The sequence below is a fragment of the Haemorhous mexicanus genome, chromosome 6 (genome assembly GCF_027477595.1).
Source record: "Haemorhous mexicanus isolate bHaeMex1 chromosome 6, bHaeMex1.pri, whole genome shotgun sequence".
NCBI lineage: Eukaryota > Metazoa > Chordata > Aves > Passeriformes > Fringillidae > Haemorhous > Haemorhous mexicanus.
Window position 1 is genome coordinate 51,942,865 of NC_082346.1, and position 69,258 is coordinate 52,012,122.

General features: G+C 41.2%; 1 protein-coding gene across 2 annotated transcripts; it reads left to right on the forward strand.

Annotated features, from left to right (window-relative positions):
* The first annotated feature begins 6,236 nt into the window (after positions 1–6,236).
* C6H14orf132 (chromosome 6 C14orf132 homolog) lies at positions 6,237–47,247 on the forward strand. 2 transcript variants are annotated; one of them, XR_009487018.1, is made up of 3 exons: positions 6,237–6,351; positions 39,179–39,460; positions 45,112–47,247. XR_009487018.1 is itself a non-coding variant. In XM_059850255.1 (2 exons), the coding sequence occupies exons 1-2, from the start codon at positions 6,322–6,324 to the stop codon at positions 39,401–39,403; spliced, it is 252 nt and encodes an 83-aa protein (XP_059706238.1). In that variant the 5' UTR covers positions 6,247–6,321; the 3' UTR covers positions 39,404–47,247. The 2 variants fall into 2 exon arrangements, 1 of the variants encoding a protein (XP_059706238.1); XM_059850255.1 differs by having other exon boundaries at positions 6,247–6,348; positions 39,179–47,247.
* The last annotated feature ends 22,011 nt before the right edge of the window (positions 47,248–69,258 follow it).

Sequence of the window (69,258 nt, forward strand, 5' to 3'; positions counted from 1 at the left end):
GCACCTTTTCTCTCCCAACTTCTCTCTAGCTGGGAGTGCCTGGTGCAGGCCAGGCTGCAAACACAGACATAGCCCCAGCCTTCCCACAGGAAGAGCCACCCTATGGGTGGGCTCAGGGGTGGGCCAGGCAGGCTGACCTAGTTTGAAGAGACAGATTTTGCTTTTGCTGCCCCTTCTGTCGCATTTTCAGCTCTCATAAATGAGAAAAAGCAACGACAATTTTTTCCAAGACTTGGAGCAGCCAAGGAGCTGGCTGGGGCTCTCTGGATAGTGCTGACTCCTAACAGGGAGGAGAGCCCATCCTGCCCTTGGTGGAGACTGGGAGTGAAGTAGAAGGCAATGCTATTCCCTCTATCTGTGCTCAAGTACTTGTCTGTTTGTCCTCTGTATCACAGGAATTTGGATTGTCTGCTGTTAAAGCTGCAGTGCCAGCAGTACAAGGAGAAGCTTCTTGAACTTGAGAAGCCTTCTTGCCCGTTAGAATTAAATCCTACATGAAGTTAAAGACCTGAGCTTTTAGGAATTTGAGCACTAGAATGGCTTCTCAGTGTGCTAATGATACTGCTTTTAGAAGAGTTTTAAGTCTAAATCTCTTTTGTGAGGAATATTTTGCCCACAACTCGGACTATTACTATTCTTGTGTGAGCAGCTGTGGTGATTAAGGAGTCACACAGAAAGTTACAAATTTAACTTGTCTTTGAGTTACTTGGCACTAACTAGTTTTATTATGTTATGTGTGAGTGAGCCCTTCAGTATGTCACAGCTGCTGATAGTGGAATTTTATAGCAATCAAAAGGGATGTAATCCACGCCAAATTTTCAGGCAGCATTGCTCCCTCTTGTGATTACTGTGATATATCAGAAGGTCAGCAGAGATGATGCAATCTTGACTTACAAAGATATTTTTGTTTGTCAAGCCATAGAAATTGGTAGGTACAGATCTGACCTCCAGGCTTCCAGTGCTGATACAGCCAGACCCATTTCCAGCCACAGAGGGAGAAAAATAAAAGGAAAAAAGCCAGCCTCATCCTGACCATTTGATAACTTAAATATGTTGACATGGAAGTTAACAAAGATTACAGTGTAAAAAATGAAACTTTGTTATTGTAATCTAATTTACCACTGCAAAGAAGGAGAAAGTACAAGCTCACATGCACCACGTATGCAACCATATCTGGCTGGACAGACAGTATTGCAGTGCCTGTCCTCTCCTCTGTACTTTGCCCAGCACTACCTAACATAAAAGCCAACTGTCCTGTCAGTTCTTTATCAGACTCCTTTCCTTGCACAGGGGTTCCTGGAACACTGGGTACAGGCAGAATCCTCCAAGTTCTTTCTCTCTTCTGCAGTGACTTACATGTCCTTCTACAGAGACATCTGCCTCCAGTGTGGTTTGAGGAGCAGATCTGCTTCCCAATGCCAGACTTGTGTAGAAGATATGCACCCAGGGAACCAAGACCTGCCTGGTTCATCTTGGGGTTGGCAGGTCACAGAAGCAAAATTTCCTTCTTCTGGGTTTATCCCTTTAAACAGTGAGCCCCTTCTGATATATTCTAAAGAAGAATTGTACTTGCACACCTTTGTGAAAGAAAAGCTGTGGCTATGCTCATTCAGGAGGGGATGCTGGACCTGGAGCAGGAGGAGGCATCAGTCTGCAACATGGACTCAAGCACTTGTGCTTTGTAAAGGAGTATTTAAGCACACATCTGATTTTACTTGTTATTAATGAGCAGTTCAAACCACCTCCATTCCCAGTTTGACAGTGACTCCCTGAGTAACTGTCCCAGTACTGCCCAGGGGACCCAGGAAGCAAGATGGGGCATTTGCATTCCATGAAGGGAAATTGGCTGCTTGAAATTTAAGGGCTGCACTGTGTTAATTTCCTGGTGTCAACGTTTTTTGTTGAAAGACCAAATGCAAACAAAATTAATGTTCAGCTCGTGAATGAAAAGGGAAGGGAGGGAGGAAGGAAGGGAGGAAGGGAGGAAGGGAGGAAGGAAGGAAGGAAGGAAGGAAGGAAGGAAGGAAGGAAGGAAGGAAGGAAGGAAGGAAGGAAGGAAAGAAGGAAGGAAAGAAGGAAGGCCGAGTGAATTCGTGAATACCCTTACCCTTTTGGTGATTCAGTCTAGTCAGACTTCATATGCAAAATTGAGCATCCTTTGCCTCCTTTGTGATGTGCTGAGCAGCAAGAGTCCATCACAGAAAATGAACTCTGTCCTAAGAATGGATACCACGTGTCACTGTGGCTGATTCTCCATTAAGGGAATTAATTGCCTTGTGTGATTGCAACCTGCTGCAATGAGGCAACAGTAGGTTTAAAATGGGACTCAGTGAAAATAGCATAAAAATATATCAAAATTCAGCAAGAAAACAAACCTTCTCTCCTTAAAATGGGAACTTAGTCTCCCTTTGCATAGATGAAAGATTTAAATGTGATATCAGGATGCAAAGCTAAAAATTGGTACTGCATTGCCTAGGGTATCTAAATACAGCATATGGTAAGTGGGGCTGTACAGATACAAACCCATTTAAAATTCTTTTTGGCAGCAAGACTCAATTGTCATGTTTTGTTAGGTCTGTTTTGTGAAGCAAAGGCAGAGCTTATGTGCATATGCAGTGCAAGAAAGGATTTCCTACTATGCCCCAGGAAAACTGACAAACCAAACTATTCTCTAATTGAGTTGTGTTCCACTGTACTGAAAAATGTGGTCTTTTTAGCAAACAGCTTTAAAGCTAATTAAAGAGCATCTTTGCTTGTTTTTAAGAATAATGTTATACAATCATGTCTACATTTTTAGCTGGGTGCTACAATGTTTGTCCACAGAAATAGCAAATTGTGACATAATCTTTTTAAGTGGTCTAGATGTTTTGATGATAAAGCCGGACACAAGGTGGGCAGGACAGCTGGCAGGTCTCATTCAAGCTCTGCATTATCATTACTGAAAGACAGAAGCACATCCAAAATATTTGCTTTACAGAAGAACTTAGAGAGCTATGATAAAGCAATTTATATCCAAAATTTATATTAAAAAAATTATTTCCCCCAAAAATGTATTTTGGAGGAAGATGAAGAAGCAAAGCTTTGTATTTCGCTGTATCAGAATTAAAAGCTTGAAGAGTGGTGGCAAATGGAGTTACATCCAGCTGGTGGCTGGTCACCAGTGATGTTCCCTAGGGTTCAGTGCTGGGGCCAGTCCTGTTAACAATCTTTATCAATGATCTGATCAGGGGGTTGATGGCACCCTCAGGCAGTTTGCAGATGACACTAAGCTGGGTGGGATCTACTAGAGGGTGGGAAAATTCTTCAGATGGGTCTGGGCAGGCTGGGGGGCAATGTCTGGGAAACTGCACAGTGGAAAAGGACCTGAAGGTGCTGGTCACCAGCAGCTGAACATGAGCCAGTGTGCATCCAGGTGGCCAAGAAAGCCAATGGCATCCTGGCCTGTGTCAGCAATGGTGTGGCCAGCAGGAGCAGGGCAGGGATTGTCCTCCTGTACTGGACACTGGTGAGGCCACACCTCGAGTCCTGTGTTCAGTGGAGTGAGTCTGGAGAAGGGCAAGAGAGCTGGAGAAGGGTCTGGAGCTCCTAATGATGAGCAGCTGAAGGAGCTGGGCTTGTTTGTCCTGGAGAGAAGGAGGCTCAGGAAGGACCTCATTGTACTCTACTGTCTGAAAGGAGGTTTTAATAGACTGGGGGTCAGTCTCTTCTCCCAAGTAACAAGTAAAAAAGCAAATAGCCTCAAGCTGCAATACAGGAGGTTTTGATTGCATATTAGGAAACTTTTTTTCACTGAAAGGGTGGTCAGGCAGTGGAACAGTGTGTCCAGAGAATTGGTGAAATTACCATCCCTGGAATTGTTCAAAAGGCATCTGGATGTGGCACCTGGGGACATGATTTAGTGGTGAACAGGACAATGTCAGGTTAACAATTGGACTTGATGATCTTAGAGGTCTTTTGAACATTAATGGTTTATGATTCTACAAACACCAATAATTTGGTGTTCCTCAGAAATTATTTGTATCTTAAACAGTACAAACCATGCTGGTCCACAAACACGGCAGTAAACCAGAGGAAAATCAAAAGTGAAAACTGAACAGTGATTTTTTTTTTTTTTTCCTTTGTCAGGCTTAAGAAATATGAATTAGGGTTGATTTCTTAAACTTGTTGAACATCACAGTAAAATATTTGGAAACCTGACTGGCAAATCTTGGTACCATTAGAAATCCTCCTTGAGCACTTTCAGGGAAAGGCCAAAATATCATAAGACTGGTAAAATAAAAAGACAAAGAGCACTTATCAGATGACAAGTTGTTGTTCCAAAGAAAATAATTTCTTCTTCATGTCCCTGTTTGACGCAACCTTAGAGAATGGTCAGTGGAATAAATCTGTGCACTGCCTGGTAGGGAATAGAACATTCCTCATTAGACACTTTAAAGAAGAGATTGGGTAAAGAGAAACACCCTGTTTGGAGGGTCACTTGTTGCAGTTTAAGCAGATGCATGGACTAGATTGTTTCCTGAGGTTCTTTCCAGCTCTGTTCTACAATTCTCATCCTCTATAAAATTAAATGAGTGCAGAAATCACTGAATTTGAAACTTCAGCTATATTTTTATTCTCATGAGCTATTTTATTATTCTCTGTTGCTGCAGATGCTGTAACTGACCAGGCCACGTTTGCTATGAGGAGATGTTTACCCAGCACATTTAAAATTTATCTGGGTGATGAAAGATTAACACTGTTTTGAAGTTAATTTATGGCTTCTGACACACACATCAATATCCTTTCAAGACTTTGGAGAGAATCTACAAAGAGACAATTCCATTATTTACACAACTGAATTAAAAAATCTTAAAATTACATTGCCTCTTTGGGATTTTAGTTGTTTACTTAATGGGCCTCTTGACATAAAAGCATTTTTGGCAGACACATTAATAGTCGCTGAAGTAAAGGACTGATTTAAAACAGCTGATTTTCTTTCCATCACCTCCTGCTGCAGCAGGGCATCAGTAGGCAAAACAGCACAGAGCTCACAGCACACTGGTGAAGCACAGTCTATTTTTTTCCTCCAGACTTTAAAACCCCAGAGCAAAGCTGATTTTCCATGCACTTCTGATGGTGGCATACACTTGTATTCTCATCTGCCCTGGTTCAGACCCTGGCAACAGGCTGAAGTAGTAAAAACACGGTCAAAGATTTCAGCCTAGGAGATGAAACTAACATGTACATGCCAAAAGGTTAAAAAAAACCTCACACACACACACACAAAAAGCTGTTAATGCATCAGGATGCACATTTTTATTATCCTACTTTTCGTGTTGGTTTCAAAGGCTTTTCAGAAACAATCAGTGAAGGAATACACTGAATTTTTCATGCTAAAAGTGATAACAGTGTCTGTGAGGAACAGAGAAAAGCATAAGAAAAGGGACAAAATGTATTTATTGTGTATTGTTGAACAGTAAGTTCTGGGAACAAGGAGAGAAGCTGAAAATAAAGTTCTAACAGCTCAGCCAAGAAAAAGCATAAGACTGAGCCGTCGGGAGCTCTTTTCAGCCGTGGTGAGAGAGGAAGCCGAGTATTTTAAAACTAGGCTGATGGATCGGCAAACTGGGCAGGGTTAGCGGGATGGATTTAGCAGTGTGGCCGCCAGGTGTGCATCCCCAGAGGCGCGTGTGATGCAGAGGAGATGCACACGCCGCGAGAGCCGAGCCGAGCCGCATCTGCCCGTCGCTGCTTTAATCGCCCATCGCTTCGCTCCCCAGCACTCGCCCGTCATCAGCTCCGAGCGGCGGGACCCAGCCCGGGGCCCCCCGGCCGTGCCCGCGCACCCACGCTCGGTCTGCGGAGCCGTTCCGCGTAGGCAAACAGCCCCCGGGGCCCAGGGGCTCCTGCCGGCCAGGGCTGGCCCCGCCGCGGGGCTCCCGGGCCGCCGCGGGCGCTGCCGGCCGTGAGGGGGAGCGGGGCCGGGGCGGGGCCGCCCCACAGGTGCCGCCGGCGGGCGGAGCGGAGCCGCCCCGGCCTCCCCCTGCCGCGGGGGCGGGCCGAGCCCAGCCCAGCGCGGGGGCCGGGTCGCCGCCGCCCCCGCCCCCTGCCGAGCCGCCCGCCAGCCGCGCCGGGCCGGGCCGGGCCGGGCCGTCCCGGGAGCCGCCGGAGCTGGAACTGGTACCGGTGTCGGCTCCGCTGCCGCGGCCGCGCCCGCCGCTGCTGGGGGAGGCGGTGCCCGCGCCGCGCCCCCGCGCCCCGCCCGCCCCCGGCAGCAGCAGCAGCGGCAGCGGCAGCCTCAGCACCTCCGCCAGCTCCGCCAGCAGCTCCAGCGGCAGCACCATGGACCTCTCCTTCATGGCCGCGCAGGTGGTGCGCGACGGTGGCACGGGACGGGACGGGACGGGACGGGATGGGATGGGACGGGATGGGATGGGAGCCCGGGCGGGGGCGGCGGGGCGCGCATCCCCTCCTCTGCTTTCCGCTCCGGTCCTCTACTCCACACCTGCGTCGGCGCGGGTGTAAACCTGAGCGGCCCCGCGCCGTGGGGAAGGAGCGAGGAGGAGGGGAAAAAGGGAAACAATGAGGCGGCTTAGCGCTGCTGGGGAGAAGTTGGCGGCGCAGCTCGGGGCGCAGCACCTGTTAGCGCCCGGCGGCGGGCCCAGCGCCGCATGCCGCTCCCCGCCTGCCTCCGGGGCGCTGCCAGCGGCCGCGGGCTGGGCGAGGCGAGCAATCGTCTCTCCATCCTCCGAGGCCGTCTGTAAATGGAAATCGGAGATGCGATTTTTCGGGTCTTTTTCCCCATTCCGTACTGCGACTGTATGTGCAGCTGTGGTTTTGGGTTTTTTTAAGTTGTTGACTACGCATACAGAATCCAGCTTGGCGTCTATAGAAATACTCCTCTGTTCGCATGAACAAATTTTTTAAATTGCAGCTTAGTTCTGATTACAGCTCGAGGCATGATTGTGGGTGTTGCTGTTCAATGTACTCATGCTTCATATACTGAGAAGTATGTACTGGCTATAAGCCACCCAAAGCCAAAAATCATCATGGTGAATTCAGGTGAATTGGGTTTTTAACAGACAGAAAGTGTTGTGCTTGAGAAAAAGCCAAACTCACTGATCATCCATTACCTTTTTCAGGATAAATTCTTCTATTCATGTGGGTACCTAAGTGTAATTGACCTTTTTCAAGAATAATTTGGATCCAAGTTTGTGATTTTGCCAAAAAACATCACCCACCATTTAGAGGTGGAGTAGGGGCCAGGAAAGCCTTTCTACACTGTTGCTGCCTGTGTGCTGACTTCAGCTGGAGGTGTTTGTTGGAAGCCAAATCTAATCCCTGAGCTGTTGTTCTGTTTCATTAATGCAATGGCTGTTTTGTCTTGTTCTCTTCCTGAAGTCCACTTCTGAGGGGGTGCCAGGCTCTGCCTTTCTGAAGGTAGCAGTTGGCTGTCCAAGCATCTCTTCCCTTTGGATGTATTTCCAAGAATTTTTTTAAAGGAAAACCACAGTGGGGAGGAAAGCATAATTTCTATTGATATGAGATATTCCTGGTAGCTGGAGTATTCAAAAGAAATTTTGCAGGTATCAGATCATTTTCTTATGGTCCTTCTCAGCACAATCAGTGAGCTCCCTGTGTCCATCTTTTGTTCCCTAGCACTGAGCTGAAGGGAAGTGCCCCCATAGCACAGAAGCAGAGGTGCAGCACAGCAGCACGTTTTACCCATAATCAGCGGAGTGTGCCAAAGCTGGGATTAGTGCTGCCCATTCTCTTTTTAAAACTCTCCCTTATTCATGTTGTCCCATATTCTACATAACTTCTGTGCTAATTCTGTGTGTTGGAAGAGTCACAAAGCACTGTTGCTTTGCTTCTCTCAACAGTTCCCAGTGCAAATGTGTCTTACACTTACTAAGGTTATTAATGCAACAGTTAAGAGTGAAAAGTGCTTTTCTCCCTGATCCTTTGGGGTTGATTTGTTGTTTTCCTTTGTCACAAGAAGTGTGAATTGATAGTTTTTGTTTCAGTGTGAGGTGAAGGCAAGGCAATACACCTCAGGAAGAAAGGCTGGAGTACCTTGGAGGTGTGTGCCTCAAAGCCCTTCGGGTGGTGAGGATGGTGGGAAGCAGTCAGGGCTGTCGGATCTCTCCCAGTAGGGGCACAGGGCTCATTGGGTCTGCACAGCTCAGGGCATGTGGGGAATTCCTCCAGGGGGTATTTGTGTAATTAACCTTTGATGAGCTGTAGGAGACGATTTCCTGGGCTCCTTTTCTACTAAAGGAAATTAATCCAGTTCTTAGGTCCCTGCGTACAGCCTAGGCTGCACTTACCCCTGTTACTCCCCATCACAGGCCTCTTGCACCTTTCTGAACTGTCAGCCCATTCCATTCCTGTCGCCATAGTGACATTTAAGCCCCCCCCCGCCCCCCCCCCCCCCCCCAGTGTGACACTCTTTTAATTTAGGTATTGCTTTTCTTCAACTTTCTTTTCACTGACATATCTTTTTGGTTTTTATTGTTTAAATAATTTCTGTAGCATCTCTGGTGTTGTGGTCCCGTGAGATATCTTCAATAACGAATGAGTGAGAACGCAAGAGAATTATTGGCTTATGCTTCCTGCTCATAATCACTTCTAAAGATACTCTGCTATCACTCTCATTATCATCCACCTGCAGCAGGTATTACGTTTTACCTGATGAATACCAGAGAGATTAATAATTTGTAGAAAAGTAGGCAATACCTAAACTGAGCTGCTTACAGGCATACAAGCAATGGTTACTTCTCAAGTTAGTTTATTTTTACAGGATACTGAAGACTATTTATGTTCCTATAAATTGCTTTTGTGTGTTTTCACACCTTTGCACTGCTCATTGTGGATCCAAGTTGGCTTTGCTAGATGTCTTCTGAGACAGCATAAATGACCTGTGTGTTAGAGCCCCTCTGATGTAAACACAGAAGCAGAATGTGTGAAAGTTTGGTCACCACTTGCAGCCTCAGTGATTCTACAGTGTGTTGTGAACAGTTAAAATCTGACCTCCTCCTGAGTGCAGCTTGAGCAACCACCTGAGCATCTCAGCTGTCTTGTATTTATTTGCTGTGCCATGAAGAACAGGTTTTGACTGTAACTATTAAATCTGTTGTTAAAATGAGCCCTTTTGCATCAGTGTGTTCATCTCCAGTCAGTAGTTGACTGAGCAGGCTTGGGTGTCCTCTGTTCTGCTGGTGCTCTAATTGGCTTTGGTTTAAGGTCCCTTTTGCTAATGAGCAGGACTCGCACCTAGTCAAAGCCTATTAGCAGCTGGTCACTGGGTTTCCATTTTAAATCCATATTTTAGTTAAAGTAATGCTGTACATCTCAAGATGCTGTGCCAGAGATGTTCAGCCACTGCTAAGCTGTATGACAGCCTCATTTCTGTGTGTTGTTCAGTGATTTCAGAGTGCTCTTGTAGTCTAGGTAACCTCAGAAATAGCCACTTCTCATAGGTAGAGACTTTTGCTTGCAGCATAAAAGCCTGGTTTTGGGAGGTGCTGAGTGCTGCTTCCAGGCTAAGAGCACTCCCTGCTTTTATCAGGGGTTAGGGGGTTGCTGCCAGATGCCCAGGGGTGAGCTGCCCCCCTCCCTGCTTCTGACAGACTAAAATTAATATTGATTTAACAGCCAGCTGAGGAAAAATGTTAATGGGAGCAGGGTTGAAATGTCTTCAACCTGAAAAAAAAAGAAGCTTTTAGTGGGAAAAAATGGGAAGACAGAGAAATAAAAAATGATGTCATGGTCTTCAGTGTGATCCAAATTGATATGAGCTGGGCAGCACCTGCAGCCATAACGTTACTGACACGTTTTTCAAGATTTATGTTTGCAATTTAATTTTCCTGAAGTGTTTCCTGTATTTTCTATTTCATATTGAAAATTAAGACTGGATTTCCTTAATTTGCAGTGTTTTTATGGTCGGGTATATCTCCCTACAGTAAAAATAAAATTTTAGTTGTCAGATAAATGGTCTTCTTCTTTTATGTTTAGAACAGGGAAAAGGTAGTGAGAGCCTTGGGAATATGGCTATTTCTGTGGATTTTTTTTTTTTTTGAGTAAGTCATATATAGTTGATGATTCTCCATGTTCAAAACTTCTTTGTAAACAGATTCTGAGGATTTGAAGTATGAGAAGTTGAATTCTTTGTGTATAGTTTAATAATTAAAAGTTGCATTTTTATAATCTTTCATTTCAATTGGAGTAATAGGGGTTTGTTTTAAACATGAAAAGGGATACCATGCTTCAGGAGCTAGAGGAACAAATGAACAAGGTGGGTGCAGAAAGCAAAACCATTATAAAATAAAGATAATTTCATTGCTTTTGTGCTCTCTATTACTCTTCTAGGACTTCAGGTCTGGTCAGTGATCATTCAAGTCACTTGAAGCCTTTCATTGCATTGGCAGTTATCCAGGTCACCTTCCCCACAATAGGGAGATGGTCATTGTTGCATCTCAAGGAAACCATATAGTTCCCTATTGGGAGAATAACAATCCCTGCTTCCACAAGAAACATACATTATTAAGAGCTATATAACTTCTGAAAAGCCCTGGGATACACAAGATGAACTGAGTTCATGGAGGGTCAATAATACCATGCAAGTTTTCTGTGAGAAAATACTATAATAGCAGATTCTGCAAACTTTGATTTTAAATATCCTTTCATTTTGACTTATGGAATCATAACATTACTGTCATTATGTCACTTAAAGATTGGAAAACACTTTTAAGATCTATTTCAGCCGTTAATGTAGCACTGCCAAGTCCACCACTAAACCATGTCCTTAACTGCCACATCTACACATTTTTTGACTACCTCCAGGCGTGGTGACTCAACCACTTCCCTGGGTAGCCTGTTCCAACACGTATTAACACTATGCATGAAGAAATGTTTCCTAATATCCAATCTAAACCTCCCCTGGTCCAACCTGAGGCTGTTTTTAATTTGCCATGTCACTTGTTGCTTGGAGGAGGAGGCCAACCTCTGCCTGGCTACAATCTTCTTCCAGATGTATGTAATGATCAATGAGGTTTTCCCAAGCCTCCTTTTTCTTCAGGCTCAACATCCCCAGCTCCCTCAGCCGCTCCTTACCAGACTTATGCTCCAGACCCTTCACCAGCTTTATACTCACGTTTTTCAGCTGACATGGATGGCCCATGTGCATGCTGCAAGGCTGGTGTGCACAGAGGATGTGCTTGGCATTCTTGGACACCCAGCCACCTGAACAGAGCTGCTGCATTTCCCCAAATCCCAGACATAGGTCCAGTATCCCTTAATTCCTTTCTAATGAGATTTCTGGATGTTAGAGGATGCACAATTAGTATCTGCTGTACTCTGCTGTATCAGCACAGAGGAACCAGAGTGCAGAATAATAACTGCATTTGTTTTCCCACTATTTCTTTATCTATTCTCCCTCTCAGGGGTGGAGAGGGATTCAAAGCCTTTATTAGCTGTGTGCTCTTTCTTACAGGAAGGTAATCTGAAGGTATTAAAAAAGAGTTTAGATTTGTGGTTTGGGTAGGTTATTCCCACCAGCTCAAAACAGAATCCAGGCTGCTTGCTCAGCGTGAGCTGCATGCGTCTGTGTGTCCATTCTCTGCTGCCAAGAAAGCTCCACAGAAAGACAGACCTTTCAGCCATGCTTGCACCTGGGGAGTCTGTCTTTGACAGTGCTAAATGGTGGCCATTTGGAAGCTTTGACATTACTGGTTTGGGACATTTGCTTAGGACTGAGTTTTCCTGTAAAAAGTGGGATCCCCAAAAAGCAAGCTCTTTGCCAAACCAGTGGAGAGTTAGGATTAAAAGATGCATGAACAACTCCTTGTCAAAAGCTGCCTTGATTATAGTCTAAGACCTAAGATAAAACCTCTTTGATTTATATCATTAAACATTAATAATGTTAGCTAGGAGCTTGTAGTAATTCTTTTATATAACCCAGTTCAGTGCTCACTTATCTGCATAATAGGGCACTGACCATTACTCTACCAGCTCCACTTTCTTCCAAAGGTTGAAGTCATTTTCTCTGGCATTCTTTGATTCCTCCAGAATGTCTTGACTTATAATAAATAGAATCAAAGCAGCAGGTGTGAGTTTAAGGAGTTCCCAGATGCTTTGGTTCAATCTTAAGTCCTGATGTCTTGCTGTGGTATAGCACAGCCAGAGGGTCCAGCTGTATAATCCAGATGTTACCGAAATCCTGGTTTGTGTGCAGAAATCAGTGCCCTCATCCAGGATGTTGCCAACAATTGAGATGAGAATCATTTTCTTTCTGCTGGCTGCTTGGCACAATTGCATTAGATTTTTATTAGTGTGGGGAACAAGAGGAATCCCTTCAGTTTTCTTATCACTGCAGTAACACTGCAGACTACATTTCCAAGTCTTGTATAGTAGAAATTTCTGTGCCAGCAAAGCTTTTGAAAATTCATTGGAGATTTGGGTGTACTGTTTTTATAAAGTGTTGATACTGCACTTTGGAGGAGGCTGTTGTTCCAAGATTGTGCTTGTAATTGCTGTCAAAAGATGTTAAAAGCAGTGATTCCAATCCAGAAAAACACTTAAACATTTACTGCACTTGGAACACGTGTATATTGTTCCAGTAACATCAGCAGGACTGTCCACTTGCTTAAAAATAAGGTATCTTAAAGCCTGGCACCAATGGAGAGAGAATGCTTTGCTATTCATAGAAAAATATCCTAGGAGAGCAAGAGAAAACCTGCTGTTGGTCATGTTATTAATTCAGGGAAACCTGAGACTTAGTGTTTTGGGAGTGACTGTGCTTTCATCAATTAATAGCATGATTAATTTCTCATAGGAGCTCTTACATGTTGGAAGAGGAGGATGTAGTAGGAGGTGGGTGGTGGAGAGGGGAAGGAGGATGTGGCTCATGTGGCACACGTGTTTGTGCACCTTTGCACAACAAGGGTTAGAAGAAACTGAAATAATTTATTTGTGTTTCATGTGCCCATTAACTGTGAGACTAATTCTGTGACACATTTAATATTTTTTGAAATAACTTCCATGGTTTTTAGCAGTTACATGCTAAAAACTTCACAAACAGAGCAGATGTCGCATATTTCCATCTTTGTTGAGTGTGGAAAGGAGGGTTGTAATATAATAGCAAATAGACAGTCACATGTTTTACAGACATAAAGCATTTCACAGCTCTTTATTGCAGCAGTAGCTAGAGTCCTGTTGTACACAGAGCATAGCTAGAGGTAAGAGGAATGAAGACTGAAGCAGCACTACATTATGCCAGTTGCTTGTTGATGTGCCTGGGTTTTTTTGAACAGTAAGAACCCAGCCCTGTCCTACAATGAGCAAGGATTCTCTTGGGAGACATGATGAGAATGGAGTTTCTGATAGCAGCTGAATAGCCCAGTTGGGTCCTCAGAATCCATAGGCTGGAAAATCTTAACTGGTTATAGATTGGGGTGGAGGTGGTGATGGTATCTTGGTTTGGGCTAATTTTGGATTAATTTCTCAATTCATTGATGAGCTGCAAACACAAGGGTGGAGATCCTGGTTTAAATTTTGTTGAAAATAGAATGGATGCTGGCCATTAGGAAGCTAGTTTCACCATCTTCCTAACCTCATTCTCATAACAGACAAAAGCAAAAATCTCCAAATGTTTCAAAGGGTTATATAGGAATAAGTAAAGCAGTGTGATCCTTTGGTGACCATACACCATCAAATTAAATCATTGATAAAATGATTAGACCATTCAAATGGAGTACAGTGATGTGGAAAGCAGAAAATTAGAGCAGCAACCCAAGTAAATTCTGCAGTGACCAGCTCTTTTAGTTTGCTATGTCTCTCTGCTGGACTTTAGTTTCTTTGGAAGTGTTTTTGGTCATGAATCGCATTTTCTGCTTGAGCTAGTGAGGTCTGTTGCAGTCCTCTGTCTGTTGTTTCACCAGACATCTTGGTTTGATGAGTATAGTATCCTATACAGAATTACTATTAACCCCATCCTCTTCTCACAGGGATGATGATTTTTAAAGGTATCTTTTGAAAAACTGATGGCTCTCTTTGATTGTTATAAACGTTTTTTTTTTTCCACCAGATACATGCTGAAGTATGAAAGGAGGGTCCTTGAAAATTGGTTGTAAACTGATGATAGTTGTGTGGCTTGATCAGTGGCTTGATCTACTTCTTGTGCTGGTTAACATGTCAGGATGGTTCCATTTCCATGGAATGGAAGCCTTTGGCAAACAGGATCCTGACATTTCATGTGGAAGTTATGAGCACTTTGGAACAAAAAAGGGGCAGAATGAAGTGTGTGAACTCCTTGACATCTATTTTGATGGTGCTGTGTCATCAGGGTGTGCAGTCCTGTTGGCTCTGGTGCTGCAGTGAGGAAGGCCTGTCCTTACACTGGGCACTGAATTAGGGGCAGAAGACATGGCCAGCTGTGACACAAAGACCAGGAGCTGAGCACTTCCTGACTGTGTTCTTTGCAGTGCTGGCAGGATTGCAGGGAGCAGAGGTAGTACAGGGTGGAAATCTCTCCCTGTGAGTACAACCATGAGTGCACGGCAGCCAGAACTGGAGCTGTGAGCAGTGCTTGCTGCCCGCCCGTTCCCCGCTGGCTCACACACCCACACAGTGCTCTCAGACTATCTCACAGCACCAGCCTTTTGAAATGTCACCTACTCTGACACTGAATCTTTAGTCTTAGCTGAATTCCACACTCCTGGTAGCAGCCAGAGCCCAAACCTGCCAAGCAGCAGCTAACTAGAAATCATTACTGTTACGGTCACTTCAGAAAAGCTCAGCACCTCTATGAAGCAAGCTGCTGGATGCAGGGCCATTTCCTTTTGATTTACAAAGTGATTGTCTCTAGTGTGGAAGTGTTTTAAAAAATAATAATAAAAGCTGTTAACCTCAGCTGGTTCTGTTTGTTGTTATTTTGTTTTTTAAGCCTTTCAAATATTACAAAAGGCAGAACACCCTAGGAATAAGCCTGCATAACTAAAACAAAACAAAACTTCCACTGTGGCTTTTTTTCCTGCCAAAACAGCAGGAAGAGCACTTGCAAAATGTGGGGTGATGTGCTGGGTTCTGTGACTGATAAAAAAGACCAATACCAGAGTTGCTGCATGGAAGGGAAAAAGACACCTGACTCTGACTGATGTGTAGAGGTTTTCAGGTGTATGTTCAGAAAGAAAAAGTGACAATAGGACTGATGCAGAAACAAAAATATTAAAAGTTTTAAAGGATTTCTGAGATGTCAGCTGAACCCAAGGACATGGAGTAGCTGACCTCCTTTAAATATGTAGACCCTAATTAAGTGTATGCCTGAAGTATGTAATTCTCTGAACTTCCCTTCTGCTTAAATGAAGTATATAATTAAATGTCTTGATAATCTGCAATAAGCGCCAAAGCATTTTGAGGTGTTATAGTAGATCTTACTTAAAAGTGAGCTTCACTTGAAATATGTTTGCTTTCTCCTTTTGTCTTTCTACCTTACCCTCCTTGATGCATCACATAACTTTTTATGGCTCTTTCTCAGGGGTTTCCTCACAACTTTTCTCTTGTTTGCCTGTGTAGAATGTTTTCCTTCCAACTCAGGTATGCTTTCCTCTTTGGGTACCTTCTTCCTTCGTCTCTCAATATCCTCCATCTTTACCATCTATAAATTATTTCAGATGCTATGGTCGCACCAGGTCCAGTCCAAGTCCTACAGAAATCTGAGTTTAGTTCTGGAAGATGGGTATGAAAGAGTAGACAATTCTCATGCTCAGGGGAAAGAGATCCAAACACATCAGAGGAGCAACTAAAATGCTGCAATCACTGAAACTGTAAGCAGCAGGGCAGAAACTTTCCCAGTTGACTTACTAAAGACAGAAGCCTCTTAGTATGTCTTTACTGTGCTGCAGATTAGTAAAAATTGGTGGTACTTCATATGGAATCTAAATCCCAGGAATGGAAATGTCACCTCCTTTGCTCTGTTTTATATTTTGGTTGTTCTTCAGCTAGAGCAGAGTAGTTTACAATCTCAATCTGAAAAATTCTGAATTCTCCTCTAGATGCTGAGCCCCACAGTCACTTGTGCAAAAGATACTGAAAATTCATTCACAAACACTCTTCTCTTTGCCTGTGCTATGATACCTTTCCCCTCACAGACCTAAAGGTCACCTTCATTAAATATGTGGTTATTAACATAAAAGCATGCCAAATGGTTATTCTGTGATAGGATCCAGGCTGTGAAATGGTTCGTTCTGTGATGGTCTCTGAGCCGCCTGACTGAGCATGCGGTGAAACCGTGCAGATGAGCAAGGCGGTGAAATTTGTTGTCAGGGTGGCAGATGTTTTATTCTCCTGGTGTGTTCTCTGGCATTTCTCAAGGACATGAAACAGAAGCAGAAGAAATTGAATTGCTGTGCTTGCTCTCTCCCTTGTTCTCCAAGGTAGTTTTGCAACTCATTTCTCCTGTAATCTTATCAAGTGTGAGAAGAGACATGCACCTCCTGACTTCTCTTACAACTGTCCTTTACACTTTCACAGGTAACCTTCTTCACCCAGCCAGCTGCAGTTTTCAGCATGGGTGGTTTTCATGGTGCATATCTTGCTTATCACTTTAGTGTACATAATACCCTTAACAGCACTTTAAAGATTGGTATTTGGATGACTAAATAAACATTGCTGCCTCTAAAACATTTGTCTCCTGACCTCTGCTCTGCACAGTGCATGTCTGGAGAAGGGAGGGCATGGAGAAGGCAGAGGACAATGTGCTGATGTAAGCTGCAGTCTGGGCTGCCATGATAAGGATCCCTTGCTGTGCCTTAAAGCCTTCAGGTGCCAGCATATGCCATGGGTTGTGCTGACAAGTGAAGGGAAGTGGGAGGAGGAAGCAAAGGTAGGTTTGGCCAAACTCTGCTGTCTTCCTTGAGGACACAAAATGGTCTGATTTGAACTGGTGTAAAGAATGCTGTCTAGCTCCCAGGAGCCAGCTCATTATTTTTTTGTAACTGTTGGCTATGGAAATGGCAAAGTCAGCTGTTACTAAAAATCTTAAAACTCAGTTCTAGAAAACAATAAATAGGAGAGTCTCTTCTCTAATGACAGTTGGTCTTGTTTTGCCACCCAATCTTTGCTGTTAGAAAACTAATCACATAGTTTTACACTCTAGCCTTGCCTAATCAAGGATATAAGTTCATTAATGCAAACAGATTAAATAATTTCTTAGTGTTATATTTTTAATTATTAAAAAAATTTACACCTTGTATTGCCCATAGATTATTATGGTAATTCAACTGGACTCCACCACATCCATGATATCTTTTTTTACAGAAATATGTAACATTTAGAGTATGGGTGCATCTCCATACTTACTCTGGAGGTCTCAGGGGTACTACAGTATAAGCAGCCATCAGGCATATACTGTAAATTTGTGTGAGACATGATTGGGACATTGCACCCCAACACCTTGATGATCTGTGGTGCCTCTGCTCTGTCCCACAGGAATGTGGCATGACCAGGGAGGTGAGGGACCATGGGCTGGGCCAGCATGGGCAAGCACACCTAGGGTGGCAGCCAGAGACAGACAATACAGCTGAGTCTGTTGTTCACTGTATTTCAGGGTTGTTGTCCAATTGCTGCATCCAGCAACACCTACAACTTACAGAGTTCCACCTCTAAGGTGATTTTCATTCTCATAAACATCAAAACTTTTCATGAAGAGTGTAAAGTTTCACCTGAAATTAAAGGATATAGAGAGGAAGGCTGGACTGTCTGACAAGGCCACAGAGGAGATAAGGGTCTCAGTGAGCACTTATTCCTAGTTTGGTGCTCTTTACTGAAGCTTAAACTGGCCATTGGTTGCAGAGGCAAAGCAGCAAATCCTTACTCCACATGTGCAGTCAGATGGCCCAGCAGGTAATGCTCAGAGCATCCCTCGAGTTCTTCCAGATGTTAATGAAGTTATGACTGGAAGCTTGTAGCTTTGTCTTTTGGTACTGGATTCATGACTATCAAACTCTGATTTTTATGTTGTTTTGTTTTGTTGTTTGGTTTTTATAAACTATGGTGTTGTTTCCTTCAAAACGAATCTGGCAGGTGATCTCACAGAAGTTTAGAAAACTGGGACTTTCACACTCTGGACCATTGCAGTAAAGCTTGGCCAACAAGCAGAACAGGGTGTGCTCTTCCCCCAAAATAAGCAGCATCTTTCTGCGTGCTGATTTTGACAGAAACCCTGACATCAGTTTAGGAGTAATAGAGCTCATGTACAACTCTTTGCCTCAGGATCATACTATGCTCCTGTCAGTCCATGTAGTCATCCTGTTCACTGCCTGTCTCACAGGAGCAGCAGAGTGGTGACAACAGAGGAGATGCAGCAGCTGTCACACCTATTTACAGTTTCTCGGTCATTGATGTGAGAATAGACAAACATGATATTCCTGCAGCTGCATTGTTAGCAATTTATTTTTAAAATCAGTCACTTGAAAAATATTGAGGCACAGGTAAAATAGCTCTGTCAGCACTTTCTGTGTGGCACTTTGCAACCTACTGCTTGACCTGAGATTTTCACTCTGTTTCTGTTAACTTAATAGAAGAGCTAAGGTCAAGGCCACATACTTACCTGGTGAAAGCACACATTTCTCTTCTGAGTGGAGTTGTATCAAGAAGGGATGTGGCTCATCAAATGCAGGAACATGCTGATTCCTGTCTGCTGTTGCCATTGTATTCCCTGATTTTATTACCTGCTCAGCAGTGATGAGTAATTCTCACATGTAAGCAAGTGATATTTACTGTAAGAAAGGCCAAGTAAATTCATAGTTGAGCAAACATTTAAAGAAATAACAATTAGAGATTGCTTTCCTATTTTGTTTGAAAATGAGGAGGGGGAAAGAAATTGAAAATATAAACATTTTCTCTTGTATATCTAAGAAACAAATGCAGAAGTTCATATTTTTTATCACTGCATCCCCAGAAATGTGGGCATGAAACTTGTTGTATTTAGTCAGTAAATCTTTATTGAAGTCAAACAGTGGCTGACAACAGATGTATAAAAAACCCAGTAAGTCAAGAAAGTTGATAGGATTAAAATCTGTGATCCCTTTTGGGAGCTGAAGTGGAGCAATCCCAGATAAACAAAAGGAGGGTGAGTCCATAATATCCCATGAAGACACAGCATTTAGGGACATAGATGTGCTCTGGTTTTCCCTTTGTCTCTGCTTTCCTCCTCCTCAAAGCTGTGGAGGGGACCACACAGAAAAAACATCTCATGGCAGGATCTGTATGTTTGGCTTGGAGTTGAGAGCCATCATCCCTTGAGTGCACCAGATTGGTTACGTGGTCTGGTCCATTGGTAATTGCCCCTTAGCAGCTGTGTCCTGGAGAGACACCCCAGCACAGTGGCCGCTACAGAGGGCCTTTGTAATCAGGCTTGTCAGTTTTCCTAACTGGGACCTCTCCCTCTGTTTTTGAAGTGTGTGGGAAACAGTGTGGCTGTGTGTGCTTAAAAGTTCAACATGGATGGTGCTTTCAGGGGCCTGTCTTCAGAGCTGTGATAAAACATTTTACCCTTCTTTGTTCTTTGTTCATCTCTCTCACTGCCACCCTGTTTAACGGACTACTGCAGCCTTGCACCCAAGTCCTGAGTCACAGCAACACGTGGCAGAGTTTGAGTATCTCTGCTGCCATCTGACCCTCCTCTGCCATGGTTTTGTGTCATGGTACTGTTCCTTTTCTGCCTAGAATCAAATAATGTGGGTGTTTATCTCTGAGAACCACTAAGGATGTATTTATTTATTCATTCAGTAACTTAGATTCTCTTTAGGATCTCATACCTGGATGTGTATGTCGGTGATGTTGGTCTCACTGGTTCATCTTTAGGAGAGCTCTGCCTTTCCCTGGAGGCACCTGACTGTAGCTTCCAAAGCATAACAGTCACCAGTCAGCATATTTGACCTTTTTTTTTCCCTCCCACTTAATTTTTGTCTAATCAATCAGAAAGTAGACTTTCTTTTGTGATCCCTGGAATTACTGGAACCAGTGCTTCAAGCAGCAAAATTCTGAGTCATCTTTTAAATGTGATGTGAACTGGTTTTGCTATAGGAGTATTTATTTCATATACAGTCTGGGCTACATTTATTTTTGTAGGTCAAATTTAACTGTGGCTTGTGCTGCCCAAACGATGCACTGGATTTATGTTGTGGGAACCATCACCAAAAACCTGAATCCTCCAGAATTGGATTTTTTTTTTCTTTTTATTCTATTTTACAGAAGCCGCTAGGTAGCACCCACATGTATTTTTTGAAAAATCTGATACATTCTCAAGGAGACAGATTGATGGGAACAATTGCTGTTAAAAAGCAGGAAGCAAAGCAGCAGTGAGGGCATATGTGCATTCACATCATGTAAATCTGGTGGAGGGAGGGAGCCAGCCGTCACCTTCCTCCCTGCCCAGGAAAGCCCCACAGTGACAGGATGCCCCCTGACCCTGCTGCCACACAAGGACAGGGTGAGCCCTGGCCATGGTGCCAGCGTGCAGGAGCAGGTGGCCCCTGTTTGTGAGCCTTGGGCAGAGCGGTGGTCCCTGCATCCCGAGGAGCACGTGGGCAAGCAGCAGTGGGGGGGCTGGCACTGCTCTTCTGCTGCCCATCTGCCACTGCCCACCAGCATGAATGCCCCTGTCTGCCAGAGCAGAAGTGCCTTTCACTGAAGAGCAAAAGGGGAATCCAGGAGAAGGGGTGTTTGTGACACATTTGCTGCCAGGTCCGTGACTCTGTGCACTGAGTGCTCGATGCTGAGAGCAGCCGTGAATCATCGGTGGGAATAAACACAGGCTTTGCCTGCATGATATAGGCATGATCCAGGGGAAACAATGCCAAAACCATTGTGTTACAGCTCTCACATGTGGGGCACATACAGCAGAACTGAAAAAAGCCACACAGGAGTCACAAGCAGATGTAAATCCGCTCGCTAATATGTCTTGCAGGCAGTGTCAGGGGTGTTTTGGTGCTAGCTGCTTCTGCAGCAGAGCAGGCAGCGTGAGGGCAGTGCCCACAAACTGCTCAGAATCCGTAAGTAAAAGGCAAATTAGCTTTGCACAGACCTGTGGAAACAAAAATATAAGCTGAGGAAATAACAAGCGAGTGGTGTGCACTCTGCACTTCACTGAATGCAGAGCAAACTGGAAGTGCTGTGAAGATTTGGAAACTTGAAAATGTTAACCAAAAAAACAAGCAATTGTTTTGTTAGGTCGTGTTTGGCATTTTCTTCATCTGTCTCAAATGAAGACCATTTATATAATAAATGAACACTTGTATCAACCATCTCATCCATTCTTCTGTATTTCCCTTCAAAATCTCATCTAATTCCAGCTGCCATAATCTCATCCATTAATGACTTTTTATATTTCAGGGCTGCCTTTTCCCATATATGTCCTCAACCTTGTATTTAGTTTCACACAAACAGCAAAGCCGCTTCATGGGTTTTTTCCCACAATACCTATCCTTTTTTAAAGTTGGTAAAGTACTGCTGATGTGTGTAACAGTCACAACAGTTCCAGCTGGACTTCTGTCTCATTGCCATCTTTGCCCGGTTTCCATTCCTTTATTCTTGGGTTTTTATCAAGACTTTTTCTTTATTTTCACAGGTCCTATGAGATCCTTATATTTAACTAGAATTGTTACTACCTAGATAGAGTAAAAAAATTAAGACATTTCAAATCAGAGGTATTTGAATATTCAGCCCAGTGAACACCATTTTGAAGGATTTTTGTCTTTTTCTCCACATCTGTGGAGAAAACAAGCATAATAATATTCCCATGAATATATGGGAACCATATATGAAACCATATATGTCTCAAGCTGTCAGTCTGACAGTGATCCTCCCAACTGGTTGTTTATCATCCAGCTACTGTATTCCAGGTAGCAGTGCCCTTTTCTTCCAAGCAATAAACTGGATTACAGAGGAGCCTAATAGCAGCCTGTGTATATCTCATTTTGGCCAGCCTTCTTCAATGTCTTTCATATCAGGGGCTTAGCCAAGCAAATAAAAGAACAATCAATTAAAATGACAATCAATAAAAATATTGTCATTAATTAATTAGTTTAAGTAACAGAGATAACTAGAGAACGATTCCGATAGCTGCTTACAGTGGTGGTAAATCCTGCTAGCCCTTCAGTTTTAATGGTCTCACCTCAGCAGCAATGCAGTGAAGCTGACAGAAAGGAATCATTGCTTTGTGGATATCCTTATTTGTGCAAATTTCCTTTCACTGAAGCAGTCTGAGTTCCCCTGCTTCTTCATTCGCTGGTTGGGCAGTCCTGCTGAGCACCCTGTGAGTGGGGAGGAGCAGCTTGTTCACATCTGTTTGCAGCTGTCTGCCAGCATGCCCTCCTCTTCCCTCAGTGCAGCATTTTTAGTAATTGAGATAAAAACATGCTTGTGCCATCACACATGCACCTGCTTTCAGATCTGGATTTCCAAAGCACGCATTCAGATCCGGTTTTCAGCATCGCTGCATTACAAGGACTCCATTTGCATAGTCCATTTCAGGTTAATCTGGTTAGATTTTTCACCCTGTCACTGAAATTATGTCTTTATAAGCATATTTCAAGGTGGACTAAAAATGTATTTTCCTCTTTCCAGGCCTTTCATGATCAAATGATAATTGGTTGTAGCTTTTCTGCACCCCCTCACTCCATCTTTTTAACCAAGTCCTTTGAGGTACAAGTTCAAGTCACTCAGTAGGAGTTTGTATTTGGAAAAATGATGTTGTCTTGTATCTTTTCAACAAATGCATGAGTCCTGAAGAATTTCATTCTATGCTGACTCCATGTCTTTGGAGAGGGTAAAAGAAGTTCGTGTGTGAGGTATGAATGAGGATGTCTAGAAAGAGGGGGCTATCACCTTGAACTGAAGTTAGCATCTCTGTATTGTATGTCAGATAGGCTTGGAGTGGTTTAGGTCCAGTTAGCAGTTGCCTGGTTTAGAATAATTTCTTTTCACTTTCAGTATCTTTTTGGTAAAATGAGGCAGATTCATCGTGAATCTACCATTCATAATTTTGTGCCGTGATATAATCATCTGAAATCATGATATAAAATAGCAGTTCATTTTTTATTAAAAATAGATTTAGTCTTCCTGGTAGCTTCTTTTCCTTCATATCTTTTTCACCTGAAAGAACAAGATGGCCAGCAGATGTAAAGGCTGTCACCTGGAAAAAGCTTTCTTACATGTGTCTTTTAATGCTTGATTTCTGGACTGTGAAGAATAGTGCATCAGTATTGCTTAAATCAAGCATTTACATTTCTACTGTAATGCAAAGCAAAATCATTAAGATCACAGACCTTAAGACCTTGTTCTTTGACATGAGAAGTTATCTTTCCTTATGTTATCCAGCACTTTGTGTAAAAATGTTTGATGTGTCACTGGGAGATGTTGTTAATAGCAACTGAACTATTTATCTTGGTGACATCATGACTCTTAATCAACAAAAGATCACAGTAACCTTTTGAGAAATCAGAATACATCAGTATCCCTATAATTCACTCTGCTAATGTCAAACTTTTCACGTGCAAAATATCTTGTGCAAAATGTCTGTGTGTCTGCAAAGGAAAGAAACATGCCATCATCTAAATTTCAGGTTTCAGTGAAGGCCCAAGATGAAAATAATATGGATCAGATAAATATTTTAAGGCTGTCAACTCATATTGGTTCATCTTGTTCTGTCTGTGGATACCCAAGTACAGTTGGCAGATGCCAATGCTGCATTCTTTTCCTTTTCTGCTGTCATAAGAAGAGATCAGCAGGGGTCAGCTGTGCACTTTTCAGCCCCAGAATGCCAAGCAGCCATTGACCAAAGCCATTGTGTTTTCTGAAAAGAGAAAAAAAGCCTCTTGGTGAAAAGTGTTCACAATCAGCCTTTGGCTTTACTTTTATTCTTCCAGCAGGAGAATAGCTTGCTGTATTTTGTTCAGTGTTGTGAAGCCATTGGTTCATTAGGATTAGTGAAACAAGCTGTGGATGAGAATTATTAAAAATTAACATCAGAATATCCCTAGTCCAACAAGGATTAAGGCTGTTTTGGAATTGGAAGTGAGATGAACCCTAGTAATGTTTTAAAGACTCATTAGCTGATCTTCTGGTGGACACTGAAAATGTGTAAAAAGCCCTGAAGAGCTTACAATCAAAGCAGACAAGATAAGGCAAGAAAGAACTTTAAATATGAATAAAAGGGAAAGATTAATGTCCATAAAGAAAATTAGTTCCACTTTTCCTTTTTCTTCCTCCTTCATTGTGCAAATAATCAGATTTATAACACAGATCTTGTTGTGACACAAATCCTGACTGTCTGTTTTTGCTGATGTTTCTCTGCATGTGAACAGATTCTGGCTCAGAGCCCATCTTGTTTGGAGCCTTCATAGGCTACAATCAATTGGCAGCCAGGGCTTGGTTCCAAGTAATGGATAAGGGTTTTCTCAACACAATATGGACTATACTTTTCATTGAAAGGTAATGGTTTATTCTAAAGGCCAGAGTGACCCAATGATATTTCCTCAGTAATGAGTTGTGTACTCGAATGCTTTCTAGAAATTTTATTTCTTCATTTTCTCCATCAGATCATCAAGAATTGGACGAATTGTTGATGTTCCTTCTTTTTTTCTTATGGTACAACTGTAAGAAACTTGAAATAGAAAGGATGGGTATTGGTGAGATTGTTTACAGGGAGTATAACTATATGGACAAGGGGTATTTGTGGTGTTCTCAAAAGCTCAGTTTTTCTACATTCCTCAAAGAGCAAGCCCCTTCCCTTTGGGAAAACAGATGGTGCCTGCACTACAGGACTACAGAAGGAAATGGGTTATGATGGAAGGGGAGAGGTGGAAGCTTACTCTTCTGCAAAATCCAGGCTCTGCTTTCACCTTGGAGATGGTGGCACTGGTTTTGTTACCTCAGTGCTGGAGTAATTTAGTGCCTTGTGGGGGAAAAAGTGCTGTTGTAGGCAGAGCTGGGATGCACAGCTGGGATCTGATGTCTACCTGGTATTTGAAGAACATGTTTAAACTCAGTGGTGACCCTAATGTGTGTGTAGGAATTGGTGTGTAGTCACACTAGGGCTCTGTCCAGAACTGAAGGAATGGGACAGAAGTGTTTGTTTCTGATTCCTCTTACTTCTCTATTAAGCTGCAAGAAAAACAAGCTAATTTTAATAAAAATGAATGAAATGAGGTTCATGACAGCAGTGCTGCATAGCACCAGACTCAAGCTCCACACTCAAACTCCACTTTAATGGGTTCTCATCTGAGCTGTTAAGACCCAAGCTTGAGACACAGCCTCAAACTGGGAATGAGTGCTTCCATTTCCCATCACATTCTTTGTAGATCTTGCAACAGAGAGCTGAAGTTGACCAAGGCCCATTCTAAATCTTATGGGAGTCCTATCTGAAGTAATCAGAAAAACAGATTTCTTGGGAGGGGTTTGCTCCGGGACAATGGGAAATACCCAAGGCATGTATGACTTCCCAACAGGTTGCCTTCCCCTGCACATATTTGTGATGCACCTCTTCCTTCTGACCCCCTGCCTACCTGTGTTTGTCTTTTCAGATCACTCCTGTGTTACCCTTTCAGCAGTGTGTGATGATGATGCAGGAGCCCAGACCGGAGGGTGAGCAGGAGCAGCACGCTGCTGCCTCCCAAGCACAGTCGGGAGGGCCACTGCTCTTACAGGCAGAGGTTGTAACAGACACCAGCAGTCTGACAATTGTTCTTCCTGAAACAGCATGGCACAGTCTGGTTCTCTTCCCTCTGTTGCAGTGGCTGAATATCCCTGTTGGATGAAGCAGGGTGTTGGATTTTGTGAATATTCTTTAGCTGTGTCTTGTTGGTTTTGCCTGCAAGCGTGCAAGCCCTGCAGCCCTCTGAAATCAGTGACATGATTGTGTATGACAGTCATTAGTGGGTGAAACAGAAATCTGTCTGGGAGCATCTGTTTTGAGGGAGCCAAATATAATTAAAGTTTAACCATGCTGCATTTGCTCTTTTATTTACTGGGACCCAGTCCTTCTTAGGGATCACAGGGACATTTCTTGAGGTCCTTCTGAGGGCTTTGACTTGCTGCATTTTGTGATTGCGTGTGTGTTTCATATAAGTGTGTTTTGTATTACAGGCTGGATCAAACAAGTTTGTTCAGAGATTCCCTTCAGGATAATGAAATGCTACCACTAGAATATGTTCAAGTTCTTTCCAAGGAGAATACTTTTTGGTTTCAGGTTGTTCTGAATCTGGACATCTTGCATTGATTTATTGCATTTTATCAGTTATATTTCCATGATGCTCTTTGAGCAACGAGATGGATTAAATGTGTTTTTATTCTGTAATTAATCCTATGCACTTGACAATAAATATGCAATGTCTTAACTTGGTAAGTGGTACTTGGTAGGATGTAATGCAGGGATCAGTGATGTAGCCTTCCTAGTAAGGAAATGTGTCACAGCATGGTTTCCAGTTTATTTTCAAGGGACAATTGATCAGGTATTGAATTGGGCTTGGAGGAAAACACTCAAAGCAGCATCCATGTTGCAAAGATCTTACTCAGGCCTTGGCAAAACTATGTAAAAGCTTGTCTTGAGTTCAGCCCTACCAACAAATACATAGAAAACTTTGGTTTTTTTCAAATGTTTTGAACTTTCTAACTTGATTTCATTTTATCGTGAATGAATGTGGTCATCTGTTTATTATGGTCACCTCTATGTTACCTAATGTGTCTTTATCCCTCTGACTATGCTTTCCAAGTACAGTCATTCATATTACACTCATGGCTTGCAGGGCACTTCCAAAATGCAAAACTGCTTTGGAGAAATTGTAATTACTTTTGAAAAATCCTTTCATTTTTATCTGCTATTCCTTTTACTACTAGTTTATTGATTTAGTTACATTTAAAATGGGTCTGTGTAGTTAATTTTAGATATATGTTTAAATTTTACTGCAACTCTGAAACTTTAAATGAGTAGGAAATAAGTAAGGAAATATCCTTTAATAGGAGTAGGTAATAAGTTCCTATTCCATCACCTAATGAGATACAATTTTGAGGTTTTGTACAGATTTTCAAATAAGCACTCTGTGCACTGCCTTAGGATTAGATACTTACCTTCCCATATATTGCCAATGGAGAGCAATAGCTGTCTTCTCAAGAGATCTCTTCATGTCCAGTTTAAATCCCTAAATTTACCTTCTTTTGACTGGAAGGTGATTTTGAGAATATTTTTGAAGAGGCATCTCTGAGGGGGCAAACCAGGTGGAATTAAGCCCTCTCTGTGGGTTTTTTTGCTGATGGCTTTGTTTCTTGTGGCATCCACTGTAATAATTCTTCTTTGTGATTTTTCTTCCTGAGCTCTCAGTGCCTCGTTGTGTTTTGGATTTATTCATGCAAGACATAGAATGGTGGTGTGGGATGCACAAGTCTCTTGGAGATATTTTTGAAATGAAGATCTTCAATCCAGCATTTCAAAATAGAAATGATTAAAGATGAGAGGAATGCTTGCATTTTTGCAAGTACTACATATTTGCACTGTTTTACTGAACGACTCCCACACTGCTTTTTAATATTTCTGTGCTGGATTTTTGATGAGTGATGCTCAGCTTGAAAATGCTTGAGCTGCAGTTCAGGTTCCCTGTGGCTGGGGAAGGTCCCTCTGTGGCAGATGAGTACCTGTCAGGCCACTGAGTGAGGGAGAGCTCTCTTTCTCCCCAGGATGCAGAAACCTTCAGGGTGTGTACAATGAAATTTTCTTTGCTGTTACTTTTCTTTTAAAGTCTCCCTTATCAGGTGTCATTAAGTTCTAAGGCTGCACTGAATGATGCAGGGATACCAAACTCTGTTGTTAGCTGAGCTGCACCTGCCTCAGAGCCAGTAGCTCCTTGGTGAAAATCTATGTGGATGCTCCAATTTTTGTCTCCTCCATCATTTAATATTTTTATGGTATACTCATTGCTGCCTTGATAAAATGAGATGGTGATATTTTAATTAAGTTGAGTTCAGAGGGATCATAAATAAAACCTCAGTGTGGGTAAGAGTATTAGAATCTAGATCAGGGAATTCATTATCTGAATATATAAGATTGGACTGAAGAACCCAGCCAAGGGCTGGGAACTGCACTGCCATGCATGTGCACATCTCCTGGGGCTGAGAGTGTTGTACTAGGTTTTTTTTTTGTTTTATTTTTTTTTTCCCCCAACTATTTTTGTAGGGCTTGTACTAAGGGTTTAAAAAAAGCAAGAGTTTTGGATTTTGGTGCAGCTCACTTGCTTGATACTTTACTTTTTTTTACTTTATCTTACTTTTTGTGTTCTCAGAGCTAATAATTATTCGCAATCTTAGACTGCGTTTGGCCAGATGGGTTATTTTAAAATAAATGTATCTGTAGGTGCAAGATGGCATCACAAAATTTCATGTGTAAATGTCCAAAGTTACATGGGTGTATGTGTCTGTTTCAGTGTGAACCTGTCTCTTAAAGCACCAAGGTATCCTGCACCTGCTTTGCTGCTTTGCTCCTTTGCCAATCTGAGGTCCAGAAGGCTCTGACCTTCAGCTTGCAGAGGACTCTGTGCATTTACTCTGGCTCTCAGGCTGCAGAGGAAGCCTGCCTGGCCTTGGAGCCAGCCCATTTCCTGATTACTTTTCAAAACTTTTTACCTGAAAGATTTTCAACAGGTGCACTCTTCTGGTGGGGGGATTTCTTCGCTACCCAAACTGCAGCATACTCAGGAACAGCTGTCAAGTTCAGGGACAACAACATCTCTCTCCTGTTTATGTACTTTCAAAGCATTTCTTCAAACATCCTGAGATCCTAAGACACCAGGGGAGTATGAACTTGCATCTTCCATCAGGCTTGGGAGAATACCAAATCACTTCTCTCTCAACTGTTCCAGTTCTCCAGACCGGCAGTGATTCCATAATTCCAGTTCTCCAGACCAGCAGTGATTCCATAATTCCATAAAGTCAAAATGTATTGTATTTGCATTTTCTTCTCATTCCACTGAGTGAAATGAGAAGAAAATGCAAATACAATGCATTTTGACTTTATTTTCTTTGGTCTCTGCTCAGCCTTCCATAACACAAGAATAACTGAACAAGCTTTTGCAGAAATCACTTTTGGGTAGGAGAACATTACTTCCTGAGGAAAACTGTTACATATCTATGGCTTTAATTATCCTGAGCAGCCCCAAGAGTTCAAAGCACAAGTATTGAATTACAAACAGTTGTATAATAAATTAAACATTGTTTTGTACCCATCCTAAGTATCTCAGGCACTAAGGAGTGCTATTTTCCCTATACATATATAGACAGGCTTATCTAGAGAGAATCAATGCATAATTTATTATATTTTTCTGTAATGTGCTCTGAACTGTTTGAACAATCTCAAATATAAGCACACAAACACAGATGGCTTGGCTGTTCTGTGTTTGTTTGGCGTGATAAAGCTGTCATCAGCTGCTGTCTAGTTCAGCCACACTTAATCATCCCTTGATGGTCCTGGTACACAAGCAAAGCCTGGGTTGTGAGTATCTGGGTTTGTGAGAACATATGGAATATTTGGCTCTGATGCTGGGAGAAATACATGTTGCTTCTCTTCCTTGGGCTCTGCTGTGGGAACAGTAAATCCTAGAAGATGACTGAAATACCTGCTTGGTGGCACTGAGTTATTAAGCACTCAGAATCGACATGTGATTGAGCGTTTATTTCTTCATGATGTTCAACAAATAGTTAATGTTGGATGGAACTTTTCTTAGCCCAGTGAATACTACTCTTCAAATACTAGAAATTAGGAAATCATCAATATTATTTCAACTTCCAGTTTTCATTCTCTTGTTTAATGTGTGATTCACTCACTCAGGAGACAAACCTGCAAGGGAATAGGATTAATTTTTAAGCAAATTGTGCCTCTTTGGTTATAAACTGCTACTTACAGAATGAGCTGAGAGGAATGTGTAGTCTGTAGGTTGCTCAAGCCATATGTTGAGGCTGATATGCCTGATGGGATCATGATGGATGCCAGCCTGACACATGTTGGTATTCCATCAAATGAAGTGTATGCAGTAGGGGCATTTGGCAGTCCTCCTTTCTTCCTGGAAGCAGCTCTCTATTTTGCTTGTTCTTTATGCTGGCTGCTACCCTTAGCATCTCCAGGCATGAAGAGGACTAGCATTGTGTCAGATTTTTCTCCATTTTTTGTCCATCTCAACTGGAATACCTTGTATCTGTTGCCTCTCAGGCTTGTTGTGTGTTCTGAACTAGGTGCCAAGTACGCAAACAAAAATGTTGACAAAAATAGCCTTACATAAGTCATAAGAGAGATACTTCAAATATTCTCTCAGCATACCTCAGCCCTTCCTACTCTTTTGTTTGTGAAGATGTAATGCAATATGAAAATGAAAGGAAAGAAAAAAATAAATAGGAAAAAATGTTGGATGAAAATGCTGCATAGCCAAAATAATATTGCACACATCATTACCAGTTTTCTCTCTCTGCTGTTTTTTCAGAGACTCTGATAGAATAAATAGGCTTAAGGAAAAAAATCTTTATGGAATAAATTAAATCTCTTAAATTGTTTTAATTTCCATTCTGAGGCTTTTTATTGGATACCTGCAAGTATTTTCCATTAGAGAATTAATCCCTAGAAGTGATCATAGAATAATATTCTTCCCAGTGTGTTTGCATTATTACAGTGACCTAACTCTTATTTGAAGACAGGTTCAAGGTGGCTATCCCAAAGATGCTGAAAATGAGCCATTTATGTCACATCATTAGGTACAGAAGAGCTGCAGTGGTAGTAATTACTTCTCTCAATAGATAAATGTATCCCAACTTGTCTTTGCTGCAGTACAGCCATCGCTGTGTAACATAAGATACATGAGATTTATAGTTGGAAGGTTTGAAAGCTTTTGAGTCTACATGGAATAGTAAGTAATTTCTCTGATGAAATAGAGCTAAGTCTGTTAGTATAGCTTAGTTAAATCTCAGCCAATTAATTTTTCATGGGTTGTGTAGCAGGGATTGGAGGAACATGCAAGATTTTTTTATTGCTCCTGGGTTTTGGTTTGAGCAGTGGTCAGCATATGCAACATAGAGGAATTTCTGTGCAGTTATTTTTTTCCTCTAGAGGAATAAGATGATGTCCAAAATGCTGCATCCTCCCAGCTCCTAACACCTGCCCCTTAAAATTATTTTTAGTGTTTATGAAAAGCATCCTGATTACAAAATACTGAAGGATGCAGCAATTTAAAAAATTGTTACTTTTGCCCATGCCTGAAGTCTAATGGTTTAAATAATTTTTCATCTCAAAGTAGTTCTGCTTTTGAAATTGTCATTGCTTCCCTTGTTGTGAATGGCTGCCAATTCCCATCTCTCCACACATCCCCCCACCCCCCTGGAGAACAGCCTAAGCATCTTGTTAGGCTAAGGGAGAGGGAGCAGAAGGAAAATCGAAATAATATGAAGGTCAGTCTCTTTCTTTGCTACCCCAAACTGAAAATGAGGCATCACCATTTTCTCAGAGTTGAACAGAGCTGCAAAGATTACGGTGAAGGAATGATTAAGCAGCCCTTTTTCACTTTGAGAAATGGGATTAGGATTTGTTTAGTTATTTTCGAATACATTTTTTCTGAAGTTCTGCTCTTTGGCTTTCCACTTACACCCCATAATGTGGCTTTTCTGAAAAGGCAATGCCTTTTTCTCAGCAGATACGAAGTGCCATTACAATCAGCTTGTGTTACTCTTATTTTCCTCTTTACCCTCTGGCACATGGAAAGCCACTTACTCTCTGCATAAGAGCTGAAACTGCCACTGATACTGTGCAGCCATGTGCTTGCTTCCTGTCAGTGATACAGCCTTCTGTCCTGAGAGAAAAACTGTCCCTTGGGACATCAAAACATTAGGCAAAGGTACTGTTCCTTTTCTCCTCCCAAGATTATTTTTTGGTTGGTTAATTAATTGCTTGTTTACTTAATTCAGGGTGGTTTTTTGTAATAGAGGAACTTGACACCAGAAAGAAATTACCAGCCTGGATCAAAAACAGGAGACAATTAAGTCCACTTAAATCCTGTAGTTTGGCTTTGAAGTCACCAATGCCAAAAATTTTGGAAGCAGTGAGATAATCAGTACCTCTTTCTTTTCACATGTTAGAGTTTAAACTCAGAGGCTTGTTGTTTGAAGCTCTTCCAAAATGATGTTCTGTGTTAAACTGTTCCAGCTCTGCAAATTGCTCTTATCTCTAAAGGAATTCCTGTTCTCCCTGAGTTTCCCAGTATGACTGTGCATGGTGTGAAGTGTCCTCTGCTTTTCCATTTTGGGAAATTGTAAACAGATTTTAATAGCTCCTACTGATGATAACATTGATGGTCAGTTTTATAGCCTCCCACTGAGGTTTTCCATTTTGATAAATGTTTGCCTTTCTGGGTCCCTCTGTTTATATATTTTCTTTTCTGTACATGTTCTCCTGGAACCATGAAAGTTGTACATGGGGGCCAGACACCTTCTCCCCCACTGTGGTTTCCACATTAACATCAGTTGGATTAGGTATAGAAGGTCAGCTAGTGTTGCTCTTTTTTTAGTTGTTCCACAGACATTCAGGTAGTTTAAAGCACAGTCTGTTTGGCTGCCCTGAAATCTTTCATTATATTCAACATTCCCTCCAATTTAAGGTATACAGATTCACAATATAAATTATGTGTGACTTAGAGTTGTGGCATCTTAACAGAAGTTTGAAATTTTGTTCAATGCTGACAAAACTTGCTCTTTTCCTTGATGCATTGTTGCTGGCATTGGCTGGAAAGAGAGGAGGAACTTTTGGGTATGAGAAACTTCTCATATCTATCCTTTTCTCATATCCTTTTGAGACTTGTCAGCTACTGTCAACTTCTTTATTAAAAAGGCTTTTGTTTGTTCTCAGTCTTATGCACTTGGAAGATGAAATCCAGCAGCAGTTGATCGAGAATAATAGTTTAAAAGCAGCAGGGATCTTTGAAATAGAAAAAGCTATTTCAACAAGGCAGTAGACAGACGTAAATTGCAGGAGTGGAATCACAGCATGTTTATCATTAGGATATCTTGGATGCTACCTATGCAAAAATATGAGAGTGAAAATTTCACTTATCTTCATGCCAGTTGTCTTCACTGCTTTCTGCAGCCGATTCAGCAGGGGAGCTTTCCACAGAGAGGTGCTGCAGCCTGCACAGGACCTGTGCTCATAAAAGCAGTGGCTTAGGGCCAGCTGATCTAGCTGAGCTCAGTTCCTTGTGGGAATACCTCAGTTAAGGGAAACCAGTTTCTACAGCCAAAAGCAAACTCAGAGTTGAAGTGTCTGCTGCAGCATCTTGGAACATCTTGGCTTGTTCCTTCCTAAACATCTAGACATCTGTTGATCAAGGCAGCTCTTAGAGTGTGTGATTCAACAGCAAGGCTCAAATCTCTAGCATCTGAGATACTGCTGGTATGGAACAACTTTGAACAGTGCTATCATCTAAAAGGACAAAGACATTGTATCTAGCCTAGCATGGATTGGAAAGCAGTGAAGGAAGTAGTGCACAGGTCCTAGGAATAGAACGGATGGGAAGAAAAGCAGAGATTGATAAAATTGAAAGTTTTTAACAAGATTACAATAACAGGTGAAATCCTGATGCCTCCATGTCGGAGTGAAAATTTTCCATTGCCACTGGTAGGGTGAACATTTTGACAACTATATTTTGAAAATAAGCAGTTGTTTTTTCTAAGCTTGTCAACCTAAGACTGTGATTTCAGGGTGAAGCAGGAATCTGAATCAATTAAAATGAGAATTTGAAGCTAAGCACATAAAACATTTTCTTCCTCTTCAGAATTAGACATATTTAATTAAATTAAAGAGGATTGCCTTAGGCAGTGGTTAATTTTGTGTGTAGGTTTAATGTGTTCAAAAGGATCCACTTGCAGTGAACATTGAACAAGTCCTGATTGTCACTATGCACCCATCTCAATTCTAAACAGCAGGGTGATATTCTGGCAAACTGAACAGAAGAACTTGGTTCTCCAGATATTACCTTTAAATCAGTAATAGCCAATAGCACATCTTCATTTACAGTGCGTGCTTTAGATAAGGAGACTATATATGCATTTTTCTGTGAGACACAAGAGAATTACTGTGGACAGAATACTGGTCATGTGGGATATCTATTTAGTAAAAAACATTTATTTAAAAAGAGCTTAAAAATTAAAATGTTGTTATGGTGAACTTGTGAACCTATACATTGCTACTGCCTTTTGCAACTGTGTTAGATTAATTTATGACTGCAGGTGGAATGTTTTCAGACACAACTATGCACTGCAGTGATCACATGCTACCAGGGCAGAAGGAAATAATTATTTCATTTCATGTATTCAAATCATACCATCTTGTAAAAAGAAGATTTCTCAAATTTAACAAAAAAGAAACACTGGAAAGTCAGATATTCTGAAGTAGCAACATGGATTTTACAAAACAACACCTGAGCTGTGGTGATATTTCACCTGTTAGCATCCCATTCCTGGAGGGATGCTTGGGGAGACCAGGGCAAAGATACAGCAGAGCTGTTAAAGCTGCTGCTGAGGTTTCTTACTTTCTCACTAGAAGATTCAGCTGTGCTTTCAAATATCTATGCCTAACCTGTGTTCCCAACAAGGTGGCAGCAGCCAAGTGTCAAAATTCTCTAGCTGACTATGAAAAAATGTCTGACACCTGCTTCTCAAAGAAATGGAACAATAAGTTATTGCTAAGGGATGGATTTTATATGCTGCTGCTTAAGAATGTTGTCATACTTACAGTATCAGTGACTGGTACCTGACATGCTGTTTTTCATTCCTGTGGATCACTATGGTTATAAAATAGGATTTTTCTGCTAGCTAGAAATGCATCACAGAACTGTTCAAAGGCCTGCTCTCCTCATGACCCCAAAGCATGCCAGTGGGAGGTATTCGGCGCAGTGGGAGTTCTCATTACCACTTGACATTTTGCTGTTTGGTTTTCTGCCTGTTGCTATTTAATGATTTCAATTCTTTCTTTGCCAGTCCCAGAAGCCATTTAGCAAGTGATGTTCTATTAGTGCTACTTAACAATGTCAACACAGTCTCTAGGAAAGGAGTTTCATTACCAAGCAGTGTGCTACAGCGTTACCCCTCACCATCTGCTCCTGTCCTGTCCCTCATTGTGTGCTTCCCAGTTAACCCTTTGCCCTGGCCTCCTCATCCTGTGCTCTTGGGGAGGGTGGCAGCTTTGCCTGAACTATAAATACCCTCTGAGGCTAAACAGACTGCAGGTCACTGTAATGGCTGTGACATGGGGGAAGGTTTTGGATGATGTAAATTGGAATATATTTGCTTTGCAGAGGCACAGGCAGAAAAATAGGGCAGTCACAGAGAGCACTGCAGGTTTCTGTCCTTAGCCTACTGTTAATCACAAGCACTTCACAACTCCCATTAGTGTCAGGTCTGGAGGTCTCAAGTAAGTAAAATGTCAAATAAGACTGCAGAGGGAAGATACTGTACCTTATAGGAGAATAAAGACACAAAGACTGAGGGTGAGATTCATTTCACTGAATTTAATCTACCAAAAAGATGGATTACCATTGATACTAATCATCCCTCTCTCCTGTGGAGAGATGGCATATCTCCCAAGGATGATTTACTTGACTCTAATCACTGAGCAACCCTGACTGTTAAGTGGCACCAAGAGGCCAGATTGAGAAGGATGCTCAGCTTCAGATGAGATCAGATAGAGTCCGGACAAGTTCATGGTAGCAAAATTCTTTGCAAGTTATTAAATCCCTAGCAATAATGTCTGGCTTATGAACTTCCTAAGCTGAAAACAGTCAGAGGCTGTGAGTTACTAAGGGGTAGTATCAGACATGTTTCTCCTGTTGTGCTGTTACTCTCCTAAGCATCTATTTATGGCCACAGTTGGAACTAACACCCAAGGGAGATGGACTTTCTCTCGGACACCATATGGCCGTTCCTTGTGCTCTTATGTGAGGCTGCTGGAGCAGTGAGAAGGGGGGAATGCACATTTAGCAAGAGATGATTTTTGCAAATGGGAAATTGGCAGGAAGGTTTATTTCCAGATCTGTGGTGAAGTGCTACTGACCTACAAACAGAAAAACTGGAATTCAGTCTTACAGAAAGAGCCTGTGCCAGGTGCTGAATGTCAGTCCTTTACACCAGGTCACCTCAAGCCTTTCAGAGATTCAGATGAGCTGTTTCACCATGTGCTCCCCTCAGATGGTGCAGACAGCTTGTTTGAGCCTTAGACAGTACAAGGAGATTCAGATTTGACATAATTTACAGCATGCTGTGTAGCTGTGCTGCTACACGGATGCTCCTGCCTTTGTGACAGCAGCAGGGGAACTAACAGGGTGGAAGCTTGTCATTTCAAATAACTCCTTGAGAGCACAGAATGTGTGGCCCAACACCCAGGTATCAATCACCAGAACTGTGTTTATGACCTCCCACCGTATTGGGCACGTGCTCATGTGTGTGTACCTCTATACTTGGGATGATTCAGTTGAAAGATTTTGCAAAATTGACTGTCCTAAATGCTGATAGCCTTAAAATGACTCGTTAAGGAGGCAAGCACCTCTGGTTGAGCATTTTGCTGCCAGTATGGTAAATGTATTCCTGTCATTTGGAGCAGAGATCTTTAATTAGAGTCTCTGTAGCTGTTACATGGCATCATCACTGCATAAATACACTTCTGTTTGAAGTCAGAGCTGCCTTTTATGGCAATCTCTACATAAAAAGAAATGTTGATAAAGCTGAGAAATGCTTTCCTTATCAAATCCCAAGACATAAAAAAAGGCCGGTGGAATTGTATTCAAAAGATCAAGCTGGGCTTTTGAAATGGAAGCTTTTGCTCTCTTTTAAACCACACTGTGTTGAAATTGCCAGCAAAAATCTTTGATGCAGGGAGAACGCATCAGACTTTACTTTTGCAATTTCCTGCTTGGTTTCTTGTAAACTGCTTTTGTCTAACCATATCCGATATCAAAGATAATTTTATTTAATCTGGATTAGGTAGCATGACATATCCACTGTGGTCTTTCATCATTCTCTGTTTAATTTTGAATGTGACACGATATTTTCTAGTACAGATGAAATTTGTTCAGCAGTCAGCTTTGAAAAAGAGCCTGTCTTTTATGTCTCTCTAAAATGTTATGCATGGCAAGCAAAAAAAAAAAAAAAAAAAGACTTCATTCTCAGACTATCAAAGTCTTTGGTGTTGTCTATAGATTACAGCCAGTGTAGAGAGGAGAGGTGTCCATTTCAGCAGCCTCCATAGCACAGCTGCACACAGCCAGAATGGGTATAGTTTGGTTCCAAAGGGAGAGGTTGCTGAGAGAATCAAAATGTGATGCAGGAGAGGAAGGACAGGGTGCTAAGAGATGATTTTTCAGCCCAGTGAGTATTCGACAGGGCAGTTTAGGGCTGAAGGTGTAGCAGCCTGCTGTGATATGGCTGAATAAGGCAAGGCTTGTTCCTCTGTTATTCATAGGCTGTGGTGACTTCAGCAGTAGTGCTGAAGTTAGAGCAGAAGAGAGCCCTGTGGAGAAAGGTGAAAAATAATACCAAAACCCCAAAGGCACTTACTAATAGGGTGTAAAACAGGAGATTTTAGCTAAAGGTTGGAGGGTGACAGCAGCAGCATGCAAACCACTGTGAGGGGGGAAAGGTTGGCTGGTGTTGCAGTGAGGGTGTTTCTAAGGACAATATTCCCAGACTTTTTCAGCTTTCCCTGGAGCCCTGGACCCCTACCAGATCTGAAAGGGGAATGTAGGTAGGATACACTGATGTCTAGGTTTTACTCATTGCTCAAGATCAAACCATTCATCTATGCTGTGATGGAATTTTGGCAGAAAAATTTAGGCATATGACTCTGGGGGTTTTTTTATCCCATAAATACATGGTTTTGGTCTACCTATGTGCTACAGTCCTGACAGAATTTGGTTAGAGAGTACTGCAGAGACTTGGGCCTTACCATACCCCCACTGCTCGAGGTTTATTACAGGATATTCAGAAACCTGTGTCCTGAGCATTTATAGATATGTGAAACAGATGTTCTGCAGCTTTTTCTGAAACAAAGTCCTATACTTACATGAGACTTGGAGAATGCACTCAGTGAGTCAGGGGAAATTTACAGCTCTGCATTCCCAAACATACAAGGGACACAGATGGAAGCAAAAAGCTTTTGTGTGAACCTTTTTTTAGTTGTAAATGGTCTTTGTGCTGCTGTAGGTGTCCTTTTCTTGCCTGATGAGGAATCTCTTCATTTGCAGAAGGATATAATTTTATCCCACTATGTAGAGGTAAAATAGGTCTTGAACCCTGAAGAATATTTGTTGTGATCTAGGATTAAATTGGGAAGACAATTGGAACATGTAAAAGGACATGGTTAAACAGTTTCTTCTTCATATATCTTTTGCATAATGTATCAAGTAACTGTTATTTTACCCAGAACATTTTCTGGTACTGCTGAGAAATCCACCAAGAGAACCAAAGAAACTTTGTCCTTCCCAGTAGGACAAGTCTGGTGTGGGAAAACTTTTAGAAATCTGCCAGTTACTGCATTGTGATGGAGCCTTTCAAAATCCAGTCTGAAGTTTTCTGTTGTATTGATTTATAAACCCTGGATAGTTGCAGTGCTGTGTTTTGCAAGTGAAGTTAGTGCACTGAGTACACTCCACCCCTTTTACAGTAAGAACTTTTTACATGATCTCTACACAAGCCAAGAGTTTGCTTCTGAGTGATGCATAAGAGAATAAATTTTCTGCATCAGATCCTCTCTGTGCTTGTTCAGTGTCTTAGAGTGACATGATACCTTTGCTGGTAGTCACAAAACAATCCTCTTGCTATCAACTCAAAGTCTGGTATCTGAGTGCTTTGTGTATATGGGTATCTCTTCTAAATATTAAGCTGACTTAAAGCCTGCATGCTAGCTCTTCTTTGTATTGCATGTATTATATGCAGGTTTTCTTCAATAATATTGATTCCAACAGAAACGGGAGAAATATTATAGTCTGTGATATTCCTGACAGGTTAGCACCATGTACATGAAATCTCAGTAATTTTGCAAGTTAGCTAATTGTTATTCTTTAATAAGGACTTTGAGACAATGCAAAAGCAGATACTAGCTTTCAGTCTGATTCTGCCATGTTTCTCTTCACAGCTTCCTGTTATGGGAGGAGCCTTTATGGACTCACCCAACGAGGACTTTAGTACAGAGTACTCCCTGTTTAATTCATCAGCCAATGTCCATGCAGCTTCTTCCATGCAGAATCCACCAGAAGAGACATCCCGTTCTTCAAATGATGCCATATTGTTATGGATTGCAATAATAGCAACAATTGGAAATATTGTGGTTGTGGGAGTGGTGTATGCCTTCACCTTCTAGGATGACTGTCACTACAAACACTGGAAGAAAGGAAATCTTCAACAGTATTTGTCATGTGTATGTATGTATGTATGTATGTGTGTATATATACATGTATATCTATATAAATACATATAACTAGAGACTTTGTTGATTAAGTGCTGCCACAGTCATGGAAATGAAATGCAAGTTAATCATCTTAAGTCTTGATGGCAGAAAGTTTGGATGCAAATTGTGTGGAGGTGAGAGCTTTATTTGAGAACAGAGCCAATACCAGTTTTGTATAGAAATGTAATAAAAGAGAGATCAACTTGGGAATAGTAAATACAGAGAGAGATATTTATATAGAAAGTGCTTATTTTTTACTGTAGATTTTTCTAGCAGTTCTTCTGCAGTTTGTCAGCTTTTTTTTTTTTTTTTTTGGTGCATTTTTTACTGTGGTATAATGTTATATGGAATTGTTCCAAGTCGTGTTTTCTGGACATCTTAATTTCCTTGATGGACCAAATGGTTGGCATTGGTTTGGTTCTGATGAAGTCCAAGTTCATCGTGTGTGGGTCTTCAGCATGGCTGTAGACTCCTGGGCTGTATTCAAAATCATCAGTCTCACAGCCATGAGAGGCAGATGCAGGCTGTCTGTTTCTTGCCTTCCAGTTTCAGTAACTGGAGCTGGTAATCAATAAATTTGTGCTGAACCTGCCTGCTGTTCAGGAGGAGGCACAGCTACTGCTGCTCTGCAGACCCTCTGAATTTCAGAGGAGAAAATGATAAACAGAGTAGCAGCACAAGTTCCCATTTCTGTCTAGAGGTGCTGGATTGCAGTGGTTTGTAGATGCATTCCTTCCAGGAAACAAAAGCCTAATACCACACTTCTCATCTCATTGGGCTGCAATCCACATTTCTTACAGCAGCTGTGTGAGGTTATTAATGTACTGAAAGAATGATGGAAAAATTGTAAAGCCTAATTAATAGTGACTATAGCTATGAGAAAGATAAAATTGAAAGAAAGGTTGGTAACTTCTGTGCTTATGCAGAGGTGAATTCAAGAGTCAGGTATGTCCTGGGGTGGAAACAGCACAAGAAAAGTAATAAATGTCAGATGTGCAGGTGCTTGTATCTCAGTATTAATACATCTCTGGGTTCTGGTGAGGGTCTTGGAAGAGATTTATTTTGTAGCTGGCTTTAGGTAATGACTCTGATTATCCCTTGGATTTGTTCCACTGAGGGGCAACATTTTTACTGCATTTTTTCCACGGGCAGTTCATTTCCAAGATCTGTATCTTTTCAAGACAAGCTGTAGCTTTCCTTGCTTGAGAGATTGTAAAATCTTGAGAGAAGAAAAAAAAAAACACCACTGTTGGAAATCTTCCTTCACCCCCATAAAAATTAAGCAACAATACATAAAATGTATGCACTTTGAGAGCAGCAGACAAATTCTTCTTCTATGTCTGCATGTACTGTCTAGGTTTTCTGAATCATGTAGCTAATACCCTAATTCCAGAAAGCCTTGTCTGCAGGAACAGAGACTATTTTTGACACTTGCCTGCTACTGAGCTTGAGGCTGGGCTATGAGCTGCTGAATGTATAGAGAGGTTTGCATTTTCCACTTTTCTCTTTAAACCCATTTTCCTGCAGGGCTGGTGGACAGTTACTTGAATCAAAGCAGCATGCCCCAAATCAGTGCTTACAACCACTCAGCAGTCACTGTGTATATTTTTCCCTCTCTGTGAACAGTCCTTTAAAGCTAGGAAAGATGCAAACAGAGCTAGCAGTGGGGAGAAAATAAATTAGGTTATTTTGAGGCTAAGAAAAACAATTATGAGCTTCTGTGTGTGTTATTTCCCTATTTGGAGGCAGGATTTTGTGAAGATTGTTGAGGACAGACAAGACCTATACTGGGAAAAAGTTTGAGAAGTCCAGTTCTGGAAGGTCAGAGGGAAAAAAAGCAAATTCTGTCCAATAAAATGACTGTAGTCTTAAGGATGATAGAAAAATTATGATTTTCATTTCCTAAAATAGCTATTAATTCCTTCATAGCCAGAGGACAACAAAAAACAGAGGAGCTGCATAAATTACCTACCTTGTTTGTTTTTGCATCCCTCCTTATTCTTGCTGAACAGAAAGGAAGCTGTTGGAAAGCTGCAGAGAAGTTTCCAATGAAGAATTGAGCAGGACAAGGTCTGGTGTGTAAACATGTAGGATCTGTGAAAATGTTGCTTAATGTAATGTACTGTCCCCAACCATTTTCTGATATTCTGTTGCCTTTGTAATTGTATCAGTTACTCATGGACTTGTCTTCATTGTTCCTGCAGGCTGCCTAGTTAGGCCAGATCCTGCAAGCATTTTGGCATAAAGAGCAAAACATTTCCACCATGCCTAAAACCAGTTTGACACGATGGTCCTTGCCCAGTGGGATTATTCTGCTGCCTAATGAATTTGCCAGCGGAGTGCTTTGTTTAAATTTCCTAGAATATTATTCTTAGTGCAATTAGCAATGTTTGCATCTCTCTCCCAGAGCACTAAACTCTTCAACCATGAAGAAAAGCATTAGAGTGGGAACAGCAAGAAAAAACCACTATTCTGCTAGTGAAACCAAGTGACACTTTTGTGTTGCTTTTCCCAAAGAAAATGCCCTACTTTCATGTGAAACTGATAGTAATAGCAGGAGCCTTGGAAAACAATGAGTTCCACCTCCTGCATCCAGATCATCATCATACATATTTTCATTGTTAGAGGCTGTGTTGTCAAGAAGGGCCAGACAAAACTTTAATTTAAGTAATTGGCTTGACAGGGTGACATGGCAAGCTGGGTGCAAGCAGCAAGTGCAGGCATTTCCTGCCTCATAGTTAAACTGCACACTAACTGTATAGCTTCTCTGTTGGGAGAAAAAGTTACTTCTAGGATGCAGGTACAAGGATACTGCACGTGAGTGTCTGTGTGGAATATTGTCAGGTGTATTGGAGAGCCCTAAATTGCAGAGCTGGTTCAAGCTCTGTTCTACTTTGAGAGTGACAGTATGCACACTGCATTTCTGGATGTTGTGTTCTGGCTTCGTCCACTACAACCACTTCTCTCTTCTGGGAGGTTAGTGAAGGTTTAAATTGAACCCTTGAAAAAGGGGACTAATTCATCATTAAGTTCAGAGAAGCTGCAGAGGGGAATGGAGCAGTGCTGAGTAGGGGATGTTTCACAGGTATGGTCCTGTGAAATATGTTGCCTCTTGAACTCTCAACACAGTTTGACTTGGAGCACTGTAGTTTCTCTGTTCCTTGGAGCCAGGCAGCTGGGTAATTGATGTCACTCACTGAGGAGTGATGAAGAATCCAAGTCCAGACACATTCCCCAGAGCTGTTTTCTGAAGCCTTTCTTTAAAAGAACAGGGTTCTGTGCTTTGCTGAGCACTTTGTGTATGAGCCTGAGAAAAGGATTCCACTTGATCAGTGCCTCAGTTCAAAATGTGTAGCACAGATAGCAGTTAGAAAATCCTGACTGCAGTTCATTCTGTGGGAGATGAAGCAAACCACTTTCTATATGCTCTGCCTCTAGAGGTGTTTTACCTCCAGCTCTGTTGTGCAACCTCATCATACAAACAAAAGAAGCAACTTTGCCCTGCAAAGTTATCAGTCAGCCAAGGAAGACAAACTGGGGTGCCCTAATAAGTCCCTTTTAGCCATGGCCTCTAGGGATCTATGGCAGCATACCAAATAATCAAACTCCCTCTAAAGGATTTTTTTTCTCAAAGCAGCCACCTGCTTGACACAGCAGCTGTGCAACCACTACAGCAAAGAGACTAAAGGCTGAAAAGTTATTCAGGTGGGTGCAATGGAACATTTGAAAGGAGAACTGAGTGGGCAAACCCACTAGAGCTATTCCTGTCATATTTTTATCTGCAAGTAGGAGTTTGTGTTTGCCCACAGCATTAACAACCCGTATTTCTGTGTCAACACACTTGCAAAGCCGATTTTGAAATGGTTGCAACAATAGTAGCAGGGAGACTCATCTGCTACAAAAAAGGCATTTAGCCTTTTCATTGGGCAGATGAGGTCATAGCTATCTCAGAAGTAATGAGATCCCTGCTCCAAAATCCTCACTTGCAATAGGACTTGAGGGCAGTCAGTATCCCACCCAGCTGCTAAGCAGACTGTAATAATCAGCCCCAAATCAAGAGTGAATAGAAGCATCCAGCCATTATTGTCTTGCCCTGTACACCCATTTGAACATAAAAAAAAATACACCTTTGTGTCTGGGACCTAATGAAAACAAGAGCCTCTAGTCTCTGGGTTGTTATGTATTTTGTCTATTATTAAAAGCTTTCATTTTGCTATACTCAAGCAATTCCATTTGGTAATATCCTTTTCACATTTCTCTGCAGGCTGCTGAGAGTTATTAATTTCATGTAGCACTGTCCATTTATCCAAGGTAATTTAACTGAGTTTCCTGTGGCTAATCACAGAATAGAATCTGGAAATTTGCTCTTTGTAGGTGTGACTTCCATTTGAGGTAAATGGACTAAAGATCAGAATCCCAGATCAAAATGCATCTGTGCCTTTAGAACATTCAGAGCTCTGGAGAATTGGATTTCATGTGATTAATGTGCAGGAAGGAAAGGGCAGTGAGGTCCCTGGTGATCATGTCAGCCATGAGGGTTCTGACAGGCTGGGCTGAGTGGTTCATTAACTGCTGCTGTGTCCCTCTGAGCCCTGCTGGCTCCCTGGACACACAGCCAGGGCTGAGTGGGAGCTGAACCACCAGGTACAGCACATCCCTCCTCCCCTCACAGCCTGCTAATCCTCAGGGAAACAAGCACATTTGTGAGAAGAGCCAGAGATCAATATTCTGTTAGCTGTATTGTTCCTGGTACATTGTTCAGTCACCCTAAGCTCAAAAGAGGGGTGGTTTAACATGCATTTAGCCCTTTACCTCTTGTCTGAGAACATCCTACAGCAGTTAAGGCATCCTGAGCCTTAAAGTCTTCTACTGCCCTTAATCTGACACTTTTTGTGTTTCCCCATGCAACCCATCTTTGCCTTTTGCCTCATCTTTTCAGTGCAAAATGGGGAAAATGAAGTCACCACTATGCTCTTCTCTGGACATGTAGGGAATTCCTAACAGCTATGGACCAGCCATGTCCCATTTGAGTTTGTAGTTCTTCAGGGACAAAGAAAGAAGAAAGTGTCCAATTACCTACATAAGCATTTCCAGGGAAATATTTGCCTTTGCAGAACAAAATGCATGACAATTTGATCTCATTCTGGCCTGTCCCAGAGCATTTACACTGAAACATGGGCAGAGTTACTTTTGCTGGTTTGGAAATGACGCCAACACAGCCATGAGCTGGAAAAGAAAATATAAATATGTGACAGTCATCTCAAGGATATGTCTCTAAGGCAGTTTTTCCTGAGTGACATAGGCAGACTCAAGCTGTTGGTAGCAAGGCAAGTGCCCTTTTGTGTGAGCACAAATAGTCTCCCTCTCTTCTGGAATTCTTGGGAGCATTGTGCCACCCATTCTGTCTTTCCCAGGCTACTATATTTCAGTTTTACTATTTTCATGTTCTAAAATGTTCCTGTGTTAGTAGAATACATATAGGATTTACCTCCCAAAGCTCTGCTTAGTCTTCCTGCAAAAGCAAAAACAACCCTGTTTTCTTAAGCGTGGAACATTAATGAGTCAAGTATCATCTGTACAGTAGCATTGTCTCATTTTAATCTTCAGTTTTCTGCCAGCAGGTCTCAAAGGAGATCCTACCATTATCCAGACTTTAAAGATGCTGATAAAAGAAACAAGCAAGAGAATCACAGAATGTCTCCAAAGTCACTGTCCAGTCCTTTAGGCTCTATCATTCATCATTCAGGAATGAGGAATATGGCTCATGGGAAGAGATATTACCCTTGAACTCACATCAATCTCTTTGAGCCCATTGTCACCATCACATAGTCTCTATGCCTTCATTTTATTTCTCCCCTTGTCTTTGCTGTATTCTGTTCATTCCTTGGTATCAGAGCATGTGAGCATTCAGAAGCCAGCAGTGTTCTTCAGCCCTTTCTAGCCAGCTCCTTGGCTGACCTCTGAGAGTAAGGTTAGTGATCAGAAAGGACATTCCACAGTGAGGGCAAAGAACAGTGACACAAGGCCTCTTCTTGGGAGAAAATCTTAATCATTATCTGCCTTAGCACACCACAAAGCGTTTGCCCTAAGCTGAAGGGCAAGATGTGGCTGTGAAGCTTGGTAACTGTGTTGTCAGTATCCATGCAATGCAAAGTTACCTTTCAGAAATTCAGACTGTATGGATACACTACACTGTTCTGCAGCCAGCACTTACTGAGCTTTTCCCAACCCAAAGTCCTTTGTTTTTTTAGCAGATCAGAATCGGTGGTAATGCTCTTGGGGTCAGGTGAGGGCAGTGGGAGTGGGCCCTAAGGAGAACAGAAAAGCTCCATGTGATTTACTGTGGGCTCAGGGCCATTAAAGAGCAGCCTATTCAGTAAAGAAAAACAGCCACAATGTGCTAAGCTATTTCAAATCTAATCACACCTGCAGTTCTCAGACACACAGCCAAGCTGCTACAGCCAGATTGAACATTCAGAAATCCCATTGTACCCAAAGGAAAGCACATTCTTCTGCCAGAACTGAGGGAGCTATGCAGCCTTGTGTTCTGGGAGCTTCCTGAGCTGCAGCCATTACGGTGATATCGCATTTCCTGAGGAGTTCACTCCCACCAATGAACAAATAAAATTGAACTGTTGCAAGTCTGGGCCTAAAACCCCTCTCAGCTGTTGCCTTCATGAGGATGATTGAAGCTCCTGAGCCTGCACACTGCTCCATCCAGAGGGACCTTTGCCTCCACCTGGAGTCAACTGCATTAATAACACCTCTTCTGTACTTCTGACATCTGCTTCACTGGATCAGTTTGCAGGACTAGCCATGCGTTGCTGTGGTTTTATTTTAAATGTAAAGATGTCTGTAGTTTCCTAATCAAAAGCAAGAAAGAAAGCAGATTGCTGTATTTTTTTAAATGAGAAGGTAACAAAACCGAGTCTGAGTATTTTGATAGATATACTGGAAGAGTATACAATGTAGCAAACAGTTGCACTATTTTTTTCCTAGTATGAGTACCCAACCTGAGAAATATTTGTTCTTTCTCTAAGTAAGTCCTCTTCCAGTTCTGAAGTTTGGAAGTTTAGAAGAGTGGAGTACAAAGTCTCAGTGAAATGTGAAGCTTATGTAAATAAATCTGGTAGTTAGCTTTGTGAGGTAGCCTAGTACGTTTGTTTTTCAGTTATCTCAAATACTGCCTAATTATTTGGGGCTTTTTTCTCCCAAAAAAAGCTAAATAGTGACACTTCTGAAAGCACCTGTGCTTCACACAAATCACAGTCATATAGAAATTATATTCTTCAGTTCATGTAAAGCAGCTTTACAGGAGCCCTTTAGTATGCACCGTTACTTTTTCTTAATAACCCTGAACAATTTAATTCTCTTGTGCTTTCTTTCTGCTGCCCTGTTTTGTACACTATCAGGTTTGCAGGGATTCTCTGTATTGTTTTTGTAATACATGGGTTGGTTTCTAGAAAAACCTTTACTGTTGTAATCATTGTTCTTGGATCGTGGAGCTCTATCTGTAAAGAAAAAAACAACTTTAAAAATGCCCTCTGCTTTCTCCAAGTTTACTGTAATTAGCAAGTTCAGTTAAGAGAAATGTATTCCTTTAAGCTCCTGTTATGTTATGTTCTTTTCCAGTTACTGACTGCTTTCACTCTATGTGTACTTAGTACTGGTTCATTCCTTTACTATGGTGAAAATGACAAGTTTTGTTAATATCAGATGGAAATCGTGGTTTTGGATAAAGTTCTTCAAATTGATAATGGTGTGTGCTTTTTCATTTTGTTCTCAGTTCACTAGAGAGTAGTTAGAAGCCTGGAATTGCAGTTATTTAATTATTACCTCCAGTGATACTCTTTATTTCTTGCAATTTACAAACCTGCTACCATGATTTGGTAGCCTTGGGAAACAATCTCTATTGAATGTATGGCATGGAATAGCACTGTGCCTGTTTCTATAGAAATGCATTTACCAGCTCTCAAAGTCCAAGAAGTGCCTCAACACATCTGGGAGCCCAAAAAAAGTCTTCTTTTCTTCAAACATTAGCTCAGAAGCCCTGGCACCACGAGCTGCTCTCTGCCAGTTCTCTCTCCAGCTGAGCTTGCCATCCTGACCCCCAGAGCTCTGCAGGGGCCTTTGTGTGTGTGGCCCCAAAATCCTGACCAAGGGCTTCTGGAGAATTAAAAGGAAAGACCTTGCTGCAGGGTGTCCAGCAAGCCTCACCAAGGCAGATAGTGGCAACAGGAAGAAAGGAAAACATTTAGCCTTGCTAATGCAATGCAGCATACAGATTATTGTGGGCCTTTCCTTATGGTTCTCCTGAAGGGATTCAGTGAGGCAAGCTGAGTTTAGATCTGCTGAAAGAATGGCAAAAGGACATGCTAAGGGACCTCTTAAGCACAATTTAAAATAAAAGAATTGATTTACCTTTGAATTTAGCAAACATGAAGATGCATGACCCAATCCTGATAGCAAGTCTGACAAAAATTCACTTAAAAATAAAATGTATATTTTATCTAGTCCCAGTCTTTATCAATCTAGCAAAATTACATATTCCAGAATTTAACCATCAGAATGTAAGGCAGTGCAATTGCTACACTACAGCAATATCTAATTCTAATTCATTTTTCCATTGCAACTATGGAATCATGCAGATCACATTTCTCTTCATTTCTCAAATCTGCACAATATTAAGAAGCTAGTATAATCTAGAAATGGAAGAGAATGTTCTGTTCAACAGTCATTTAAAAATTCAGCTATGTGTGTTCAGACTGATAAAACCAATTGAAGTTTTCAGCCCTGGTTTTTGCACAGCATTATCAATATAAACAAGGTGTCTGCACATGTAAATTGCTCTGTAGTGAGACTAACAAAGAACATCATTCTTTTAGCCCAAGAGAGCCTGTCCACTACAGCATCTCAACTGACATATTTTGCTGTGTCTAATGCTACATTACAGTTTTCTTTAGGATAAAAATAATTAATTCAAATTTGACCAAATTATTTCATGGCTTTAACTGCAGCAGGCACATATCTTACATGGGTATAGGTGAAGTTCTTCTATAAACAACCTGCTATCTATTTCACTGCCTCCTGTCTTAACAGAAACATTGGACTCAAACAGGAGCTTGCCTTTTGCTATTGCTCGCAAAAACATTATTCTGAGCTAAGCAAATCACCCACAAAATTTGTAGTACATTTTGTAAAGACAGATCTTATGATTCTGAATCCATGAGATCAACTAAATCCTGTATTTCCCTTACATATTTAAACAATCCTTGCCCATTAGAGGCAAGAAAGACACCTTTTTTGAAGATTTTTTGTGATTTCTGCTTGGAATTACAAAGATTTTATGCCTACAGATATTAGTTGGGTATAGAAAAAAAGGTTTACTGCTCTCTGAATTTCCCTAGTGACTCCTTAAAGGATAAGTAAAGTGATTTATGATTCCCAGGGCCTTCAGCGCAACTTAAAACAATTTTAAACAGAATTCTATTTTCTTAGAAGCTCAGCTCTTCTTCCAAGCACCTGGTGCTTTTAATTTATTTGTTTTAATCTCCCTACTCTTTCATTTCTTACCCTGTGTGAATACTCAAACTCTTTTGATCTTTATCAATATTTATTACTTGTAAAGACTTTGAGTAAAAAATGAACCTCAAAGTCCTCTGCAATAACAGCTGATGGAAACAAAATACTTACAAAGTGCTTATTTCTTTCACCTTTTGGTAAATCTAAGCACCCATTCATTCCTTTGAAAGTCTCATGACTCTGTTTTTTTTGAATAATTTTTGTGACCCCACCAGCTGCTCTTAGCCAAAATAATTTCTATCCTCTGTACAATCTTCCCTAATAATTTCTGCTTACTATTTACTTTATTTTGTTTCAGGCAAGTCCTATCTTTTGAAGTCCATCTTGACTGGACTTTGCTCAAATCAAACTCAAACTTTGACCTTGCAAGAATTTTCCTTACCTTCCTATTTGTTTTATAGTTCCAGGATATGTAGGACTCAATTCTTAAAGTTGTTGTCCCCCTTGCCTCGCTTCTGGTTGTAGGATACTCTAGATGAAACCTTAATTTTTCCATCTTCCAATCACAATCTAGAATTTCTTCTTGTTCTCCAGGCAATTTTGGGAAAAATATACATTGTAAATGTGAAAAAAAATAAACAAACATAAAACTTAACAACATTTTGTCCTATTTCCGAATTGTTTTGTCTAGCTTTTATTTTATCTATAAGATTTTGAGACCTCTGATATGACAAGAATCAGAGCATTTTTAGTGCAGTACAATGGGACATCATAACTGCAAACAGCTTTAGATATTCACATGCTAAAATTTTCAATATGATCTTGCCACTGAAGCAATTTTTAAATATATCAGTATGTGAGCAGCACACTGTGTCAAATTATTCTGTATTTTTTTATAATCTATTATCTGTTCTGTGATAAAAACAGCTCATGGGATGTGTTTTAATGTGGGTTCAAGTGCCCAGTTAAGAATGTTTCTGCAGTGAGGCTGATTTAAGTTAGATGAGAACCATCCATACTTTATAGCTCAACAGCAGTCCTCTGCTTCCCTTAGTGCTTCTGTACTTCCTCTGCTTTAATTCTTGCTAAGTGGAAAAGAGCTGTCTCAGAAACCTGATGCACCATGAACAAATTACTTAGGGATCTACAAAGTTGTCCTTCTGTTCAGACTGATTATCTGATCAGCACAGGCAATTGTCACAAGTGCTCACAAAACCCCAGCAGGGCTGCTCTGATGAGGAGCTGCTCTGGGTTTGTGCACAGCCTGGGGCTGGGAATGAGGGGTCTCTGCTGGCTCCTGGCTGGGGGTGTGAAGGGCAGGCACTGGGCAGCCTCACACAGCTGACCTGGGACCTTGGTTGGAGGTTACCCCATCTTCCCTGTGCACATAAACCCCATGACTCACTCCAGGGAAATGGGAAGTACCTCCTTCAAACCTGCATGGTAACACTCTTCCATTGTAGCACATCCATTTTAACAGGAAAGGACCACAGGAAAAGAATATCTGTTAAATCAAGTGGTGAAACAATGTTGTATATTAAAATAAAGCAGCACCAAAAATCCCCATCAAAACAAAAACAACAAAGCAAATTTGGCATAGAAATGAGCATAATGTCTCTCAAACCACTTGACTATTTCCTCTGTGCTATAATACAAGCCACGGAAAATGCTATCACATCAGATAATCAGAACTGGAATGCAGGGCCCTTCCACAACTGGAAATTAAAAATCCAAACATCAAGAGTTTTTTTCCTGTACTGCAGCTGTCAATTGCCTATTCCATGCACATCCCAGTTACAAAATAATAGCACAATAGCAAGATTTAATAAGGAAAAAACAAACAAACAAGCAAGCCATCTCAAAACACAGAAGAAAACAAAAGAAATACAAACACAAAACCACTAAAAAACCCTAGACAGTTTCTGAGCCCAGAAAGGCAAACTTTGCCTGGAGGCTTTATTCTGACTGTCCCCTTGAAGGATAGACTGTACTTTTTGTAGCCTGCTGGAAGGGCAACTCTGACAAGTCCAGGAGCAATCCCGTGACTGACACTTCAATGGCAAGAGCGACTTGGCCATGACTTTGAGTTACCCTCTGGACACCATTGATGGACTTCACCTTCCAAGGGACTCCACTTCCCATTCCTCATGCATCTCCCACTTAATGTTGCAAGTTTTCAATGACAACAAAGATTGTAAAATAAGATTGTCTTTTCATAACCAGTTAAGTATCCTGTCATTGCACATTTCTCCCACTTTGTTTAGCATACCTACAACCATGTTAGTTTATCCTGGTGTGTTTGCCTCACATCAGGGTTAAGATTTCACTGAAAAACTGCCAGAATTAATATCTCAAGTCTCCACTGTGAAACCTGATGCAACCTAAAGACTGATTATTACTTGTTCACCTTGAAGTTTTTGCAGCTGAAATTTTTGGTAGCACAGGTTCAACTAATGAGAGGACCGATATGGTTAAAAGCTCAGGTTAAATGAAAAATGTACTAATTTCTGAAGCAGTTCTTGAAACCTGAGGCCAAGTCAGCTGAAAAGTTCTTAGCTGGTCTTACTGGTTACCACAGTGTCATTTTGAGATTTCTCCTCTCCTGACCAACCTGAAAAGTGTAATCACTTGGCTGGGGATATTTGAAGGCAATAAGTTTTTTCATGCAAAATAGGTCTCACCTTCTCTGCCTGCTTCTGATTTTGATCCTCACTTCATCTCAGGGAACGTATTGAAGAGCTAGCATCCGTCCCACTTACCACTATAGAAAAAAAACTGGCTAGGAGAAGACATGAAAACCTTTAAATAACTTCAGTTTTCTATTCATCAGCTGGAAATCTGCACAGCATTTTCTAGGAAATTTGAAATGATCACAGTAGCTGCATTAATAAACTCTGTCTGCAAAACTGCATATTGGTGCTTTTTGTCTTACCCCTCTTAAAATATGCAATTGGAGAAATAGTTTAAGACTTGCCTACTCCCAGCTGAGTTTCCTAACCACTAAAACACTTGGATTTGCTCTCTTGTCCAATTAATCTCTCTTTAGGGCCTAAGCACTGAAATGGGAGTATGGCAAACAGTATTCTACAACTCAGTGAGTGCAGCCTTGGCCTCAGAAACATGAGTTTGCCTCCCCATGTGCAGAAGGGGAATCTGAGCTTTCTCCTCCACATTCAGGTAAGTGCTCACTCTGACAATGAATGCTGGACTTTGCTGGGGGGCAGAAGGAAGGAGAAAGAATATAAAATCTTAGTCTTTGATAGTTAATTAGTTCTAGTGGTGCACTGAATCCCACAGATGAAATCTCTCCTGCATGGAACACAGGCTGCACACTTGGGATCATCAGAAGAACTTTCCCTTGAGTGGTATCCCAAGGCAAGCTTTAAGAACCCACAGATACTTGGAGAGTTCCCAGGTTAGACAGCTTCCAGGAGAGATTAAAAAGTTTTAAGTTTTGAAGTTTTGGGGAATTTGGAGCATTGGGTTTCTTTTTGGTTGGTTGTGATTTTTTAAGATGGAAACACTGATGACAGAATTCAGAAACTTGGCTTTATTATGGAGCTCTTTTTAAGCCACTTGGATGCCTAAGTCTTATCTATTGATAGATTTATACTTAAAATTCATTAAAAATCAGTACAACTTCACAACTGGTTTGATTTCTATCACTATTAGGATAGTCAGCTGTATGGTTTTTTCCAGTAAACTGTATTATTTATAACCATGTTACCTCTTCAGGATGGAAATCTTTCTAATAATGAGATTCAAGACAATATGCTTTTGCAGTAACAGATTTTAGTGTCTGTGCAAAGGTTTTGTTTAATTTAATTGCCTTAGTGCAATCTGTCAGGCTGTCAGAGGATGGCATCATGGTCTCTGTAAGTGGAATTTAAAGAAACTGAAGGACATGTCTGAAAGGAAACTAAAAAATATCTTGTTCTAATGAGAACTGAAGTAATTCTTCTGATTGTTGGATTTACATTTGCAAAATTCCATTCCATGTAAACCTTGCAGTGTCTATATCACCAGTTCCTTAGTCTTAGAAACAAGTTAGCTTGGCCATGAGGTACTGATATAAGTTATGAATGGTTTTTCTTCTTTGCTATGAAATCAGAGGCAAAATCCTTAACTGCTTCCAAGAAAGAACAGTCTCTAAGCCTCTATTGCTTAATTTTCCACATGCAAGGCTATCCATGTTCCTTTTTTCCCTTGACCTACAATATTACCTCCACACATTACAATTTATAAAAATTATTTTCATTGTATGACGATATTTACTTACCTTCTTTTTTCTGTCCTGTCTTCTTTAAGTTATGTTACTGCACACAGTACAAATGCCTTCCCTTCTTCAAAGATAATTTCACCCTGTAAAAGTACATGGGTGTCCCCGGACAGCTGCAAAGCTGAGACATGAGACTGAAGTATTATTCTTAATGAAAGCCATCTAAAACTGCACAATCTCAATCTAAAGTGATATTTTTCCTATCTTGTTTGAGAGACCACTAGCTTTGAGATAATCACAACCAAAGCATTTCCCTTCTGTCACATCTGTAACAAACAGTGTGTAATGTAATGTTTTAGCCTTGAGACAGCATTAGAACTGTCTGCTGGAATGCTACATTATCTGCCATGAACTAATCCTTGTATCACATCACAGTTGCAGTGCCTGATGAGTCTTTTTCTTTATGGGCTATGAAAACATGATTTATCTCCCATCTGTTCACCACCACATGAGGAATTCACAGAAGGCACTCACCACCCCCCTCACTGCTTGCTTTATCCTAAGTCACCTAGGATACAGTCATGTTAGTTATGTAGAGATGAATCACAAACTTGAAATAGATATTGAAACAAAAATATGCTGCTTTTCTTTTCCTAGATTCATTTTTCAACAAAGTGTTGCTTTGAAAAACTATTTCTGCTCAACAAATGTCACTCACTTACGGAAAAGATTCAGCACTGTTTGGAAATTTGTGGTCTATTTATAAACAAGATCCAGTAAAATAATCAAAGTGTCCTCTGGCTTTGGAATCCTTTTAAGGATTCCTCTGAAATACTGTTCAATGTCTATAACACAGCCTTGAAGCTTTCCTCTCTTGTGCAGTTTAGAAAGACAGAAAAGTTTTTTCAGTGGCTTCCTTTGTAGTTTGCTGAGAATCATTGAAAGCAAGGACATGAGAATTTGGTTTCTATTATTCAAAATAGCATCATAATCTACTGATTGGGGCAAATTGAGCAATATTTTCAGCAGATAATATCTGCTGAAAAAGATAATCTTACTCGTCTCCTCCACACACATTTCAAATGATTGTACCCAGTGCAATGCTCACTTCAGCAGGGTCCTTCTTGATCAGGGCCACTATTAGTAATCTCAAAGTCAGACCCTTTATTTCACACAGCACCCAGAAAATTTCTGAGTACATGACTGAGAGGAAAAGGATTCTCCCAATTTATCATTCTTTAGCAAGCTCAAAACCCAGGGGAATTTGAAAATGTTCCTTTTTTGCATTGCCATGATACCTGTCAATGTTTCTATTTGCAGAGTAGTGACTCAGCTTTCCCCCTTTGAATCAACATATTAAAAGAGTGAATCTCTTCCTCACATCCTGCTTGTACTTTTCCTCCTTTGGTATGGAAACCTACATCCCTGAAGGCAATGAGAGGAAAATTGTCTGCATGAGGATATGAGAACTGCAGCTTGGCTCACCAAGAGATGCCCATTGTCCTTCAGTCACTTCATATTTGTGAAACAACCAACCCAAAGACCAGGGGGCCTTGAAAGAAATTCGCTGATGTTATGTTTCCTGTCGCCACTATTTGACACTGCTTTCCCACTTTTCCATGAGTGATATCCTGTCTCACTAGGGCAAGAAATAAAAATAAAAGGTTTCCTCTTTCTGGTGTTTCCCATCAAAAGAAACAGCATCTTAGTGGACATTATATCTCTGATCAAAATTTTTCCTTGCTTTTTAAATTTTCTTTAAAAAATATATTCAGTGCATCTTCTGTATTTTGTTAACAAATCTTACATTTGTTTTGGGTTGCTTTGTTTTGGTTTTTTTTTTGGGGGGGGGAGGATGGGGGGGGTGCTATTTGCAAGGGAGTTCTTGTCTCCTTCTTACATGATGTTTGCTTTTCATTTTGGTCCCTTTCTATCTGTAAGGTTTCATTCCACAGTTTGGTAGTCACCATTCAGGAAGCCTCAGAATCTTAATGAGTTGGAGCTCTTATCTTAAATCTTATAGTGATCATTGTAGATGTTGAGAGACACTTTGAGGCATTTGGGGGTTTTTTGTTTATTTGCTTTTCCTTAAATCTACAGCATCCACAACAAACCTTCAAGTTATAGGTCCCTTCCAAATGAAATAATCTATTCTAATATATCAAAAAGAGTAAGATGACTGTATGCTTTGGGATCTCTTGTTTTTTGGTTCAGAGTTGGTTTTCATTTTCATCTTCATTCTTTTAATTTCCATCGCCTCTCCTATGAAGACACATTGAGAGAGTTGGGGTTGTTCAGCCTGGAGAAGGCTCCAAAGAGACCTTACAGCACTTTCCACTCCCTAAAGAGGGACCTACAAGAAAGCAGGAAAGGGACTTCTCACAAGGGCAGATAGGGGGTGAGAGGTAATGGCTCTAAACTGAAAGAGTGTAGGTTTAGATTAGATGAGATACTAGGAAAAAAACCTTCCCTGTGAGGATGGTGAGGCACTGGCAGAGGTTGCTCAGAATTTTGGATGCCAAGTCTCTGGAAGTTCAGGGCCAAGCTGAATGGAGCTTTGAGCAACCTGAACTAGTGGAAGTTGCCCCTGCTCATAGCAGGAAGGTTGGAAATAAATATTCTTTAAAGTCCCTTTCAAACCCAAACAATTCTGTGATTAAATATGTTGGGCATAAAAAATGAAATAAAAAGTTGTAATTTCAGAATCAGCAAGACTGCCATTTCCACCCTCAATGAGAAATCTGAGACTTTTTGCTTATTTCCAAGTGTAACTGAAGTGAAATGGGAGACAAGCTTCTTCAGGGAGAGGGAGATATTCACTGTAAGGAACCTGACTATGCAGAAGCATCTTGATAAATTATCATGAAACAGGCAAAACAGTGCTGGGCAACAAAGCCACATGCTGCAGCTCAGAATTAGGGAAAAAAAAGTTTTGTCTGCAACGCAACAAATTATCAGCAAGACAGATGGCCAAAAATAGGAAAATCAGAATTGTTTCCTCTGGAGCTGGATTTCTGAAAATAAACACTCAGTCTTGTCCGAACTTTGTAACAGAAAATAGAATTCAATAGCATGGAGGAAACTGGAGAATCACACAATAGCAATGCAGCATTTAAAAGTGCAGCAATATGAGGGAGGGGAGCAATAAATGACAATTGTTCCTTAGGTCTGTGCTGGAAGCAGACTGAGAGGAAGTTTGGTCTGCCAGAGAGGCAGGCTGGGTGCTGGGAGGCCTTGGCCTTGCTGGCTGTCCTGTTTACTCCTCCTAGCTGAAGCAGACACTGGATCCCCCTGTCTATACACTGCTTCCCAAGCCATGCCACTGCCTGGGAGGAAAAAGTGGTCAAGGTTTTCATCATATTTTAAACAAGAAGAGAGTTGGCAAGCAGTTTTTCAAAGCCAGCACAGTGATGTAATGAGAAGCTCCAAGAGAACACTCTGTGGTGATGGCGGAGGTCACAGCTATCAAAGAACGGGGAACTCCTGTCACTTTCATTTTAAATGCTTATTTTTAGCTTATTTTTAAAGAATTCTATCATTTTGTTAAAAGGCTTTGATTTGTTTTGTCACCACATTTCCCAGAAAGTCTCTGCTTAAGTTCCCCATGCTTATACGGTGAAACTTTGACCATGTTGAATGAGGGTGCCTCCAAATGAAAAGAACATTTTGTTAGCACAGATGAAATGGCTGTTCGGTAAAGTCTTCAGCCCAAGGGATTTTGAGGGTGCCTAATTATATGGATAGAACTGCCCAAAAGACTCATTAGGTCCCCACATATTTTGGAGAAGTTTCTAGGCCTTTCCATGTAGAAACAAGTTCATCTATGAAAGTTGAGATGAAAATATTTTTCTTAGGAACAGAGTTAAGAGACGTATGAGTCCCTAAAACTCTGAGCCCAAAGATAAAAATCTGGCTACAAAATTCTAGTGCATACTGAGGCTTCTTCATTGTTACCAATGCAAATTCTGATGCTAATTTAGCTTTGTTGAGCAATTACTTAGCTCCTTAATAAACTGCTTGTCCAAAGAAGAGATTTGGCCTGAGTACCAGTTAGCCTTCCATACCTTACAGCTGGGGGCAAAACCTGCAGACTAAATTGCTCACAACAGGCCACACACAGCAGCATACCCTGGTCTGATCCTCCAGGCTAAACCTGGATGAGGCAGAAGCAAAGGAGCTGAATACCACAGCTGCATATTATCCAAAAGGTGTCCTCTAGCAGGGAAATTCTTCACTGAGCTGGAGCTCAGGGGAGGGGTAAGTGGGACAGGGCTGCCCAGCCACAGAGCCACCACCATACCTCACAACCAGGAGCAGATGTACTGGACCACACTGAGAAAAGGGCTGGTCAGCCCTTCTGGTGTGTGAGCTGAAATAATCAGTGAGCATCATGAGGGTCACCAACACTTCTGCCTGCTTTGTGCAAGTTTCAGACACCACTGACCCTCAACAACATAAGTACCTAATGAAAATGAAAAATAAATTACCAGCTGTTTGGTTCTTCCTTTACAAATTAGACAAATTTATGAACAAGAATGTCACTTGCAGGGCTGTTCACTTACTTCAAATACCGTGGACAGGAAGTTGGGTTTGCAGTGCTTTTATTTCACATGTACAGGATGACCTTCAGCTCACCTCCCTGTGGGGGTGAGGAGGAGGCCATCACCTCCCTGGAGCTTGGCTTCTGGGTCCAACCTGCTATTGCTGGTTAGCACTGGCAGACGGTCACACCCCTGTGTCTGCCCTGTCACACGCACAGAAATCACCTCACCTGCCTTAGGTCACAGCCCTGTGCTGCCAGAGAGAGTGACAAACACCCCTCTCCTGTTACAATATCTCCTTCCCCAGAGGAAGAGCCCTGGGGCCATGCCAGAGCCAGGGGAAAGCAGAGGTGGGGTCAGTTGTTTCCTCTGCTCCCTGTGTACTGCAGCCTAACCAAGTACCCCTGTTTCCTGGCAGCACAGGGAGATCTGGACTGCATCATGATAAAAAAAACCTGACTCTTCAATTTAGTGATAAATAACACTTAGAATACTTAAAAATATGAGCTGGTGAAATAATACATCAAAATATGAACTGGTGAAATATTAGAACTCATTTTATACCCAAGCCACTTTGGGGAAACAATTCTGTACACTTGCTTGCAGTTGCTATAAACACCTCAAGGCTGCCCAGGTCCTGGGCAAGGCAAGGGGAAGCACATGCCTTTCTCACAAATGCACATCCCTTGGTTCACCATGCAGTGAAACACCCTTCCTGCCAAAGGGTGTTTTCAGCACTGCTTGGAATTTGTCCCATGCTTTTAATCTGACCATAAACAACAGCATTGCATTTGTCTCTCTCATCTCTGAATGTTGTTTATACTCACTTGGATGTAGTGAACGCTGGCTAGTCCATCTGGATTTCTCCCCCTGCTGCTTTTCCAGGGCAATTAATAAACTCTATCCTGTTTACTGATCCCAGTATGAACCCCCAGAAACAGGGAGCTGTGGTGATTCACAGTAGTTGTTTTGAATTCAGTGAGGCTGAAAAAAGAAAAGGTACCTGCATTGCCAGTACTTTCTAAAGAGGTATGAAATAACAGTGGCTCTCAAGAGGAGTCAGGACCCTGTCTCTCTTAATTCAGTGAGGCCAATACAGCAGAAAGATGCACCTATGGCATTTAATAGTATGTATGATACTGAAGAGAGCTGGGATCACAACTGGGCATTTCCAACGTGTGTTCAAAGCTCTCAGCAATCCAACAGGAGTGTTTTCATCTAAATAGGTGAAAGGTCTCTGCATCTAGTGAGCTAAGCAGTTGTAAAAACCTGGGCATTTGTATTGGAGCACTTGGTAAAAGCATGCAAGGGTCTTTTCTAATAAGAAGCCTGTATGAACCTGTGTACATATAAATGTGTGCCAGCAATTGCTGCAAAGACAAAAATTATGATACTTCTGAGTTTTATTTAGAACTTTGTAAATAGAAGCAGAAATCAGAGCATGAACCACTGCATTGGGCTAAAAACCTGTCCAACATGAGAGTGGGTTTTGTGAAGCACACCTATCTATATTTACTTGTATAGAGAAGCTGCCCTGAGAAGTATTTTTCCTGGCTAGATTCTATGAAAAATTAAATTTAGTTTTCTAAGCAAGAGGAGGCAGGAGAGAGGGCTGGTTACTCTCTTAATTTCCTGGGGGAAATTCCTAGGCAGAGCTCTTTGTCCAGTTTTAGTGAGAATGGCCAGACTACTGGGTATTTTTATATATCAGAAACTAATCCTAGCACAGTTTATACATACTAAAGGACTGTCAAACAGTACCACAAGCTAATTCATCCCAGCAGTCTCTCTAAAAGAGGCTGCCATGATGCATCCAGACCCTGCAGTCACATCTGTGCTGCACATTGCAGGGATGATGTCAGGCACAAGCCACATAATTCCAGAAACACCCTTTGGAAACTCATCTATAATATCCCTCAATCTAGTATAGCAGCACAACATTTATTAAGTCTGATTATGATTGTCAAAGAAACCTGAAAGATCCTGGTAGGGTTATGTGCTTTCCCACCCACTGTCTATTGATGGAAGCCACGTTGCTTCCTGAAGAGTGGGATGGAAACTGCACCCCTTCCTGGGCTAATTGGCACTAGAGCACCAATATCCAGTGGGAGCACACCTGCCTGGTGGAGTCAGAGTCACCTCTGCTCACACAGCTCTACACTCCTGGTTCTATAGCAATTAAGGCAAAAGGAGAAGCCTCACATGGTGATTTGTTGGCCCATTTGGACACAATCCAGTTAGGAGTCTGCTCTGGGGTCAGCAACATGGGGCGTCATGACAAGTCCCTTTCTTACAGCCAATTACGTGGTAACTCCTGCAAACAACAGGGGAGCAAAAAACTGCCTTGGATCCAGACAAACACAGACACAGCTCCTTGTTCTCATTTGAAATGGAAATTTAAACACAGATGTTTAGATAGACACTCCTCTAGCAGCTTCTGGCTTGCTGCTCACTTTCACATAAGCCTTTTATAATTTAAAACAAATTTGAGGCTTTTAATTACTCAGAAATGCTTTCCATTACAGCTGTCCTGAAGCTCTGTCCCTCTAAATGTCCTCAGTAACCCTGTGTGGGCTGTGGTTCTTATCCCTCCTGTTCTCCTCCTCTGCTACAGGCTTTTCTTCCCAGTCTAAATATGCACACTGCAGAAATGGTCTTTTGCTTTCCAAAATGCACCATAATGTAGTACAGGACAACTGTGCTGAGCAGGCATCTCAGACCTTGAGAAGACCATGACCAAGGCATCTCAGACCTTGAGAACCATGACTGCAGGGGGCTTTCCAGCCCAGGCACACATCTCTCAGTGTCAAAATGCTCAGCACAAAATGTCCACATTCTGTGAAAATTAGTAATAAAGTCTTGATGGAATTCTTTTTAGATTTGTCCACAAAGACAATAAAGTATATAGTAATTTTTTAAGTGTCTGGTCTAACTAGTGATTGCTGGAATTATAAATAAAAAGAAAAAACTACCCCAAAACAATTCTTAGAAATAGATTGAAGTAAAAAATTTGCATAACTTGGATATAGTTATTTTCCACCAGTGCCTATAGCATATACATTAATGGGGACAGATTTCTTTAGAGGTGTTTAGTAAGATTATAGAAATACAGAGATCAGTTTAAGAAATCCTAAAACTGCTTAAATTCAGAAGAATTTTCCACACATTGACTGTTCTTATTTTATTCTGTAAGTTCAGACCATCAGCTAGTGCTGCTGTGGACAGAATAAAGGCCTAGACTGACTTTTGATTTGAAGTTGCACACCACTTTTCCTGCTCCTGTGTGCACCCCCTGCTCTGGCTGCTCCCAGTGCTTATGAGACACACCAGCTCCATCCCTGCCCACAGATGCAGAGCAGCTTGCATGGGAGGATATCAAAGTATTTTGAAAAACTCACGTGTGCAGGAGTTGGCCAAGAACCATCTCCATTTTTCAGCACCATGACAGAGGAGTTAGAAAGTTTCAATTGCAGAATATCAAATCTATCCTTATGACCAGCCCTATCTGAAATAAAACAAGATTAAGCTGCAACTAAATCTTTATTTTGTTCCAACAGCCCTAGGGAAAAGTATTCTGCTTGGATGGAAACCCTAAGTGTGGGAGCATGGATCAGTAAAACAAACTGGGTAAGGGAGCAGGGAGAAAATAACACTTGGAAAGGGCAATGATAAAAAACCAGAGACTTTTCAGCATTTTGTAGGTATTTTCTTCTTTCCTGGGCGAGGCACCCCCTAGCTTGGTGCAAAATGGTGCTGAAGTTGGGAGCACCATTTCCCTGGATTTCTCATTTTGTCAGGGTGGGAGACAGATAAGGTTCATGCAGAACATCTCAGCAAGAGGCAACACTGAGGCAATGCTCTGAACTTACAGGAAACATGAAGGAACCTGCAGTCAGAGGCATCCATCCCTGCCATCAAGAGCTGTGACTCTTCAAAGGAAGGTAGCAATATGTATATGACATGTACACAGGCTTGTGTACTTAACACAAATAAAAGTACACCTCAGCCTACTGGGCAAACAAACACAAAGACAAAAGGAAGGCAAAATATTTTTTTTTTTTTAAAGCAGGAAAGTCAAATCAGAAATCCTAGTTTGGGGGGGGGGGAATACTTGGCAAAATGAAAGACATATTTCTATTCTGATTATCCTTACTAAGACAGGAACAGTTCTGTAGAAAGGTGATTTTCATGATCAGCAAAGGCACACGAGGAGATGCAGCAATCCTGGTAAAAGTGTTTCTTCTATAGGAACTTAATTCATTCAGCCAAAGTGGTATCAACAAAAATAATCAGTCTAACATGCTCTTTTGCTTCTATGAAGCAATGTCACAGTAAGAGGGATTACTAGCTCACACACATCAACCAGCTTTTTTTTTTCTGTATCAGGCATACAGTTGTAGCTATAACACACATTTCCTTTTAGCTGCAAAGCATTTACAGTTTGCTCTTAATCAGATTTTCCTTCAAAAAAAGAAATGAGTAAGTAACAGACAAAAGTTCATGAACTCAAATCAGTGGTGCAAATCTCTTAGTTAAAAATCATTTGAACTTTTCTGAACTTCCAGATTTGAAGTGTAATTTGATTTACACTGTATGATTTATAGTGCTGCTGAGTGCAGCTGTGACACTGACACAGACCAGAGCCAAACAAAGAGCTGTTTGGGGGAGCAGAAATAGTTTTATATGAAGTGTGATAAATAAAGCTTTGCTTTAAGTTTTTAGTTTGAAGATCATTTACTGTCTATTTGAGACATTTTCCCATTCAGATGATTAAATGCATATTGGTCAGATCCCAAAAGACAGAGAACCATTGTCTTGGCTAGTTCTGCACTGGAGTTGACCTCGGTGCTGCAAGCTGTACAAGCAGTTCTCAAAGGAGTCTGAAATTTGCATGTCCAACTCCTTCACTTTGCACTCCACGTGCACAAAAAGCCATGCATGTGTCCAGCCCAAATGCACCAGATTTAATACTGGTATCAGATAGGAAACAACTTCTTTCAAAGAGAGTTGTAACAGCCTTAGTTATTAGTACATCACATTTATCTCATACTGAAATTTCTGAAAATCAATATTTTGAGATAATAGATTGAAAATAGAATTAGCTCAACTACGCAGGAAGAATATTCTTTTCCTCAGGCTCAGCTCCAGCATATCAACTATTATCAACTTTAAATTTCTTTTCCATGTTTCTGATGGAAATACTAAAATATTAATGATTCCTTAGCTGTTATTTGCTTGTAGCGTGATGAATTATTTCAGTGGAATTCTGTGTCAGTCTTCCACTTTGATACATGCAAATTGATTTTATTTTAAGTTAAATTGTGCAGTGGAAACCCATTCTTATAGTTGCTTATGAGGGTACAAAGGAAGAGATTTCTTCAGGTGATCTTTAGGAGTGTCAGTACCTACCCTTCCCATGACAAGCATGCAAGGGATTGCTGTGGCAGATAATCCTTAGCATTGCTTTTGAAGCAAACTGCTGCACAATTCAAGTGGCTCACCTTGTAAAAACAAAGCAGAAAAGCCTTTGAATGCTACCCCAGACGGAGCCACAGCAAGACACCACTCTACCCTTCCAGGCACTGTTGTTGCTTTCCTTTAAAAATAGTTTCTGAGACCATTCTGCAAAATGGACACAGCTGCATCCTCAGCAAAGAGCAGAGCTCAGTTATAGCACACTAAGGCTCAGCCCCCAGTGACACAGACCATGCAAAAGCCATCTCAGAAGGAGAAATCTCTTTCAATAGAAAAGCAACTGAAAGGACTAAGAATCATGTATTTTACCAAGTAGCCAGGATGTAATAACATACCATACCCATCAGAAAATACTTCACTGATAATCTACAATAACAAAAAGGTAATACTAGAGAGTGAGCCAAAATTATCATATCAATTCATAAGACTTCACTCTCTGCTTTTGCACTGGTTTGCCATGTGGAAGACACAGAAGGAACATACTGATGTTTTACTGTATGTTTTTACTATACACTCAAGGAATATTGAGAGCATTGAGGAAAGCTCCAGACACGATTTGCTACCAACAACAGATGATGTACATTGTCAGGGTCAAATGGCAGAAAACTGAAAGACATTTGCAAGTCTTGCACACTTCTTTTAGAACATGGAAACTCTCCAGATGATCTAATTATTCCTTATGGTTATACTATATTTGCTTGAAAATACTTGCCCAAAGTACGTACATGGATTAATGCTTGTAGAGGAAGTCACAAGTAAGACTGAAATAATCTCACCAAAATCTGAGGGCACATTTGAAGATAGTATGACCAGTTCTCCATGGCTGGTGCCAAGATTTGGACTACATTATCTTATATTAAGCCAAGTATCAGAAATTCAAACCTTGGAATATAGAAATTCTATTATTACAATGCTGAACTGATGGAAAACACAATGCAGCAGGAAGTACAGTCTGTGGATTTAGAAGCTAACAAAGCTACAAGCACTGAAAATACACCTAGGGGGTAAAGAATGTTTCTGATTTAACTTTTGTTGATATCAGTAACTATGCCCTGCAGACCAACTCCCAAGTGCAAGGCACGAAATAATCTTTAGCAATTAAATTTAAATCTGGCAATAAATCATTTTAGAAACATTCTTCTTGTTCACATGGGAAAATGTTGCCTGAAAAATCTTGGCCATAAAGACTGCATGTTTGCAAATTGATACTGAAGTGGGGGAAATAATGAGTCAGTGGGGAGATATTCTATAGGGTTTAGTTTAACAGAAAGCACAGCGGATAACCAGAACTAGTTTTGCAGTTAGCATAAGTAACAAGGGCTACACCAGTCTGGATGAGATGGTTCTTATATTCATCTCTTTTTCACCTGGTTATGCTAAACAAAAAATTGACACTAAATGTTAAAGAAATAAATAAATTTTATAAATTATCCATTTCTGGGTCATTAACTAATTTATCAGTTGAGATATTTTTTTCTCATCAGGAGCACTAGAACAGCTTCTGAGCAAAATTCTTTGGCAGCTTGAAAAAGACAAAACAAACAAAACCTGATGATGGGATCCATTTTAATTTAAACCAGCAAGGAAACAAAATATTTGGAGAAAAAGGGAAAAAATATTTTTTTCTCCAGGAGAGAAAGTAGTGAGAGGCAGTGAGACAAAAATTGAAACTCCCAGCTGTAACTACTCCAACTATTTTCTGACACCAGAAATTACACACAAGGTATGAATACTTTGACATTAAAATGACTGATCCAGATCAGACAGAATGATAGAATCATAGGATGATTTGTGTTGGACCTTAAAGCACATCTCATTCATTTTCATTTCTCAGGTTCTTCACTGAAAGATATTCCAACTTGTTGATTCTTTAAAAACTCCTCCCTTGGAGAGGACTTTCAAGAACCAGTTTTATATTACAAAACCTCACTCCAGATGAAACCTGGCAGTGTTCTGAATTCCAAAAGTGGAAATGAAAGTTTATTATTAAATGTGGATGTACCTTCATACAGCTGGATATACTGCCTGGTGTCCTGTATACCCTGAAGCACTTGTATCAACCCAGAAAAAAAGAAAAAAATCCATGTCAATAAAATCAGCTGACCATTTAGTTTAACTTTCAGTGTCAGAAATACTTTGCACACATATTTACAGATGGAGGACTGGGCAGATTCCTCATGGAATTCATTTGGAACCTATTCCTTTAACCATTCCCATTTTGCAACAAAAACTACTTCATAAAGACTCTTTCATTTAACTTGAAAACAAAATGAATAAGGTAAGCACATGAAAATGCAGCCTGACATTTATTTACGATAAACAGAAAAATTTTTAAAGAACACCAGTAATCCTTAACTTCTTCATGAATCACACAGAGGTTTTTGTCTCTTGCTGTTCCCCACTTATTGCAGAAAAGGCAGCAAACACCACTCTGAACACAGCAGGGAGAACTGCTGCATCAGAACAGCTGGAAGCTGATTTTCCAGGACTGAAATTTCACATGGAAGTGCTCTCCTTAGCAATCCAAAAGTAGAATCCTGAGATCCAGGTCATATTTCATAACAAGGTAGACAGCAGTTATCCCAGTTTGGTGAGAAATCAGAACTTTTACATGTGACCAAAACTGCCAATAGTTCCCTGTTCTTCAGGTTCTATGAGAAAATACAAACAGATCGATTAGGAGGGAAACCCCTTTGGTATTTTAAACCAAACAGATCGATTAGGAGGGAAACCCCTTTGGTATTTGGTATTTTAGGACTAAAATTTTTTTTTTTCCCCCTCCTTAAATGGGAACTAAATGTCATGTTAGGATTATTGAGGCGAAGAGGACACACACAAAATAAGAGAAGACTGCCATTCAGTCTCAGTGACCTTTGGATCCTGAGCAGGCAGGACAGCCCCCCACCCCCTCAGAGTCATCACTTACCTGCTCCATGTCACTGGGCAAGTAGAGCTGTGGGCAGCTCTTCTTCCCTTGTCCCATGCCCAGCACTCTCCTCCACAAGAGAGAGCTCTCCTTTGTGTTTTGCATGTAACATAAGGTTAAAATTATTTGACAGATAAACAAAACAAAAGCCCTTTTTTCTCCTCCACATCAACACACATACTCTCTCTTGCTTTTTTCCTTGCACACACCTTTCACATCTATTAACCATAAATATTTAATATTCACAGTGTGCTACAGAAAAATCTTTTCATGAGGTTGTTAGCCATCACTTTAATCCATTCTGAAAAATAAGCTTGATTCAGAACTGTGTATTTTCTCAAAATCTATCTTTTATGAGTCTTCCCCAGCAAACAGATCTGCTTATTAGAAGTTATGGTTCTTGCATGGGTTTTATTTTCTGTGTAGCATTAAAGTATGGGCAAGGGTATAGGCTTCCATTGTTCACTGAAAAAGAAGCAGTGACTTAAAAGCCAACAGACAAAACCTTAATGGAAAATACCCTCAAGTCCTAGTACACCAGTGGGTTTGGAGCCTTCAGCACTTTTCTTATCTCAGACACAAAATCTTGTTGCAGCTTGGGGCAGACCAGGGAACTGGCAGTCCAGGATTAGTACTCAGTCCTGTACCAGTGCTTGGCTGATCTCCCTCCTCCTAAAACATCTCAGGACAGCATACACATGAGCAAAGGTACAGGGAGGATGTTTGAGTACTCAGACTGTCTGATCCATTACAGCCTCCCTTCCTCACCCCTGCAACCAGCAGAGCAGAAATGCCCTGGAGTGCAAAGGGTGAGATTCCAGTCACAGGGACCCAAGCACAGGGCCAGGCTCCCACCCACATTAAACTGCTTCTGAAGATCTTCATTCCTGCAGCTTTCATAGCCAGCTCCCATGGTTACATACTGGCAGAAGAAGGCAGGGAATTGGAGAGGCCTTGTGACTAGGCTTCATTTTCTGACATGTTGGGTATTAAACACTCCTAATTTTCCTTCTCTTTGCCCTTGCTGGAAGACATCCTTCCCTTTCTCCTCAGCTGCAAACTCCTTGGAGCTGTTTCAATTGTCAGATAGGACAGATGCCTACAGAGGAACAGTGTATGAGAGGATGGGTATGGAAGAAAAGAACCAAAAGGCAGAAGAGTAGAAGCTGGAGGACAGATGGAGTTTCAACAGAAGAATCACAGTAGATAGGATGAGGGAGGGAGAACAGAGCTAGAGGACATGGGATGTGAATGGGTTAGAAAAGAGTGGAGTACAATGAAAATCAAGGCTGGCAGGAAAAGGAAGGGAAGTGGCCTCTTTGCATTACAAGTTTTGTGTGTGAGTTTTCTCCCTTAATTCTTGCACTAAGCATCAAGCAGCACAACAGAAGACACAGTTAAGCTGGGTAGTAATTCTGGCTATGATTGAGACTCTCTGTTCTATCCTCCTTTCCATCCCTTTCCTTCCCAGTGGGCTGTGCAAGCAAATGCTGACAAACAATCCTGTCAAGGCCAACTCCATCTTCACTTCAGCCCTTCTGCTTCATTACCTCTCAGCCTTCTTGTCCCTCCAGAAGTATCACATCAACAACTGCTGAGGACTGAAGTTCCCAAGGTGTCATCTTGCCTTTACTCAGCTGACATTCAGTAAAAACCCCCTGAGTACTTAGAGTTGATGCTTATTTGGCAAGAGATTAGAATAAAAATCTATTCTCAGACTAATAGATATTTCTTTGCTCAAGTGACTGGTGATGATTGCAGCTGCCTATCACTCACACTGTTGTGGGCTTCAGGCATTGTAAAGCACACAGAAAACAGGCTGGGTTTGTTTCTGCTTTAGAAACAAATACACCTAATGCTATTTCTCTGAGGTCAGAACACTTCCATAACAGCACCAGACAACAATGGGAATTTTGCTGAAAGTTTTGCCCTCACCCTTATTAGCTACAACATCTATTGACATATTTTGTGACTCGTACAATACACTGCTAAAAATCTTCAGGTTGAAATGTCTAAGCAGTTGTGCTGGAGGTGCAGACGTATGCATGGAAACTTAGGAGTTTAAGCAAGTTCATGGTCCCCCCAGTGAAGCAACAGCAAAAAGCCCAGCAGCAAAACTTTATGTTGTGGCCAATGGGGATTTGGAGATGTGAACCAAAAGAAGGAGCATTACTGATTTCAGTATCTTGAGAGAAAGCAGAGGACAGCTTCACAGCAAAATTAATAATTGTAATTTAGTTTCCGTAATTTATTTTCCCATTAATACTGAGACAATTTTTTATGTACAGCTTTTAAAATGTACTTGCAAATATGGAAAAGATACTAGATAATGTTAAGCCTTTTGTCAGAGCCTTCTAGATGCTCTTTCAGTGATGATTTGCTATGGTCACCTGTTATTAAATAAAAGCCAGTGCTTAACCTTTAAATTTCATCAGCATGGATGTGTTTGTTACTGGCATATGGCATCACTCCCCCTTTGCTTATCTGCTGATTAGTTTGAACTATCTTTAGTGCTAAATGAGTTGTTTTCTTAGCCAGATGCAACAGTGCAGGCAAACCTCTTACAACAAACCACCATCAGTGGAATCATCAGAGAATCCTACATGTGGCTTCCCACATGGTCCCTTCTCTTTTGCTAAGAGCAGTTGACAAATTGCAGTGGGATTCTCCATTAAAATTTAACCAAAATATGTGAATAAAAAAATATTTTTAAGAAAGTAGTATTCAGTATCTCCTCCATCCCCTTTACACTTACTCCCTACTTTGTATTTCCATTTCAAATCATTTCCATCTTTCTGAAAGTTACCATATGGTAAAACTGTAAAGAATTTTTCCAATTCCATTCCAATTTTTTCCAATAATGAGGAAGCACTGGAAAATTAGGCAGTTAGAGTAAAAGGCTGGCAGGAAACATATTTGATTTTACTGGGCTGTAAGCCTTCAGAGTTAATGGTCTCCCCTGACCTCTGGGAAACCACAGTGCTGTGATGTACAGAATAGCAGTCAGGTGTGGGAATTGTATGGGACTATGCCAGCAGGTGCCAGACCTGCTAATGGGAAACCCCAGTTTGAAACAAACAAAAAA

Excerpts from the sequence above, each read along its gene's own strand:
- C6H14orf132 (XM_059850255.1), top strand. The coding sequence starts at position 6,322 with ATGGACCTCTCCTTCATGGCCGCGCAG. Across the intron at positions 6,349-39,178 it reads TCTCCTTCATGGCCGCGCAG|CTTCCTGTTATGGGAGGAGC; the intron begins GTGGTGCGCGAC and ends TTCTCTTCACAG.